The sequence below is a fragment of the Rhinolophus sinicus genome, chromosome 2 (assembly GCF_057876585.1).
Source record: "Rhinolophus sinicus isolate RSI-liver-muscle chromosome 2, RSI-T2T, whole genome shotgun sequence".
Lineage (NCBI taxonomy): Eukaryota > Metazoa > Chordata > Mammalia > Chiroptera > Rhinolophidae > Rhinolophus > Rhinolophus sinicus.
The window spans coordinates 159,885,896-159,956,794 of record NC_142502.1 but is presented as its reverse complement, the minus strand read 5'-3'; the positions used below and the strand labels follow the sequence as shown (position 1 = coordinate 159,956,794).

General features: G+C 46.9%; 1 protein-coding gene and 2 long non-coding RNA genes across 8 annotated transcripts; 1 reads left to right on the top strand and 2 right to left on the bottom strand.

The window, feature by feature from the left end:
• Nucleotides 1-30,931: 30,931 nt before the first annotated feature.
• LOC148758940 (uncharacterized) lies at nucleotides 30,932-44,597 on the bottom strand. The gene is made up of 3 exons (XR_016019836.1): nucleotides 44,378-44,597; nucleotides 32,543-32,634; nucleotides 30,932-31,713 (listed from the first exon to the last, which is right to left on the bottom strand). It is a non-coding gene; the product is annotated as an uncharacterized LOC148758940 (long non-coding RNA).
• Nucleotides 44,598-51,295: 6,698 nt separating this feature from the next.
• Nucleotides 51,296-63,720, bottom strand: LOC141571535 (uncharacterized). Of its 3 annotated transcripts, none has more exons than XR_012496330.2 (4): nucleotides 63,206-63,720; nucleotides 59,728-59,772; nucleotides 57,584-58,088; nucleotides 51,296-54,091 (listed from the first exon to the last, which is right to left on the bottom strand). It is a non-coding gene; the product is annotated as an uncharacterized LOC141571535 (long non-coding RNA). The 3 variants fall into 3 exon arrangements; XR_012496331.2 differs by having other exon boundaries at nucleotides 51,296-54,087; XR_012496329.2 differs by lacking the exon at nucleotides 51,296-54,091 and having other exon boundaries at nucleotides 55,474-58,088.
• SIX3 (SIX homeobox 3) lies at nucleotides 57,734-70,483 on the top strand. 4 transcript variants are annotated; one of them, XM_074331938.2, is made up of 4 exons: nucleotides 57,734-57,858; nucleotides 66,433-67,246; nucleotides 69,039-69,198; nucleotides 69,550-70,483. In XM_074331938.2, exons 1-4 carry the CDS (start codon nucleotides 57,768-57,770, stop codon nucleotides 69,637-69,639), a joined length of 1,155 nt encoding a protein of 384 aa, XP_074188039.1. In that variant the 5' UTR covers nucleotides 57,734-57,767; the 3' UTR covers nucleotides 69,640-70,483. The 4 variants fall into 4 exon arrangements, with proteins under 4 accessions (XP_074188039.1, XP_074188041.1, XP_074188040.1 ...); XM_074331939.2 differs by lacking the exon at nucleotides 57,734-57,858 and adding an exon at nucleotides 58,462-58,823; XM_074331940.2 differs by having other exon boundaries at nucleotides 69,039-70,483.
• The last annotated feature ends 416 nt before the right edge of the window (nucleotides 70,484-70,899 follow it).

Below are 70,899 nucleotides of genomic sequence, written 5' to 3'. Positions count from 1 at the left end.
AGGTCCATCACTTGTAACAAATGTACCACTCTGGTGGGGGGTGTTGTTAGTGGGGGAGGGAAACTGTGCACGTGTGGGGACGGGGCATTTGGAAACTCTATTTGCTCCCTGCTCAATTTATTTATTTTTTAATTTTATTGGGGAACATTGAGGAACAGTGTGTTTCTCCAGGGCCCATCAGCTCCAAGTCGTTGTCCTTCAATCTAGTTGTAGAGGGCGCAGCGCAGCTCCAAGTCCAGCCGCTGTTTTCAATCTTCAGTTGCAGGTGGCACAGCCCATCATCCCATGTGGGAACTGAACTGGCAACCTTGTTTTTGGGAGCTCGCACTCTAACCAAATGAGCCATCCAGCCTCCCATCCCTGCTCAGTTTTGCTAAGAACCTAAAACTGCTCTAAAATATAGGTCACTTATTAAAATACAAATGAAACTTTAAAGGTATTTGAGGAAAATACACTTATACCATAAAGTAAGGAATGATTTTTTTAGAAGACACACACACACACACACACACACACACACACACACACACACAGAAATCATAAAGGAAAAGACTGAAAAAAAAAGGTGATATCAAAATGTAAAATTTTGTGGAACAAAAGATACCATAAACTAATAGCAAAGCAGTATATTGGGAGAAGATATTTACATCATATGTCACAATCAAAAGATTACTATTTAGAAAAAAAAGAACTGCAAACAACCAAATAGAAAAATGCATGATTCATGTACAAAGAAACCTGAATAGCCTAAAAACACATTTTAAAAGGTTCAACCTCAGTATAATCAAGGAGTTCTAATTAAAATCACAATGAGAGATCATTTTACACACATAAGATTAGCAGAAAATAAATTTTGATTGTCGAAAAAGATATGAAAAATAGAAACTCTCACACAATGCTGGTGGGAATGCAAATTGGCCTAACCATTTTGAAGATCAGCTTGTCAGGAGAGAACTTGACAGACACAAGACACTGACATTTCTGTTGCTCAGTTTCCCTCTTTTCTCTGCTTTAGGGCTTCTTTTAGCCATCTTTTTCTTGTAGGATTTTGTCAAAAGCCACAAGAAGCAGCTAACAAACCAAGATTCTGAATTTCTTCTGCTGCTACAGCTTCAATAGGCATATGGTCTATGTCCCAAGGAAAAATGGGGGACACTTGCTCTGAAACAAGGGTCCCCAACTTCCCAGCTTCCTCTATCCTACCACCTCTACTCCGCCAATTCCCCGTTTTATAGTCTAATACTTGCAGCACCCTCTTCCTGACGAAAACATAAAGGGAAATAATTTTTGAATAGGACCACAAACACACACACTCTTAAAAAGTATACAAACATTTACTGGATACAAACCAAATTCGTTATAGTGGTTGTCTTTGGGGAGGATGGGACTGGGGAGGAACATAGAACAGTGTATTGTCTGTAAAAGTCATCTCATTATAAAAAGATCAGAGTAGATGTAATACAATATTTGGGGATGAGCTGGGCATTCGTTATATTATCCTCTATGCTTTTATGTGTTTTGTTTTGTTTGTTTTTTAATTTAAGATTTCAAAAGGGGGTGAGGCAGAGTCTATGACCATGGATGAACACTCAGTAAAGTGGTCAGTCCAACACAACAGACAGGGAGGTGGCAGCTAAGAAGTTTCCAAGCTGATGGTCTCTCACAGCCAAGCGAAGGCCATGCTTGAGCTCAGAGCATTTCAGGTGCATGGTCAAGTTCTGTCTCTGTCCTCTGCTCTGCCCATCTAAATCCTGGTCACCTTTCCAGGCTCTGCAGAAGTCTGACTCCTGCAGGAAGCCTTCCCTGACTATTCCAGCTCACACTCATTTCTCCCTCTACTCGACTATCAGAACACCAAAAGCCACTGCTGCCTGCATCTCACCAATTCTTTATTTCAGGAGTTGGAGATAATCCACAGCAGTGAGGTCCAAAGCCCATGAGGGCCGCTACAGAGTTATCCAAAGCCCATGAGGGCCGCGGCATGGTAAATGCATAGTCTTTATTAGCTGGGGAACGCCGAGGAGGGTCCCTGCTTCTGACTGGGCCTGACATTTTATATGCCCCCACCAGTCGCTTCCCAAACCACAAGCCCGTTAATGGAAGACAGCCTCAAATGTCACCTGGCTGACAGTGTGCAGCTGGCAGAAACGGGCCCATTTACCACAATTCAGCGGGTCTCGCTCTCAGCTCGGATGAGCCCCAGTCCCCTCCAAACGCATTTTCCTTTTGTGTGATATATGTAAAACACTCCTAATGTGAGGATCCTCAGAGAGAGCTCACACTGCCCGTCTAAGTGTTTTTTAAAGAATTGAGCTCTTACCTTTTAAAATTACACCAGGGTGGTATTGTTCAAATATGTAAGACTGACTATTCCAGAAAGCAGCAACAACAGGATACAATGCACTAATTTTACCCCACTTTGACTTAGAAAATATAATCGGTACTTACAAAAATTGTAAATACTAAAGAATCAAGGGAATAAGATTATTCTAAAATAGGGCACTAATACATCAAGCAAAATAGCTTTTGCTAGTCTTAACTGAGGGCCATTATCTATCAGAGAAGATATACCTCTGGCCTTGATAATGTAAAGACACACAAATGACTAGAGAGGCTTGCCAATATTTCTGGGAGGGGGAAGAGCAGAAAGAGTCCATAAAGAGATAAAACTTGGAAAAGCTGAGTGATTCAACAGGGTAGATAAACAGCCTCAAGCATGCCTGAGAGGGGACAAACCCTGCCTCGTTCAATTACTGTAATTTCCATGGAGGCTCCATCCCTCTCCTCCATGAGTGGCTGTGACTAATCAGACAATACAGGACTTCCTTATTTACCTATTGGTGGTTGTGTTTAATCATTGCATGTGTCTCCCCAACTAACTGCAGCCCCCTCTGGGTCAAACCGTGCGCTATATTTCTCTCCTATATCAACTCACGTCAACCCACTGCCAACCCACAAGGCCAGCACAGCCTGGCTCACACAGTAGCCTTGAGCCTCGAAGCCTCACCCACTTCCTCCCTCTCTCTATGTCCCCTGCCTGTGGTAAGTGGAAAGGACTATGAAACAGTCTGCCCTGCAGCCCTGGTGGAGAATAGCCGTGCTATCTTCCTCCTTCCAGAGATTAGTAGGAGGCATTCATTTGGGCCATAATTACCAGATGGAAAGGTGAGACGTTCTAAATATATTTCAGCCAGAAAGCGCTATTGAGGTACATCTAAAATTTAGTGTTTAGAACATGGTTCTTTTTACAGAGGTCAAAACTTGAGGAGAGTTGAGGGGCAAGGGTTGGGAGAGGGGTCCCAATCACTTTGCTAGAAGCTGTAGGCTGTTTGGAAATGACCAAGCCATGTATATTACGTCCTCCTTCTCTGGTAGCCTCACTTTTTATGGGTCCTGCATCTTTATAGGCTCCCATGTGGCCACCAAGTCCATTCCCCTGCTTCTGAGTTTCACCACAGCTAAATAATTCTAAGCACATGAGGTGAAAGACCAATTTATACTTGTGCTTTTTATATGTTCTGTGATTCTTAGCGGAGGAGGAAAAATGAGTAGCGGAAGTTTCCGTTTCGTATTACTGTGTGCTGTTATTAGAGCATTCCTCTTATTTTGGTTCTCTGTACCAAATCTAGGTCATTTTTATGGGCACTTGGATATAACGCCAGGGCCTAAATGTTTTCTTTTCAACAATCAGATGTACAACATATTTATTTGTTGGCTCTTGGTTCTAAAAGAAAACCTGGAAATCAAAATTAATGTTTGCTAGATTCGATATCTACAATGTCATACTTTTGTCATTGTTAAATTTACTATTCATAAAAATATCATATTTGAAGATAATTTGTAAGTTAGATTTTGCTCCTTCCCCAAATTCTGGCAATTGATCTTGCCAGAAATCAATTGTCATTTATCATGTAAATGAGTTAGACAAATACTTTTAAAAGCAAAATTTTTTAAGTATAAAAAGCATTTTACGAAAAATGTTTCATGCGGAAAACATGCACACATGTATTTAGTGTGGGTGTGAATGCATTTTAATATGTTAGCTATGATGTTGGGTGGGGTTCTGAATTAAGATTGCCATTGTCCCTGATGGTTTTAGGATGATTAATGATGCCAGCTTGGTCTCTATAAAACATTTCTATCTCAGGTTCCATGAAAGCCTTAAGTTTCCATTTACTGTGTGTGTATGTCCGTGCATGTTAAAAACATATCCATATCATAAAACTTGCCATTTTAACCATTCCATTTACTTTAAAAAGAAATATAATACAGTGTTTATACAGCCCATATCATTCTTTTGAGCATTTGATCATTCCTACTATGGATTGTTCCTTCACTGACTTGTGTGTTTCTAGTCTTTTCTCTAAGATGGGAAGCTTCTCAAGGTAAAGAGTAAGTAGCTTCTTTTCTTTTATGAGTTACAGGGCTAAGAACAGAGCCGAGTATTGAATTGAAACTCAATAAATACTTACCAACTGAGTGAATAAATATGTCAGTAAATGACAGAAATATTTTTTAAAATAATTTTTCACTTTTCAATGACAGTTGACGTACAATATTATACTAGTTTCAGGTGCACAGCACAGTAACCAGACGTCCATATAACCCACAAAGTGATCACGCCAATACATCTAACACATATCCGACCCCACGCATAGCTACCATAATACTATTGACTATATTCCTTAGGCCACACTCCACATCCCCATAACTATTCCACAACCACCAGCTTGTACTTCCCAATCCTTTCCCCTTTTCCACTCATTCCCCCAACCCCCTCCCATCTGGCAACCACCAAAATATCCTCTGTATCTATGCGTGTGTTTCTGTTTTGTTGTTTGTTTATTTTGTTCTTTAGATTCCACATATAAGTGAAATAACATTGCATCTGTCTTTCTCTGTCTAACGCTCTACTCAGCACGATAACCTCCAGGTCCATCCATGCTGTTGTAGATGGCAAGATTTCATTCCTTTTTATAGCTGAGCCATATTCCATTGTATGTATGCATTCATCCATTGATGGACATTCAGGCTGCCTCTGCACTTTAGCCGTTGTAAATAATGCTGCAATGGATGTTTGGATGCACACGAATGACAAAAATGTTAATGAGACAATTGATTCAAAGCTGTGCCCTGCCATACTGATTTTTAATCTATTTTGTATAGGAAAAACCAGTGTACCCAATTCATTACAATGGAGGTGCCCTGGGTGAGCTGGGATAAAGGAACTGACAACCCCTCTGCCTCCAAGTTTGTGGAAGCCTCCCTAACCCACTCCAGACTGAAGATAATCTCTTCCGGGGTTAAAAGGCTCCTGAGAAATACATATGAATCTTTCCAACTAAAGGATGCTTCTGCTTCTCTAACTTCCGTCTGTGTCCCTATAGTAAAGAATTGACCATAGGTCATAAGATACTCCATTTCCCAGGATAAATAATATTTATCCTTTTACCTTTCGCCTTGACACTCATCCTAAAATCATTAGTGGACATTGTGCCTCTCCCAGCTCCTTCCCTGGTTCTTACCACCGATTTATACTCTGAGAGCCATGTAAGTGCACAAAGACGGAAACCAAGCCCATAACTTAAAATGAAGCAGCTTGGGTTCAAATCTTAATTCAGACACTGGACAAGTTACTTAACTCCTCTGACTGTTATCTCCTCCTTTGCAAAATGGAGTTGATAATATATAACTCACAAGATACGGATTAAGTAAGATAATGCACTTGAGAACAGCGCATAGCAGATGCTCAATCATGTTCGTACGTTTTAAAGTAAGTGAGTTATTGCTTCTGGTTCTGGTTCTTCTGCTTTCCTCTGTTCCTTCTGGTTTCCCATGATTTTTAGTGAGCACGCTGTCAGTCAGTGGCCATTTCATTAATTGCTGCGTGTAGTTTGGAAACATTTATTTATATAGCTAATCCTATATTTGTTGCTGCCTTACAAATGGAATCTGAGGTAACATTTAGATTTATGTCATTTTCCAAAGAACTCCTTGTGAGTAGCTGTGATATTGACTTGTCTGACTTGGGAACATGTTGTCCTTGTCTTGTCAATCGCTCTCCACAGAGTCCTCCTTTTCTTCTCTGTGTCAGAAGTGACATCATGTCAGATATGCATGAGTTCCCTGGAGAACAATACGGGACTTCACACAGCTCAGTTTGAGAGAATACACAAGTGTTGTTGTTATAGAGTGATAGTCCCATGACACTTGCAAGTGGGAAGTGAACTGGACACCAGATAAAATGAGGGACGTTTGAGGGGAGAGAAACTTGCTTCCAAAAGGAACAAAACAAAAATGCCTCTAGCCAGGAAGAATTGGACGAGGGACCCTGTGGATGGGATGTACAAGGTTAAGTAACCATCCACCCCTTATATCGATCATCAACTCCTTGGTCACCACTGAAGGAGTTTCCCTTCTTTTTCTTTTTATCTGGGGGTGGGGGGTAATGAGTAGCTTTCCTTGAGATCTCTAGTAGCATTCTAGCAATCACTAATTCTTTCTTCATTCAGGAAACATGCATTGAGTGACTAATGAACGAAGGAGGCCGATTTCGCTTCACCCAACTAGTCAGCCTTGAGAAACTGATCCCTTAAGGATTAGCTAGTAGGGAAACTCTTTGCTTCTACTTTTGGCCTCACTCATTTTCTTCTGCCGATGCTATGGTGAATAATTTAAATCCAAATTCCAAATCAATTCAAGTCAATTCCAAATCTTATGTGAGTATATATAGTTAGGCAGAACCGAATTCAAATCTAGAACCTAAGCCGCAAGAAAATTAAGAAATGTAGTTTTCATCTTTTTAATCTCTCCAAATACAACGAGATTGGAGGGAAGGGTGAATGAGCCAACCCAGAGTATATGGCACATCAATGTCAGCAGATCTCATGGAGAAGATGAACTTTGAAATAGTCCTTGAAGATGTATAGGATTTATTTTAAGAAAGAAACTTTCAGGGAAGAAAATTCCTAGTTGGTGAAGAGAGGAAAAGTGAGCAGGGGATAATAAGACTAGCTTACTGAACTGAACAAGAGTAGGCATATTAGGAAGGCATTAGGTGGGCAGGAGCTTAGATAGCTGTTTAGAGAAGACTGACTTTGATTCTGTAGACGAGGGAGTGGGAGAGACTTTGTAGTTCATTGAGCAAGGAAGGGAGTTTGAAGAAAGTAAGTTAATGCTACAATTCCTATTGTCATAATCAATATTCGATACCTGACGGAAGGTGATCTCCTACCGTTCAACTTTTCTCCAGTTCTTAAAATCTAGCAGTAGGTTATTACTACGATAATCACTGATATTATTTGGTTGGTTTAATGTTTTCAGAATCAGTATGCAAGCCCAGAAACTAGAGAAATGCTTTTAAAAGCTGGAGGGAAATTATTTCTACCCTACAATTCTATACCTAGCCAAACTATGAAGCATAACTTCAGAATGACATTTTCACTCACACAGGAGCTAAGAAAAGTCACCCCCCGCCCTTACCTTACATATCTTTTTTTTACCATGAAGCTTCTGAAGGAATGAACCAAAAAAGAGGAAGATCTTGGATGCCAGAAACAGGAAATCTAATACAAGAGAAAAGCTGAGGGAACCACTGGGATAACAATAAGATCCCAAGACAATAACTGCACAGTAGCCTAGGAAGCACCCAGCCCAGCTTGAACCAAGAGACTAGAGACGATGAGATGGAAGTCTCTAGGGAAAAAATAAAATTGATAAAATTCCTAATATTTTAAACATATGGAGAGAAGATTTACAACATTTAGGGATGAATTAGTGGTAACTATATACCAAACTAAGGGAAAGAGAGAATTATTTACTGAAAATAAGGAAAGTAGAAGTAATAAATATAACCATAGAATACATATAGCTCCACAGTAATTATTTTCCTAATCATAGTCATGTAAACACTAAACATTGACCTATCAAAAAATTATAACTCTGTTGTGAGCATGGGGGCCGAGAACATATTGGTGGGGGGGGGCGAGCAAATGTGAATGGGGCGGAGGGAGAAAAGGTGGAAGAAATCCCAAACCTCATCTTCCTTAGTAGGAAGTTAGCAGACAGTGTCCAAAATTGGAAAATGTGGAAATAATAGCATAAACATGTTATTTAGATAAATGGAACTAAATGATAGAAGAAGCTGCTGAAAGAGTTGCAACTGTGGCCTCTTGAGAATGTGAAAAGGGAGTTGGGAATAAGCCTTATAGAATTATATTTTTTACTTTTCAACTCTGTACCTATATAACTTTGATAAAAATAATGTTTTAGAAGGATTTACAGTAAATGCTAAAGCTTGTTCTCTGATCACAGTTTCCCTGTCACCAAATCCCCTCAAAGCCTCAGACCCTTCTATCTATCAATAGCTACTAGCTACTTGCTGGCTATTTATATCAGAACACAGATTCCCACTAGCAAATGGGTGACTCCGACTTGGTTCCAGTCTATGTTTGCTGCAAAATCAGAAGCTTCAGAAAGGCCTTAAAATATTGTTATTACCAATGGCCTCAATTTGTCGTGTGCAAACAAGGGAGGGCAACAATGGCATGGAAAAAGGCCACCATAGTAGCTAGACTTTTAAAGAGCTGCTTTGGTCCTGGTATGCTCTAGCTAGGGACAAAGCAACTTAAGAACATTGTAAATGTGGGAGGAGCAAAGATATAACACAATCTAAAAATTGGTTTTTGTCCATGGCTTCAAAATGTGTTCTATCCCTTTAGAGCAGGCTGCAAAAATAATGGACAATTGCTCAAGGAAACCAACAAATAGAGCTGCTTCTGGGTGAAAACATCAGAAAAACACAGTAATATTTTCAACTTTTCCCTGGCTGTGTTCTATCTCACCATGCTCCCCTTGGGCTGCCTGGCTTTTGGAAAGAGGGAAAGATAATCATGATTGTTCAGGAGGGAGGGAAAACCATTTGTTCAATATCAGAAATTTAGAAAGTGATTCATTTTCTAAGCTCCCAGTTACTAACGTATTAAGTTCTCTGAAAAACTCTCTTCATCATTTTCTGTGGGTTTTTTTTTCCCCCTCTTCTTTCTAAGCAGCATAAAGCTCCAGTAGTAGGCCAAGACATTTCCTTGTCTGAATTACTGCCACCATGAAATAGATTGAAAAAAATATATCATTTTATATCAACCAGTAGCATCCCAGTCCACAGAGGGGTGTCTCCTAAAGCTATCAAGATAGTATCAGAGTATTAATCATTTCTGGAACAGTAAGAGCCCCAACACCAGCCAGCACCCACAAAGGCCGCAACCCCAGGGCCAGCTGCAGCCGCCCATGACAGATGCCTGCTCGGTATTTAATCTCCGAGCTCTGTGACCAAGAGCACGTGCCAGCCGGCTCCTGCTAGTATTTGGGTAAAGGGCTGCTTCCAGGCACTGTATCTGAGTGGACTGTGACCTCCCAAAGCCAGGGAATCACAAAGCCCTGGTCACTGTTGTTGAGAAGGCCAAGAACTGCAAGAGCGGGACACATGGGATTGCTGCAAACAAACACAGGTACGCGTGTGCACTAGACACAAAGACTCCTAGTTGTGGACACGCACCTAACTAATGCAGGCTGGCCCCACATGACGCTGTATGACATACTGGTTAAGAGCACAGCTTTAGAATGAGACTGGATTCAGTGTTCTGCTGCCAGTTAGTTAACTTTTCTAGGCCTCTGTTTTCTCATCAGTAAAATGGGAATAAAAATAGTCTCTACCTCAGAGGGTTTTATAAAGATTAAATGAAGCCACATGTGAAGAGCTCTAGGCCAGTGCCTTGCATATTTAAAAACAACAAACCACTGGCGTTAGCTATTGTTATCCATAATAAAAATTAAAATTTACAGATTGGTACATTTAGTCAGACCTTGATAAATGTATGTATTAATGGAGACAACCATTGTGAACCAACGAATTCTTCCTTTCTGTAGGAAAGAGTCATCCCAAATCTTCTAGAGGAGGGGCTCCTGGTATGTGTAAGTATCTATTTTCAGATCACTAAGAATCAGACAGAAACGTTGGAGCTATGAAGCACAGAGAGGTTCCATAAGAAATTAAATAGATTAACTCTGAGAAGATAAGGTGTAATTTAATGGAAAAGGAGGCTCTACTTTATAAAAATTCTTTATGCCCAGCTCTAGGAGCATGTCAGGGAATTCAGTGAGAGGGATTGTAGGAACACAGTATATCTGACTGTCTGTGCTCTATCTGAAGGCAACTTTCTCCTGGGAATAATAGCTTGGCAGCAGCAGGCATACTAATGGGTCCCTTAGGTGGCTTTAATAAACCCTTCCTTCGTTGCGAGGTTGGTGCCCTTTCTGGGGGGAGGGGCCTGCCTCTACCCCGCGCCCCAAATGAGAAATGGTACAAATAACTGAGTATCTGATTGGGCTCTTTCCTCTGCCCCGCACTCTCCCTGCCTCACATCAGACCCAGGAAAAATTCTGGGAGGATACCCCCAATTCCTCCAGAGCTCATGCATGGTTCCCTCTTGCCGACCCCCAGCATGGTGGCCAGGGTCCAGGGGTCCGTGGTAAAGGGTGAGAGATTTTCTTTTTGGTGCCAGCCAACAACATGGACTTTCAAAGGTCTCGCAGCCCCTGGGAGAAGGAGGTAGTTATTTTCCAACACTCCATGTTTGTGTACTTCCTGAACAAGTCTTTCCCATCCCGTATAGTCATTGGAGCCCAACACACTGCACTCTATAGGGTGGGTGTTCCTGGCCCCATTTCACATAGGAGGAGATTAGAGTCACGGGATAGAAGGTGATGCAAACTAGTGAAGGTTGTGCCATCTCTTGGTTTTCCCACCTCATGGAACCAAGGTACAAAACTAGCTCCGTTCCCATCAAAGGCATCTTTGGCAAATCTAGGCTGGAATTATAAAAGAAATTCACATATAGTTCTTGCCATCGGTAAGTTTACAACGCACCTGGTAAGACAGAACACACATATACTAAAAGATAACTGACAAATTATTATTCAGAAAACACTATTAGGGCGTCAGACGAACAGCGTGTGTGTGTGTGTGTGTGTGTGTGTGTGTGTGTGTGTGTGTGAGAGAGAGAGAGAGAGAGAGAGAGAGAGAGAGAGAGAGAGAGAGAGAGAGAGAGAGACCAGGGGTACAATGGCAGCAAAGCAGCACCACTGTCTGCCCTCAGCAGCTTCCATTCTACGTTATGCAAAGAGAGCAAGTGCTGAAAGCCTGGTCATGACAGGAGCACAGAGGGGGCTTGCATGGGGGCTAGGAGAGATCGGATTTCAGGAAATAGTGCAGTTTGAACTGGGATTTGAAGAACAGCTGAATGGAGAGAAGCTTCCAGGGGGTTCCAGGCCAGTAGGTGTGGTTCCTTTCAGCAGCCAGTGACAGTAGGTCAGTCTGGGCCTGGAAGCTTCCTGTGAGGAAGAAGTGGATGACGAATGAAGAGATGTAGTCAAGACCAGAAAGTAGAGTCTGTGGGCAGCTGTGATGTTCCACCGTCATCCTGCAGGGAGTGAGGGGGCCTTAACATTTCTGAGTGGGGAGTCCAGGTATCTGATGACAGTCATAGGCAGGAGTTGATGAGAGGAAGAAAAGGACAAGACAGATGGAGGTGAGCTTGCCTTTGTTGATGAAAAGCAGGGCTCTGGGGTCAGATGGACCTGGATGGCCTCTCTGGGTGTGATCCAGGGCGTTTCTTTACCTCTCTGGACCTCAGTCCCAGTACTAAAATATAGACCAAAATGGAAGTCATAGAAATACCTACCTCCTGTTGGGAAATTTACGGGGAATAAAAAGTACTTAGGGCAGTGCCTCGCATATAGGAGCTATTACAACTGCGACAACTACAAGTAGTAGTGATATTGCTCTTTTTATTAACGGAGGGCAAAGGAGAGGGAGGAGTTAATGACATGAAACTCCCGCTATGATCTCTGAACCTGAAAGTAGGAGAGGTGTGGACCAAGATGGATGACAGCCTCAATATGCCCTGTGGGGAGGCGGAGTAGTGTTCGAGGTTCCCTAGCCTGGAGGTTGCTTGGGGGCTGCTGCCTCTGTGGAGGGGAAGCCCCTTCTGTCCTGCTCAAATGCTCCTTTCTTCCCCGCTGTGGCCCACCTGCCTCCAGCTTCTAGAAATCAGACTTTATTCCCAGAAGGAATGAGCACATGGCTTCTTGGGGGTATCGAATGCTACACAGAAAGACTTCACTCTTTCTTCTCCTGTCTCCCTGTACAAGGTTGGGGGCTGCGCAGGGAGGGAGGGGGTCGGTGGAACCTGGAAACTCAGAACCAAGACAACCCCTAGCCCTGTAGCGTGGCACTTAGAGGCAGCTGGAGCACCAGGCGGAGGGCTTTCCCTGTGAGAATCAGTTTCAAATATGAGGTTGATTTTATTTTCCCCCGTTGCAATTAACTGAGAAAAATATTTCAAAGCTGTATAATTAAAGGCCGGCGTTTTATTAGGGTTTAAAATAGTCACTATGAAATTTGCTCCTGCCACTGGTAATTACAACATACATCTTAATATCCCCCTGCTTGCCAGCCCCGAGATAACAGTGCTGCGTGCACTGCATTTGGCTGTGCAGAGAAGGTAAAATCCTTATCTTATCTCCATCTGCACACAACAACCAGCCTCTCTTCCAATTCAACCCTAATCTTCTTAGTAAATAATACTGATATTTTTCACCATAACAAAATGGAGCTGGTGCCAGATTCTCACTGATAACACCTCTCGTTTACACACCATTCTCTGTCAAAATCGGCCTGATTTTTCTTAATCTCTTTAACTTATCAAAAAAATACTTTTTACATTCGGCCATAGTAAGTTCTTTTCTACCAAATAATAATATTATAAATAAATCCCTTTGCCTACAGCTGACTCATTGAAAAGATACTCAGCCTCCTCATTTTCTTCATGAATGGGAAATTGTTCGGCTCTTCAATTTTCCTCCAAGTCTGAGGTCCACACCAAGTGAATTGTTCCCAGGCAGGCCCTGAGCCATCTTTGTATCTCACAGGGGGTCAGCTTAGTCCAGGACGTGCAAGCTTGCTCTTTATTTTCATTGTCCTGGCCGTGGTGGGCTTCCCCCACCCCCACCTCCATCCACCTCCAACTCTGGCTGCCCAGGGAAAATGCAGAAATTTCAAATCCTGGCAAGCAAATCCTTGGCAGGCTCTTCCCCAGCCTGCAGACACCCCCACACTGGGACAGGCCTTTGCTCAGAGCCCCATCTTGGCAGAAACGGGGGCCCAACTGCCTTCTCCTACTGCCTTCCAGTGTGAGTCTCAGAATTGTCACACAACCAGGGGAGGCAAAACTGAGAAGTGTTCATCAGACAGCAGGTATTTATTGAGCACTTAGTGTTTGTCCATTCCAGGCTAAGCCTAGTGTGGATTTCATGATGGGAAAGCCCAGTTTCGGCCTGCCAGGATCACATCATGTATGCAGTAGGCTCTCCAGGCATGAAGAAAACTGCTGGTGTAGAGGATTGGGGTTTAAGAAATTTAAGATGTTAGAGGAAAAATAGGTTTGGGGCGAGGAGGTTGAGAATGAACCCTTGGGAGCCTTTCGAATATTTGTGTAATCACTAAGATAAAGCAGACTGAAGATAGTAACAAAGACAGTATCAATAACATTTTACACAGCTCAAATTAATAAAAACCGGCAGGAGAATCCAATTTCCATGTCCAATTTCCTTGTACACTAGAGACATTTTTTTATTTCCCTCTCCCACAGTGTCTATAATATGCTTGTAAATTTGCTTGCTTTGTTGCCAATAATGCATACCTAACAGGGGCTTTATTTTCTACCTATCCTCCTTCCAAATGTCCAGTGCTTTTCCATTCTATGACTCCCTGGTCATGGGCAGCCGCCCCCAATGTCTGGGGCCTTGACTCCCTGGGGTAGGGGTTCTCTTCCCTCCCCCAAGACCCTGATGAATCCGGGTGCTTGAGACAGCAAAGGCTGGGGGTGTTCTGTGTTTGGGCGTTTTTCACTTCCATGTGGACCCTCAACACCCAGGATTATGGGATATGAATTCTGTCCATGGTACACATCTTGTCAAAGTATGTGGTACCAACTCCTCTGACCCATGTGCCTGCCACCCTCAAGCCAAAGGGGTGTGGTTCTACAGCCCTGTTTGCTCCATTTATCTTCCTTTATCCTTTCCAAGGGGGCGTTGAAAACCTTTCCATTTTTTTCTCATCCATCTGCCCCATATGCCCTTTTTATTTCTGATCTTCAATTGCCTCATCATCTAGGAGAGTATAGTTATTAAGAATCAGAATCAGACAGACCTGGATTTTAGTCTCAGTTTTGCCAGTTGCCTGATGTGTGACTTTGGGCAAGCTGCTTATCCCCTCTGAACCTCAGTTTTCTTATCTGTAAAATGAACATAATAATAAACCTATCTCATAGGACTAATGTAAGGTGTTTATAATCTGATTTAGTAATCTATTTATGTACCTGAGTCATAGTAAAGGCTCAATAAATGATAACTACAGTTAATAATAGTATAAATTGGAACTCGAAGAAGAGAGATATCAGTGAATATCCTTGGTTGGGACTCTACCCAGAGACATAGAACTTCATGAGAGCTGGTCACAGAGGCCAGGCAAGTTATTTAAAGAGAACTCTTGGCATTTTGGTTTAGGGACATCTTCAGGAACCCAGTGTTTGCTGGACCGACTGACCTCTTGAGAATAGCATGAAGCACACGATTCAATAAACAATTTTGTCTCCTGATTAATAATAATTAAGACAAAAAATGTGCAAAATATTTTTTAAGAGATCTTCTTGATCATGCCAAGAGGTCAATTTAGTCCAAATTTTGTCTAAAGAGCTCTCCAAGATCTTGGGGCTGCTGTTTACATGGGCTTAGCAAGCCATTTTTATGCAAAAATAACTAAATGGAGAGGGATCTTGGCGCCAGACCTGCACCCTTCTCCATCTTTGAGAGATGCTCGTCCATCATGGCAGCCACCCTGTGGATTCCTCTCCAGCAGCTCCTGTGAGATTCCCTCCTCCTTCTGGTTACACCCACGCGGTGTAAGCAGATGACAATCCAATGTGGCAGTCACTCAGTAGCAGTTGTGTTTGGGTGTGTGCTAAGTGCTTACTGTGCACCAGGTGCTATGTTGGGCTCTACATTTGATCTGCCACCTCATTTAATCTTCTAACAAGCCCATTAGGCAGGTACCCTCTCTAACCCCTACCATCACCAAGCTTGTCCCCTTCCCCTTGACTCAGCTCTCCACTGGCCTTCTGGAGATTTTTCTCCATTCTTAAAGACATTGCCATGTCCCACAGACTGAAGCAAAGAGTTCTAGATCTCCAACCTCCATGGCCTCTCCCTCCCTGACCTCTCGTCATTGCAACATTGTTATTTCATTGGAAGGTGTGTTATCCTTTTTCCCAGCAAGTTTCTCAGCCCCAGTAGGGCATAGATCACATCACAGAATCATAAAACTCTCTAGGGCTAGAAGTCACGTGACACATCATTTCATCCAACTCCTCATTTTATTGATAAGGAAACAAGTCTGTCCAGGTGGAGTTTGTTTTCTGTTATATTCCCCATGACTTCCTGCATCGGGTGAGCATATAGAAAATGCCCAGTAAATACCAAGGCCATCTTTTTGCATCCAGCATGGCTCCAGCATTTACTTCGAAATCTGCGGGACAGCCTTTGTCTAGCACTCGTGTTAATTAGCTGTGTTCACAATGTACACAACATACAGGTTTCCCATTTTCACAAAATCTAAATGCCACCTTCCTGAACCAGATAAACTAAAATAAATTATTCATTCTAAAGAGCAGAGCTCCTTTAAATAGCTAGTATCTTTATGATAATATTGGAGTATAACACTGAATTTAAACTGAACTTTTCAGCCACATGTCAAATTGCAGGAAAATAGGCTCCCTTTTACTGTACTTGCCTTACAAACCAAATGGATCTCCAGAGGCGCCGATAGTCTAATAGACTTGCCCCTGCATCTGAACCTCACTTGGTGAGTCATGATCAGACCCAGGCTGGCTGGATGAATGGGCACACAGATGTGGGTATTCAGATCCAACAGCTCTGGGGAGCTGGGTTTCCAGGTAAAAAGGTGGGAGGTGGAAGGCAGCTGGGTCAGCAGGGTGCCCCATTCAGTCTGGGTGCAGTCCTGCAACACAGCTGCTGGCTTTCTCTGGCAGGTAGCAGCAGTTGATGTTCAGGCCAGAAATGCTGCCCACTGACTTCCTGTCTTGCCATTGGTTGTCCTCGTCTCTCCTCCTGAGATGTCCCCTTCCCTCCATTTCTTCTCTCTCTCTCTCTCTCTCTCTCTCTCTCTCTCTCTCTCTCCCCCCCCCCCCATCCCATCTCCCTCTCTGTATGACTATGTATGCGAGAGGGGAAATAGCCATGTAACTATCAAAAATAGATTTTCTGTTATTTGGGACGTTCTTTAATATTTGTATGAGAAAGGCCGTGGCCTCTTTAAGAAGTCAGGAGGTAGACACTGGATGTTCTTGCAAGCAAGGACAGAGCAATTCTGAGAAAACTGATTAGAAGTAAACTGCTGACACGGAGACATTAAGTGCCTCTGTGAATTCCCTGCCCCTCTCCGTTATCCACCCTGGAAGAAATCCTATTCTATTGGGCCCAAGTTACCATAAATAGACCCCACTGTTGGCTGCTGGAGCCGTGGGTATAAGCACGAGGCCTGAGGGCTAAATCTGTCTCCAGAGGCCTCCCTATCCTTGCCAGGGACTGCAAAAGACCCGGCATCCTGTAGGATCTGAACCAAAGAAGCTCTTATGTGAAATTGCCTCTTCCAAGCAGCCTTCATGGCTCAGCCCCACTTGCCATCTGCTCACCTCCTCCCTCTGAACCTTTCAACTCCTCAAATTTAGTCCGTACTTGAGTGTTCTGCACTCACTCCCACGTTGTTCCATGATTATACCCTGCTGGTTCATGGACTTATATTTTATTTACTCAACTAGATCGCAGGCTTAATCATAATAATAGTGGACATTTAGTAAGTGACTCTTATGGGCCAGACACTGTGCTCAGCATATATAATCTCATTTAATCCTCAAGTGGCCATAAAAGTATTATTATGTTCCCTTTTCACAGATGAGGAAACTGAGGCTCAGAGAAGGGAAATACTGTCTGAGCACAGCGCTACACTTTTATCCGCCTGCAGGATGTGGCCTCTGCAGGAGCCAGGTGCAAGCTCTTCCCTCCCTCCTCCTGCCCCGCCCCCCAGGGCTCCACACATCATGCGTACTTGGCAAATGCCATTAACCATGAGTGCCCTGTCTCTCCCCCATCCAGGAGGCTCAGAGCCCAGGTTCATGAATAGCAAGATGTGTCTTCTCAGGACGTGTTGTGGGACTCAGAGCTCGTGCATCCCTCTCTGCTCCTCATGTATTTGCCCACTGAAAGTGCCAGGGTGGTAAGGGTGACAGGGCTGTGACCCCGGGGCCCAGGCATTCCTGGAAAGCAGTGTCTGCTGACACCGAAGAAGTACTTTCCAGATTGTGAGGCTGAAAAGTGGCTATTGTTAATGTTTCCAGTGGGGCAGCTGAGGCAGCCCCCTGTCTGGGAATGATGGTTAGGGTGCTGGGGTCACTCTCAAAGTCAAGGGCAAAACCTCCTGAGCAACGGCTTTCCCTGCCAAATATGGACCCGCCCTCGGGTCCTTTCCCTGCATGTGGCAGCCTTAATTGGGCCCTGGTTTATTATTGTAATGAGGAGCCCTTTTCTAATGTGTTTTTCCTAGCCCTCATGTGGCTGAACTGTTATTTTTCTCACTTGATTTTTTTTTTTGCCTATGAAATGTTTTGGATAAATATGCAGCTGAAATGGCTTGTTACTGACTGTGTACATTTTTCGTTGAATGAAAAATAAAGAAATACAGCATTTCCCATATAAAATATTCTGTTAATGTTATATAATTTGGCTGCGGAGTATCATTTTGCTTTTATGAAAGGGTTTGGAACCCTCAGGAATAGCAGATGGCTAACACACAGTAATTATCGGTTACTAAATATCACTTATATCATACTGATCTATTCATACACGTATAACCGCATTAAATGTGTATGTATTTTTAAAAGACAATCTGTAAGGTGAGTGCTTGACTTACAATGTGAGTACGTAAGTAAGATGGAGGAAACATCTCAGATGTCAGCGATTCTGGGGGCCCTGTTTGGGCTGCAGCAGCCCCGCTTCCCAACACACATTGCCCTCTGCTCCGGGTTTTCACCAGGAGCTGGGCTCTGCTGACAAACAGCTGGTCAGGGTGGGAATGCGAGGAGGGATGTCGTGTGGAGGTCAGCACTTGAGCAGATGTTTTGAATTCTCTGCTCAGAAGCTGGTGTTTAGGACTAGCCATGACTGCCATTTTCAGTATAATTTCTATTTGGCTGTGAGTCAGTGAGGACCCAGAGACCCCAGGACAGAACCTGAGTTGGTCCAACAATGAAGCAGGGTATGAATCACACATGATTTCTCTGCGTGAGGCAAGGTCCACAGGTGATGTTCATTGCCCAAACAACTCCCCTTGAAGCTCACAGACCTTCCAGTTCCCCTGCCCTTCCTGGTCACTCTTCTCAGAAAATGAGGACCCAGTCCAGGTAGCTCAAGTAACTACCATGTTGGGAAAGCCAAATTGCTGTATACAAGAAGTGCCTAATCAATGGTGGCTGGTTCACTGGCACAGAGAAAGTGGTTCAAAGCTACATCACAGTGATTTTAGGTTGCTTGCTGGCTTCAGATTAGCAAAACCTTGGGGGGCAAGGAAGTTTCAACTCTGAGACCAATTCTGCTCAATCTGGAGGGGCTTCTTGGAGAACCTTGTTGAGGACTCTGAGAAAAGGGGTGCTGTAATCAGTCAGTGATATCTACCATGAACATGGCATGAGGGAAAGGCAACATTGTATTGCATATTTTATAATCCAGTTTGCTATGGATGGAAAGTGTATGTCTCCCCAAAATTCATGTGTTGAAACCTACTCCCCAATGTATTTGGAAGAGGGGTCTTTGGGAGGTCATGAGGTCATGAGGGTGGTGTCCTCATGGATGGGATTAGTGTTCTTATAAAAGAGCTCCCAGAGAGCTCCCTGGCCCCTTCCACCATGTGAGGACACAGGGAGAAAATAACCTTCTGTGAATCAAGAAGTGGAACCTTACCAGACACGCAATCTTCTGGCACCTTGATCTTGGACTTCCCAGCCTCCAAAACTGTGAGACATAAATTTCTGTTGTTTATAAGTCACTCAGTCTAAGGTATTTCATTATGGCAGCCCAATCACAGCTCTACTTATCCTTATATCTCACCTCATTGTCACCTCCTCAAGAAAGCCCGCCCTGACTTAGCAACATAGCATAGCACTTGACAGTACAGGCTCTGGTCTGGGGCCCACCATCAGGGTTCAAATTCTGATCCTGCTACTTACTACCCTGTTTCCCCGAAAATAAGACCTGGCCGGACCATCAGCTCTAATATGTCTTATTTTATTATCATATAAGACTGGGTCTTATATAATATAAGACCCAGTCTTCCATTAATTTTTGCTCCAAAAGACGTGTTAGAGCTGATGGTCCAGCTGGGTCTTATTTTCGGGGAAACAGGGTAGCTTTGTGACTTTGAGCAAATCAGTTAACTTCTTTATGATACAGTTGCCTCATCTGTAAAATGGGACTAATAATAATATCCACTTAAGAGGATTATTGTGAATATTAAATAAGTTGAGACGCTGAGATCACCTACCACAGTGACAGACGGTTAAGTCCTGCTTAAGATTCTGCTAGCTATTATTATTTCCAGGCTAGCTGAGGTGCCACTGTACTTAATTGTCCCAATCCAGTTGTATTTTACATTCGCAGTGTGGGTATTCAGGTAATGTCTGCTTCTCCTCACCACTGCATGCGCACTACACGTGAATGGGTGGCCTGGACTGGTTGGTTTAAGCTGTGTGGGAGAAAACTGATGGCTCTGGAGGCACCCAAGCTCTCCTCCAGATGACTTTCTATTCCAACTTATGGTTGTGCCAACATTGCCGCAAGTGAGAAAGAGAGATGGTTGGGGAGACAAAAGGAGGAGCCGTTTGGAAAGATGAGAGGAAACACCAGGACAGAGAGGAGGGAAGGGGGGAACATACAGGGAGAAAATTAAATAAGCAAGTAAGGAGAGGAGAGAAAAGGGGATGGAAGGAAAGTTATCAACTGCTGAAGGCAGGAGAACATGTTAAGGACCAGGGTATCAGTCCACGGAACAAGGCACCCAGAAGCATCAGGCTGTCTGAGCATCCCCTTGGCCTTGGGACAGGTTCTCTGTGGGGGAACATGCTGGGAGGCTAAGAGCAAGGTTTTGGGAATTGGACTGCCTGAGTGGGAATCCTAACCCCCCACATACTGCCCGAGCAGCTGTGGGCAAGCTTTGGTTCCACACCTGTAAAACTGTGATAGAAAGCCCCTGTTTCCCAACATCATTGTATTACTGAGATAACTCACGGAAAACTTTTTAAGTTGTTGGCACACAGTAAGCTCTCCATGAATAATAACAATTGTAATTATTATTATAAGAACAATTGTAATTGTTATTAGAGAATTCCAGGAAGGCTCCGGGTCTCTAATCCGTCCTCCCTACTCTGTGGTTCTGTTACTTGCTGGACGCTCAAGAGGACTAAGGTTGCAGCACCCGAGGCTAAGTGACTTAAACACCCTTTTACTGAGGACTCCTCTGTTTCAAGCTCTGTGGTAGGTCCTGGGGATACAGAAAAGACCCCAGAGGCCATGTTGGGCCCTTAATAGGTGCTAAAGCCCATTCTTTGTGAAACCTCCCTGGTGACTTGGGGCCTTCTTACTTCCACAGCAAGTCTCTGTCTTCCAAGTGGGAGATGAGGGTCAGAGGTGATCGTCAGAGGCTGTGAACTGAGTCAGGCAGAGGGAAGACAAGGAGAGGGTGGAATGGGCTCACAATGAGAAGGACCAGATTCCAGCTTCAGGTCATCTGCATTACTGCTGTAGGACCTTGAGAAAATCTATTAACCTCTCTGAGCCCATTTTGCACTTTTAAAAAAAAATTTTTATTGGGGAACAGTGTGTTTCTCCAGGGCCCATCAGCTCCAAGTTGTTGTCCTTTAAACCAGTTGTGGAAGGCATAGCTCACTGGCCCATGTGGGAATCGAACCAGCAACCCTGTTATTCAGGGCTCACGCTCCAACCAACTAAGCCATCTGGCCGCCCCACTTTTTGCACTTTTTTAAGTGGGGGAAATAACACCTGCTGTAACCTATTTTGTAGGATCACAAGAAAACTTTTGAAAATAGTAGGATCCATTCAAATGCCCAAGGTTTTTGTTTCTTTATATTTTTACTTTTTCAGCTTTACTGCGGTATAATTGACAAATTGGTAAGATATTTAAAGCGTACAGTGGGGTGATTTGATGTATGTATGTGCTATGAAAGGATTCTCCCCATTGAGTTTATTAACACATCCATCACCTCACATATTTACCTTTCTCTGTGTGTGTGAGAACATTTAAGTTCTACTCTCTTAGCAAATTCCAATTATACAGTACAGTGTTATCAACTATAGTCATGAGGCCTTTATTATTGTGATAATTGTTTGTGCTCAAAAAGATGGTAAAATTTTAAGCCAGGCTAGAAAATACTTCTGGAAGGCGAGAGAGAGAGAGAGAGAGAGAGAGAGAGAGAGAGAGAGAGAGAGCACTGATTAATATTAGAAAGACAATGAAAAGGGGGTTTGGACCAGTGGAGGGTATAAACTCTTGGGGGATACGTGCTTGGGGCAAAGGTGTGGCCGGATGGCCTATAAATGGTGGGACTGGAATGAACCCTTGCCCCGCTCTGAACTTCCTCCTTTAGGAACTGGACAGGAAGACAAGATCCTGAAATACCATAAGAATCGTGTTTCTCATTCCTCTCCAGTCCAAACAAGGAAGCCGGGAAATCTTGCAAGGGCACGTTTTAGTTCAAAGGCCTGAAGTCCAAAGAGCAGAATAAGTTCAGCTAGAGTCAAGAACCAAGGCCTGGAATGTTCACATCATCTACCCTAAGCCTCCAGCACCTTAGCTTCTGGGAAGGCTTTGATTGTGTCTCACCTAGTGAGTCTGAACCACTGATATATTGGTTGACCCAGGGATCGATCAAATCAGAAAGCAGTGGTCAGCTGGCAAACGACTTGTTTTGATGTCAAGTCATAAATAGTTGAAAAAAAGTCATTCATTTGTTTGTTCATTCAACAACGATCTATTAATGAATGTTACATACTATAGAATTCTGGAGGCTAATGACTACATGGAAATTAGTACCAATACCGGGCTTCTCCCTGAGTCTATGCTTACTTGGCTACAGTGAAATCTTCTTTGAAATGTGAAACCACAAATTTAGAGGGACTGTTTGGCTACTTGAAATGTATTCCGCTTCCAAATCACTTTTCAGAAAGGCGCTATTTATAATTCAGCACCACAAAAGGTTCCCGCATGTACATGTACCCTTCCAGCTAATACTCCCCCCCCACCACCAAAAGGTAACCTCTGCCACCAAAGATTCATTTTGCCTGTTCTTGACCTTCGTAGAAATGGAATCATATGTAGCGTATGTACTCTTGTGTATCTGACTTCTTTCCCTCAACAATATGTGGTTGGGTTTATCAGTAGTTTGTTCTTTTTCGTTGCTATGTAATATTCTTCTGTGTGACTATACCACAACTTACCTTTTCTACTGTTGATAGACGTCTGGGTTGTTTCCAGTTTGGGACTATTATGAATAGATTTGCTATGAGTTTTCTTTTAAATATCTTTTTGATAACGTAAGTACTCATTTCTGTCACTTAACCTTACCATTGAAGTTGAAATGTTTCTTTGTGGCCACTTGACTGACTCAAGCAATGCCTGTATTCCTAATTGGGAGCAAATATCTTTGGATTCCACTAGTTTTGCAATAAGTAGTGGAGTAACCATTCCACTCAAAGACTTTCCATGTTGTCTTCTATTCTATCCTACTTTTCTGAAATCACAACCAACTTTTCGTTGAGGCAGTTTGTCCCCAAACATTCACGAAAAGTGTGCACTGCCTCATACAATCATATGCGGAGTCCGAGTTTGTGTACTACATTAGCCTCAGAGCAATTTAAATATCAGGGTAAATGTCATTTTTTTACATCGAGATTCACCTGGACTGGCAAAACTAACTTTAAAATGTGACCCCAAATTCTCAGCAGATAAACAGGTCAAATCTGAGCAAACCCTTACTAAGTTGCTGCAGGTAGAGAGCCAGGGAGCAAAGGTCAACACTATGGAGACTTTCAACCCCCCTGAAGCCAAGCTCTCATTTCCACTAGCAATTCTGTCCTTATATTTTTTTTTCCAAATCATTATTAGTAGTTGAGCTCATTGTGGCTTCTACCCTAAACAGTTTCCCAAGGGCACAGGGCTGATGGACTGCTTAGTGCACCCGTGTTATCTGGTCTGTGGTACCTAGCACAAGCTGGTGTGAAAAATGTTTCATTATGAATTATGGACATGGCCTGCTCTTCTCTTCTAGAGATAGGAGTGAATTTGGAACACGGTTTGAGACACAATAGCAGTAGTGGAAGCACTTACTGAGCACTAGTCACTGGGCTCAGAGCCTCACATTGCTTATCTCCATTCTGTTAGTCCCGTTTTACAAATGTGGAAACTAAAGCTCAGAAAGGCTCAGTAACTTGCCCAGGATTAAACTGTTGGTCATTTTCAATGCCAGGATTCATAACCGGAGGTGCCTACCTACAGACCCAAGCTCTCTCCTCTGCCTGACGCTGCAACCTTGCATTTATATGTCACTTTTCAATTTACCAGCTGCATCCTCGTACAGTTATGTCAGTTAGTTTTCATTTTAAGCAGCACTGGGTACTGCCATTTCCTCTCACCATTGCCATATAGCTAGTAAGTAGCAGAGCCAAGATTTAAAGCCAGCTTGCCTGACACCAAGTTCAGCTCTCTGTCCACTATACCACAGCCGCCGTCCAATGGAAGCCTTCTCCCACAGCCCCCAGAAGAAGTCTTGTTTCAACACCCTGCATTTGATGGCAATTCACGTTACCTAGAAAGTGAGGAGAGAAATTGCTTCCTTTCAATGGATACTGCTTTTAAGAAACTCTGGGCTCTTAGCTGTGTTAAGGGTTGGTTGGTGCTTGTCCCCACTTAGGCCAAGGAGTATGAAGTAGTCGTATAACTACAAGGACCAGGCCTGGGAGTAAGTGAGGTGATCAACAGAATAGATTTCCCTTCCTCAAGAGACGTGCAAAACGGATAAGAAAAAAGCCCAGGACACGTGTACTGTTACCCACCTCCTACCCCAATCAAAACTTGTTCTTCTGGCTCACTGTTCTGTTCTCATCCTTTGAAAGGTATCATGTGTTGTTCGTGGAAAGGTGCATGCTCTTTGAAAAGTACAATGTTCCGTGTAAATGCAGGGCAGTGTTGTTGTTATTGTTATCATGGTTATTTCTGCAGGGGAAGAAGGGGCGGGGCCAGGGGCACTGAGGTTCCTCCCCAGCCCCATCCCTCCTGCTGCGTCTGCTAACTGAGCCGCAGGATGCCTCTGCTAGGTGTCGATAGAAGAGTCAGACCAAAAGTATTGTCTGAGGGCATCACGAATAACGCAGGCAGAATGATTCAAAATGAAATCAATGGTCCTAAAAATAGCAGAGACATTCCCAGAATAACGTCTTAATGGGAAAAAGGGGTTTGAATCATGATGTGTTGTATTGTAAAAAGTCAAGTGTTTTTTAAATGTCTATATAGAAAGATGAGAGATCAGTTTATAAAAGGGAAACAAAAGGCCTGGTGACATTCAGGCTGAGAGGTCCCTGAATGCCAGCCTCTGGCAGGGCCCACTGAGAGAGGACTCGCCTAGCTCCAACTTCTTCCTAGTACCTTGGAGGAAAGAGCTATTGATGAGAAAGGTGCTAATTCTGCTTTCTTCTGCTAATAAAAACCACCCAGGAAATAAGAAGCATGCAGCCATGTGCAGGTTCATGTGCACACATATGTGCACACACGTGTGTACACATATACCTGCTCTAGTTTGGGTTGTTGTTCCTTGTGTTGTAGTACATTGTGCTGTATTGAATTGTGTAGGTTTGATTGGATTTGATTGAATTGTGCTGAATTCATGATTGTCCTCAGTGTAGGTGGACTGCAGGTAGATGTTCCCAATTTCATCCAGAGGGGAGGAGTGAGTCTTCAGATAAGGACCCTGAAATTCAAAGATGGTGATAGCTTACAAGGACTCTTCAGAACTCTCTCTGGCCTCGCTCTCTTGGATAATGACTCGGGACCGCAAAGAAAATACTGATGGTGGTACCCAAGAAGAGTGCTCTGGTGAGGCTCTTAGATTTTTTCGTGTGCCCTGCCCCACCATCACCACCGCCATGGTGAATTTTGGTCCATTGCAGGATCTGAGTTCAGGTTTATTAAGAAAGGGACACTTTTTATGACTGAGTGTGACTATAAAAGTTTTTTTTTTCCAACTCTTACTCCTGAAGATAATATTCTTGTTGCCTCGTTTGATAAAATAATTAACCTTAAGTGGCATTTAGTAACATAATGACCAAACATGGTTGGACTTTTTTGTTGGGAAGATGCAGGGTATAGGGCTGCCCATGTGGAAAGGTGTTTTAAGGTGCAACATGGAAAACCTCCGTCAATTAGTAAGGTTTTGGTTTCAAGTAACAGAAGATCTAATAGTAGTTTAGTGATAAGAATGTTTATTTAAAAGAAATCCAGAAGTTGACGGTTCAAGGGTTGGTGTAGCAATTAAGTGCTATCATCAGGGGACTGGGCTCTTTGCATTCCTTATTCCACTGCCTTGAGCTTCTTGGCTTTTGTCCTCAAGCATATTGCCTCATGGTTACAAGATGGCTGCCACTACTCCTTAACATAAGAACATGCAAGGAAAGGGGGGAGAGAGCAAAAGGCTTTTCTCCTTGTGCTGTTCTTTTATCATGGAGGAAAAAGTTTTCCAGAAACCCCAGCAGATTTCATACCATATCTCACAGAGAGACAGAAGAGGATAAAGGGTCTTGGGCTCTGGGATCACACACAGGCTCTTCCACTTACTACCGGTGTGAACCTGGGTAAGATCTGTGTGTCTAAGTCTCAACACCCATAAAATCATCATAATACCACCTGTCTCATAAGGTTATTATGAGGATTGAATGAGTCATGTATGCAAAGGTTTTAGAACAGTGCCTAATATAGAGTAAGTATTCAGTACCTGTTAGCTATTACTTTTAGTCACCTCACATCATCCTCATCTCATTTCCTTGGCCAGATCTGGGTCATATACACATGAGTGTCTCTCAACTCAGAGGCAATGAAGTTAAGAGTCATCAGCAAGGATTTGAGTTTGTAAAAGTCTTTGATTAACAACCAAATATCACAGGCAAAGAATGCCTTAAGTGTTCTTTGACTTGTAATACCTTAGTCCGGGAGTTTGCTGCTAAATAATGTCCCTAGGTAGCAGCTCACTGGGAACGAGGCTGGAGGGAAAGAGATGAGAGAGAGGCCTCTGGGAGGTGCAGGGATCTGAGGACAGGTGAGCTTAGAGCCCCATGCTCCAACTGGGCCAACTTTACAGTTTTGTCCAGAGTGAAGGAAGCATTCATGGGACATACTGGGACTATCCTTGGCAGTTACAGGACAGGACAGTTCTAACCTTGACATTGCTCCAGAAGAGCACCAAAAGCCAGGGGGGGCCAAAGACAGGATTCCTTGGATCCTCATTGGCATAAATCTTATTGTGCCGACCAACTTGAGTTCCTTAAAAGCAAAGAACACTGATTTCTCATTCTTCGGCCAACTCACAGCACCTTAAATAGTACGAGGCACAAACATCATAGGGCTTCAATACTGACCTGTTACTAATGTCCTTATTCTTCTAAGCAACAGCTGATCCCTGGATTTCTAAGAGGGGCTCCTGGTACATTAGAAGCAGCCAGGCAATGATATCTACCAGGTTGATGCCCATCTTGATCCCTTGGGAGTCAAGGGGGGGAGATATGGTTAAGAAACACCACCATGACAGATACTTTTCCAGGTATCCACTGACCGTATCTGTTCATTCTTCACAATAATCCTACGAGCTAGGTGTCATGATCTCCATTTGTAGATAAGAAAACTGAAGATCAGGAAACGAGTTATTTGACCAGGGTTTCAGAGCTGCTAAGCGGCATAGCTAAGGTTTAACTTCGTCCACCTTGCTCCAAACACAGACCTTCTCTATGCTGTTTCCTGGGTGAAGAGGGAAGAAATCTCAAGTTGGATGTTGGGGTGCTGCACACACATAGAAACCTGTTTTCCTGTGTTCTGATTTCACGTGTGTTTCAGCCTGGCAGGTGATGGCTACGAGACGTGCTATCTAGGAACCCCGTGAGCTCAACTTTTGACTCTGCTTCCCAAAAGCCACCTCACCCATAGCTGTCGGATGGGCATTCCTGCCCCCGAAGCCCATGCACATGTCTCCAGTTGTTCATACCTTAGGATCAATGTGTGGTTAGTTTGTAGCTTGGGTCCCAGGTCTGCAAGGTGAAAGTCATTTTCCCGGAATGTGGACATTGGGTTGTATTCCCAGCCCCATTCCACCCCTCCCCAGTGGTTAGCACACAAATCGATCGGGTGAAATGGACTCCATCCACAGCACAAGGAATTCAGAGAACAGCAGGCTTAGACCAGGTCCCAGTGACTGGTTTGAAGGTGATTCAGTCAGAGAGAAACTCAAGACCTTTGAGTGGTTATTTTGGGAAGCTACCCTCCCTTTTCCCTGGAGTGAATGCAGAGTATACTGCCCTCATTGCTTCTGCAGCCTTCTTATGGTCATGAGGGAAGCCAGCCTATGAACCATGCCAACATACAGAGAAGGATAAAGCCAAGAGAAACGCAGAGAAATAGGGTCAATGCACTAATCAAACTGCCTCTAAAGCCCATCCTCTCTGGGCTTTATATGAAGCAATAAATCCAAGTCACTTTTAAAGTTAGTTTGATTGGCTTGGTTTTTCCACTTGCAACCCACAGCATTCTAGCTAATATATCCCTGCTATTTCATGCACTTACCTCTGGGTTTTACCGCAGGATGAGTCACTTCTGGTTGCCAATACCAGTGGGAGAAACATAGTTATCATATGGAAAAATAAGGACAAAGGACGAGCCCTAGTTGAAGGATTCCCTCTCTTTGTCACTATGAACTGGAAAGAATGCAGTGTGGGTGAAAGGAATTGGAGTGGAGCCTGTCACCTGGAACAGTCCAAAAGGCCACCATGTAGGGGACTGAGGCAAGTCGTCTGCAAAGAGGTGCTAATCTTTGGGACTAGAATGAAGTTTTCCTAAGACACTAGGATGAATGTGAAAAAGACAGCTAGGTTGGCTGTTTCAATGCCTTACACTTTCTTTGTTTGTTTCCCTTTTGTCCTCTTTTCCAATGTACTGAAGTCTTCAGCGTGCTCCTTCCTGTCTCTGCCTTGCTAACAGGTAGAGCGTGAAGCTCTATGGTGAATGGCACTCAGCGTCCATTCCCGTTTCTTCCTTCACAAACTGGGGAGGCTGGGAAACCAAAAACTATAGATTTCTTTGCAGTTGGAGTTCTGGGTGTCAAGTCCATTCTGCCAATTATATGTGCTCCCATGAGGTTAGGAAGGTGAAGTGGGGGAGGGGGCGTCTTCCTTCCTCTGGCTGTTGCTCCCGGCGAGCACAGGCATAGCACTATTAGGCTTTTCTGCAGCAGATTCCAGCTTGTGGAGCTGAGAGGCAGATGTGTCAGAGGGTGCTCCCCGATTCCCGGCTCACTCCTCGATGATGAGTTGTTGGGCTGCTTCCAGTACTGACCACCCGATGCTCTACCTTCCTGATGGTGGCAGAAGCCGCCGCTCCCTGGACGGTCAGTTCTGTTGTGGTGTTCTGGAAGTCATTCCTGGAGCCAGGCTGGAACTGGCTCTCGCAGCCCTTCTCATGGGTTTATAAGCACCCTCTGTTAAATACCTTCCTGCTTAAAGTCTACTAAGCGGCCTCTGCCTCCTGCAACTCAACTCTGTCTGATAGAAGAGACAAAGGAGAATGTATTGTCCCCCCTGAGGACAGAGCATAGAAGGGCAGAAGCATTCCTTGGGGCCTACATGGAATTTAGTGGGATGGAATTCATGTTATGAGGTCAGTTGGCATATTCTCCTTCCTGGTCTAAATTGTGGAAGGTCTGGACTTTGTTCACTAAGTGAAACGACATTCTCTTATATGGTATTATGTCATGTACTTGACAGTTTGTGTGGCACTTCCTGCGTGGGCTCAGTCACCACATCCTATAAGCTACAGGAGTGGCACGAATAAGGAGTAACCCTGTTATTATAATCCCCATTTTCCCAATTGCAACACTAATGTTCAGAGACTATGATCCAAGGGACCCTGACAACTACCTCACCAGGGTTCCAAAATGTCAGATCTTTCAGTGCTTGCAATTCTGCCATTAGAGGCTCATACTTCTCGGATGAAGCACTGATCCCTGCAGTTCTTCTTTTAAAATCAAAGTTTGTCCAGGGTCAAGGCCATACGCTGAGTCATTAACAGGCCATGATAAATGAGTTTAGGCTCTTGTTCCTGATAGAATGGTGCGGTGTCACAGAGGTACTTGCTGACTGCAGGGCAGTGGGAAGTGGGAGATGAGTTAGGAAAGGCATTTGCCGGGGGAAGAACCAACCGGTGCCAATTTTATATTTCTTGGGCATCGTAACTTTTCTAATGGTCAAGCCTGCTGTCACTCATCTTCCCTCTTCAGGATGGGAGAAGGTCACGGATCTGCTGTAGGCACAGCCATTGCAGCTGGAGGGGTGAGGGATGGATTTGAGAGTGTGAAACTTGGCACAAGCGCCAGCCTGCTTCCTTCGCCAGGAAGCTTGGCAGGATCAGTCCCCTAGAAAACCCTGTGTGGTCCAGGTCCTGCCAGGGACCCTGGTGCTGGAGTGGCAAAATTACCCAACTAGTAAAGAGGTGAAAGCTAGGAAGGATTTATTTTGTCAGCAGTTTACTGGATGATTGCCCCATGCTCAGACACAGATATCAGTAGGGTCAGCCTTGCCCATCTCCAGCAGGCCTCACCCTTCCTGCGTACTGCAAGGGGGTAGGTTGCTATTGGCACCACTGTCCTGCCCCCTACCAGTGTGGCTGACAAAGAGAACTTGCAGGAGAGACAGGCCAGAGCCAACTAGGAGACACGAACCCAGGAAGGTGGCGTTGCAGAACACATCACCAGGTTGAAGCGAGCTGAAGCTTCATTTCCCATCCTTTATGAATGTTTTGCAAAGGGTGCACCAGACTCATGGGTGGCTCACAAAAGAATTTGATAGGAAGATATGACACCTCATCTTATGTTCCTTCACTACATTTCTGGAGTTGACGGAGTGTCGGGAAGTGAGGCTGATAAAGTCCGCTGTCCCCTCCAAGCAGACTAATCAGACGTGAAGTCTTGGCAAAAGATAACCACATTATAGGAGAGCCAAAATGACATCGCATCAATTCCATTTCAGATCCTGTCCGCAGCGCTGCCTGTCACTGCTCCAGGTGGCTGGCATCCTCCACACGTAAGAGGGATTTTCAGACCAGGACATTTGTCCCCCTTTGACCCCGTAGCTGTCACTCTACGGTATGCTGGGAACACATTTGTCACTATGTGTAAAGCCACACATGTTAAGGGGCAGCCACTCTAGAGGTGAAGCCAGCTTTGTCCTGCCCTCATCCCCTGCCCTAGCATTTGTAAGATGTTGCCCTTGGCATTCCAGACAGAGGCCAGCGGGTGTGCTTTCCTGAACCCATCCCCAGAGAATCGGACCGGGCTTTCCATCGGAAGAGTTATTCACAGCAATAATGAATTCCAAATAATTTATTCACTTCAGGAGTAAGTGGTTGGCAAACAATCTTTACCACTGGTTTGCGGGGATAATTGATTTCATGTAGCTTAAAAAGGGGGGAAAGAAACAAATCAGCGGGTTGGGAGGCAATAGTGAACGCCGTATCAGTTTAATTATAGCTCCATCTTTAGCTGACATGGTTTCTTTCCTCTTGGAATTAAAATATCCAAGCAACTTGAAATATAACCACGATGAATTTTTTTCTGGTTTGCTCCCTACCTTGCATCCTGGCTCAGGGCACTGTTACAAGCACACTTCGCGCTTTTTTCAATAGATAGTTAACGCAACATGCAAGAGTCGCCTGTGTGACACAGATAACTCGAGGGAACAGCACAAAGTAAATGAGATGCATTAGTGTCTGGATAGGAACTGAAGATAGAAGTTCTTAGAACTTCTTGTTTAATTTCTAGAAATGGATTTCCCTCCTGTGCTTAAGATTTAAAAATAGTAATCATATTCTGAAGAGGAACTATTCCCACTCTAGGTACTATCAATATGTAAAAGAAAATCATTAACTAGCTGTACCTCTCAGCAGCACCTATTATATGTCAACAAGCTAACTGAGGTGATAAAACAAACTGTTGGTAGAAATTTAATTAATAGCCATTGAGATTTGGGCAAGGACTGGGGATTCTAGATGCATTACTCTGGCACCAGAGGCTGCAGGAAGCAACCATCCGCCCGGAACGAACATTTTTAATAGGTGTTTTCCTTTCCTCTAAAAAATCAGAGCACCAAAGGCTAATCGCAAACTTCAGATTTGGTTCCTTAGGGATGGCAAGGCTGAGGTGGCGTGGAGGCCTGAAAAAAAAAAGGAAGAAAGAAATTGTCTATTTCCAACCATGTGTTTGATCAACTTCAGGGTGGAGCCTGTGAGGTCATTTTGTAAGTGATTTCTCAACATTTAATTATGTCAGACTCCTGGCCAATGGACACTTTTCAAGCTGGCATGGTTTGTCATTATAATATGATATAAAACAAGGTCCCGCCCTCTGTGAATCTAGCTAAGCTGGTTTCCTTTCTCCAGACACCCCATCTGTGCCAGTCCAGCTTCCCCCAGCTCAGCCCCACCTCAAAGAACCCCTTCTCCTTCTCTGCAGTCACTTCAGGATCCTGTTCTGCCCGTACCCACCACCTTCATTCACCCTCAGTATGAGCCCAAGCACAGTGCCTGGCAAATAAAAGGTGTCCGATAAAAGGTTCGGTGTATGATGGATGCCAGTATGACTCAGCTGTCACCTGGGAGCCACCTTGCTCCAAGGTCTAAGGAGAAAGGGCATCAAACCACACCAACTCCACCAAGTTCCGCGCCCTCTCACGCAATGTGTGTAGATTCTTGGGGGTACTGGATCTTCTCAAGGCCACTTCAGCCTCTGGGACTTTCTAGCATCTGATATTATTTCAACCCTAAAGTGAAACTTGGCCACCTTTTCAGTTTTCCAAAGAAAAAAATTATTCATATTAAACATTTTTGACTTACATGAATCTTTCCATTGGAAGGATCACAGGCACCAGCCCTCTTCCAACTTCCCCTTTTTCTCCCTTTGAGGCTTCCTCCCCGCTCTCCTGAATGCCATGCCAGGAGGCTCTAAATCCCCCTGCTTCCATTGTACAAAAGAAGTGAGCCAACCTGGGTCGGGGCAGGAGGTAGTAGGGTGATCAGCCTTCTGGTTTGGCTGGAATTGAGGGGTTTCCTGGGGAGCAGGACTTTCAGCGTCAAACCTGGGAAAGCAAATTGGATAGTTGGTCACCTTGGAATACGTGACTGTCTCAGCACAGAGAGTACAAGCTACGGCAGAAACGATACTTTCTCCTCTTTGATATAAGTAGCGTCCTCCTCCTTTGCTCACGGGGAAGAGCCCCTTATAGATCATTGCTCTCAACCTTAGCTGCCCCTTAGAATCACCTGCAGAGGTTGAAAATATCTCAGTGTCCAGGCCACATCTTAGAACAATTGAATCAGGACCTAGGCAGCGATGCTTTTTAAAGTCTCCAGATCTTCTTAGCTAAGGCTGAGAACCAGAGCACAGGAGAGGGACTTCCAGGAGCTCTGAAGACTGGGCTCCCCTCAGGCTTCTGTGTCTATTCCGTAGCCTGAACTATCTTAAAAGACTCAAAAGGAGTCTGTGTTTTGGTAAAATGCATGATGTCCAAATGTGTTGTGTTTCTCTCTGAATCGACTGCCTGCATTTTATCCAGCCTCATGAAAACGGCTAACCTGGTTTCATTACTCCGTTTCTCCCTTCCTAAAGAAAATCTTGGGCTTGCAACTTTCAGGGCAGGGGGCAACAACTGACTGACATCTAGGCAATCGACATGCAAATGACATGAAACCCAATGTCTGGCCACTAGGGACCTTTTGTAAAGGGAGGTGATAGCTGCACTACCTGGTGACTTTGACAATCCCAGGTAACTCTCTGGCCTGGTTACCCAGCTGCACACCACGCCTGAATAATGTCATTAGTGCCTTCCTGCACAGAACTCCTGAGTTCTGGGTCTGCAAGTTTTCGGTAGCCAATTCCACTTAGATCCCTAGATTCAAGTTCCCTGACTCAGAATTTTTGAGCAGAGAAGTGTCTACTTTTGTGTCTGCCTCTGAAAATTTGGTTACTGCTTCTGCTACTGCTGTGGATATAGGTACCAAGAGAAGTTTCCCAACAAGTCAGGTGAGTCTGGGTAGAGACTACAAGTCTCTCAAACTCTCTGTGCCTCAGTTTCCTCATCTGATACGTTAGGATGCTAGTAATGACCGTGCCCACCTGGAAGCAGGGGATGGGGAGATGGATTGCGAGGGGGATAAAGTTGTGTATTTCACATATTAATTCCACTACATTTATTACACCCTTCATCTATAGATAAACATGAGTAAGAAGTGGTCCCTGCCTTCAGGGGGCTTAGAATCTAGTAGATATCTAATAAGAGCTATCAAAGGGCTCTTTACAGTGGAGTGTACCATATACAGTTAGGAAATAGTGTTGTCATTGAAAGGAAGCCTTAGGAAGCTGATGGTGTTATGTGGAAAACAGTCCAATGGAATTGAATCCAACTGAGTGGGATAGAGTGGCTTACCCTTACCTGTCTTGGTAACATCATTTAAAACAGGAAATATTTAATATTCACTAAACAGTCCCTTGCTGGTGTGGTTGAATAACATCTATCTAACACTTCATAACTCCTCACTGTGGCCTCCAATTGAAGGGGTCAATAACAGTGACTGACACCACTGCGTCCATTTCACAGATGGGCAGTCTGAGACCAGGAGTAAAGAAGCGTTGGTAGCCCATGAAGAGGGCTCCAGAGGAAAGTTCTAACTTTCCAGGCCAGCATCCCTGTGTTGCACAAGAGAATTTCCTCTTCCTCAGCCTCCTCCTTCAGTCCTGAGAGACCACAGGCCCATTGCACTATTCATTTGCTATTTATTTGCATTTGCTCTTTTCCCATCCTTCATTATTCTGCCTCTTCTTGACATTCAATCAACTTTTTGATATTGAGGTCTCAGCTCAGCGGTCACCTGCTCAGAGAGCTCTTTCCAGGTTCAACTAGCCCCCCTGGTTCCTTTCTATCAAATCATTCTTCTATATTGTCTATAGTACATACTGCTGTCTGAACTTGTTCAATTATTTGTGTATTGTCGCTTAGTAAAATGGAACCTCCATGAGAATAGGACTGTTTTGTTCACTGCTGTATCCGTTATGCTTAGAACAGTGACTGGTACATAGTCGGTGCTCAATAAACATGTGGGGAATTCATAATATGTTTGTATTTTCTCTGAGATAGTAATAGGAAGGCTAGCACGAAGAGAATGGAGATGCGTGTCCCAGCTCTTACAGCGAGGCTGCTTAGCTGCCATCTCTGTGCCTTGGCCTTCTTGCCCGTAAAATCGGACAGCTGCACACACTGGAGGATCGGAGGGTAGAGGTGCTGTGGGCCAAATGAGAAAATGGTGGAGAAAGTGCTTCGACCAGTGACAATGCGAGTTAAGTGAGGGGATGTTATTATCTTCCACCATCTGCTTTACTTTAATCTTTTTTTCCTCGGTAAGCAGACCTATTGATTGTAGCTTGCTGGAGGAAGCTCTCACTGTCTAATTACTGCCCCAGCTCAACCTGTCACTGTGTCCTCTGCAGTCAGCACGTCCTGACACTGACCCCTGGTACCACAGCCCTTTGCAGATCAGCCGGTTCTGGCACTCTGCATCCAGCACAGAGGAGGCAGGTCTCCTTGCTCTCCTCTCCTGGGAGGCAGCCCAGCTGGAGAGAGGAAAGGACACAGGTGCTGCAGCAAAGATGGCAGGAATGTGACTCTTGCCTGGAGCCAGGGGCCTGCAGCCAGACAGGAACGTGTCCCACCATTATACACAGTTTTGAGCATTCCCAGATGCTGGCTTCCAAGAGAATGTTCCCTGCAAAAATGTTTCTGGCCTGGGATATTATTAGTCATGATGGTGGTGGTACGGGGAGGGGTGGTATGAGAATAAATCATTTCTAATGCTGGACAATAATAATCCCTTTCCCTTACAGTGCAGAAAGTTTCGAAATGGTCAAGGTAATTTCATATGCATTACCTCGCTGGAGCCTCACAATGCTATTATCATTAGCATCCTTTTTTATAAGGATGGGATGTGTGGTCCTTAGCACTGAGGGGTGTGCCTTCCCAAGTTCAAACAGCCAAGTAGTGGGGAGGGGAACTAGAACCCAGGTTTTCCAATTCTCAGTTGAGATTGGTAGCCTAGCTCCTCACAGGGCTGCCCTTGGATGCAGACAAGTAGCTTAAGATAAAAACAGTCCTTGAGAAAAGTTCCAGAAAGTATCAGGACTTTAAAAGTGCTCTTAAAGAAACAATTTTTTTTCAGCCAGCAAAGGAAATGGAGATGTACTAGAAAAGACATGTCAGTTTTATGTCAGTCATGAAGAAAGAAAAAGGATATATAAGCAAACCGCTTTTTAAAAAAAAATTCTTAAATAAACCACAATTTTGTCTTGGGTTTAACCCCTCAGGAAATAATTGACTCAGGTAATCCCCATGCTAGAAAATTGTCATATAGAAGATGCTTGGCATTTGTTGAATAACTAGATGAATGTTGACCTGGATTATAAATAGCCTATGCTAGCTTTCTTTACTCTTCTTAATGAAAAAAAAAATCATTCTTATCTAATATTGGTCTATTGCTTTACTTTTTAGTTTAAAAGATCTTTCTTGTACAGCATCTCAATTGATCATTTAATAGCCTTAGGAAAGAGATGATTTTATAGATGAGAAGACTGAGTTTTAGAGAGACCAATTGTTTTTCTCAGATCAGAAAATGTCTATTTTTTACAATTCAGTGGACTCAACATGCTGATCAACCTTCCCAATGAAAACAACTATAGATTCTGGGTAAAATAAAAAGAACACTTTAAATATGCTAATGAGCTGGAAAAAAAACGCAGGAATATTCAGTCCAAAAACCTGATGAAAGTGACAATTTAGAGAAATAAATGTAGCACTAACATTGGCCTTGACCTTGAGGTCATTTGCCAAATCATGTAAACTTTGGTTTGTTTCATAGCTTCACAGGGCAAGGGAGAGAGGAGAAAAAGTCTAGCGCTTACCTAAGGAGGGGACTACAGTAGAGATCACCTATGCATAAAACTGAGAGCCCAAATTGCTGCAAGCTCAGTATAAAGATAAATGAGAAATAACCTAGACTCTATTCCCACCACAGGAAGTACAAAGAAAATCACATGTATCCAACTTTGACCCTAAATAGAGGAGAATTATTTTGACAATTTGTAACCATAAGCCAGCTCTTCCATGGGTTTGCATGTCAAATTTATACTCCCTGAGTGATCTAAAAAGTTCCAAGTTAAAAATTTGAGGAAGTGAATCTCAATTAATAGTGTCCCCGGAACCTAGGGAATAAGATGCTACCTCTCTAAAGGAACTTTAATCCAAATCTGAAAGAATTACCATAAATAAAATTTCAAAGATATAAACTCACAGTCAAAAATCACAAAGTATTTGGAAATAACCTAAGTGTCCATCAGTGAATGACTGGATAAAGAAAATGTGATATATGTGTGTGTGTGTGATATATATATATATATATATATATATATATATATATATATTCACATATATATATTCATATATATATACACATATATATATTCAGCTACAAAAAAAGGAAGAAATCCTACCATTTGTGAAAACATGGATGGACCTTGTGGACATTATGATAAGTGAAATAAGTTAGACAGAGAAAGGCAAATACCAAATGATCTCACTTATATGTGGAATCTTAAATAAATAAATGAGAACTCATAGATACAGCGAACAGATTGGTAGTTGCCAGAGGTGGAATATGGGGGTAGGGAACTAGGTGAAGGCAATCAAAAGGTACAAACTTCCAGTTATAAGCACAGCATGGTGATTATAGTAAACAAATTGTATTGTATAATTGCAAGTTGCTAAGAGAGTGGGTTGTAAAAGTTCTCATCACAAGCAAACAAAAATTGTAACTACGGGTGGTGATGGATGTTAACTAGACTTATTGTGGTGATCATTTCACAATATATACATATATTAAATCATTATGTTGAACACCTGAAAGTAATATAATGTTATATGTCAGTTATGTCTCCATTTTTTTAGTTCAAATTTTTAAAAATATCACAAAGCATTGAAGGAAGCAAAGTACCATGAGCAAGAGCCAGCAAACAGTGAAGTTGAATCCAGAAAGACAACATATTGAATTGCCCAAGCAGATTAGATGTATGTAAAACATGTTCACTCAACTGTACATGTCTCTTAACATTTCTTTGATATTATTGTTCTCTTTGTCTTTCTGAGTTGCATTCTGGATAATTTTTTTTCGGATCTATATTCTAGTTCATTCTCTTTTAAGTATGTCTAATCTTCCATTGAAGCCATCTATTGAGTTTTTAATTTCAACAATTACAGAGGAGAGGGAGAATAGGGCAGAGGCAATATTTAAAAAGATAAGAATTTTCCACAGAGTCTGAGCCCAAAAAATACCAAGAAGGATAAATAAAAGATAAAATTGTGTGGTATAGTAGGCTCAATACCTAGTATGACTTATAGAGATGTTTGAGTCCCTGACTTTTGTTCTAGTTCCATATCACAGGTTTAAGACCAAGATGCGTGTGATTAATAAGGATTGTGTTCACGCACAAGCATACTATATTATACTGTACTGAACTTTGTGGTCATACTGTATATTGTATAACACCAAGTTTGTCCAGGAGCTTGAGCTTGGAAGAGGAAGATATTTTTCAGAAAGTCTGATGTGCCCCTCATTCAGTTGGAAATTGCCATCTACAACAATATATTTCTTTGTGAAAATGGGGTTCAGAAGTTTATATCTCTGTCTCTCTCTGCTGTGTATTCTCCCTGTGCTGACTTCCATTTGTATTTTTCAGACAAGCAAACCTCATCTGAATTATCCAGGTCCATGTCTGATTTTTCTGTCAGTAAGAACCTACTACTGATATTTATCAATATAGTCCAATACAATGGCCACGCACATGCCCATACACATAACACTGCAATTGCAGAACACAAAAGACAAAGAGAAAATTTTAGAAGCATTCAGAGAGGAAAAACATTGTTTTCAAAGGAATGATCATTGGAGTAGCAACTGGCTTCTCAATAGCAACGATGGAAGCCAGAAGACATTGTAAAACAGTAACTTCCTTGCGTTGAAAGAAAGTACTTAGCAACCTAAAAGTCAGTCTATACTTAGAAAAAAAATGCATTTCAAAGTATTTTCAGACAAAATGATTTTTCTACCAACAGACCCTTAGGAAGACCTTTAGGAAGGAAAATTAGAAAATACTGAAAGAGTAAATACTATATTTCAAAAATGATGGAAAGCAGCTCTTAGAAGGACATGTTTAACCTTAAGTGATATCAGAGTTGAGGAAATAAAGGCTAAGTACTAAGGAGCTAAACATCTGACTTAAGAAGGTAAATAAAACCAGGGATCCAAGCTCAGCTTGATTCCATGACACAATTAGAGACAAATATGTCAAAGACCAAATTGCTTCTCAGAGTATTTACAGAAGCACAAAGTATTGATGACATTATTGAAGCCACACAGGCATCGATGACACTGTATTTTCGTGTTCTCTGAGATTTTGGTTCTGGGAATTGGGCTAGCAAGGATGACTATAAGGGGCGCCTGGAGTTGGAGAACAGGGTCAGAACCAACCCGCCGTGCCTTTTTCCTCAGTATAAGGAGCTCAGATTCTCCCTGTGTCCGGCCTTTGGGGGCCCTGGGGTCCCACTCTGCTGGAGCAGGCAGCGCCCATTAGAACAGAGGCGGAAGGATTCAGAAGAGCACCCATTAAATCCAGGAAGCCAAAATAAATGAGGTGCAGAGTCCCTGAAGGGTTAAATTATCTTTCTGAGTTAAGGGTCGCACAGTAATTCTCTCCACTCACTCAGGAAAACTGATTTCTCTTGTCCTCTGTAAATAAGTGTGTAATTTGCTGGTGGATGGGAACCACCTCTGACATGATTCACAAAGTCTGGTGGCCAGAGTTGACTGGGACTCTCTATTTGTCTGACACCCATCCCCTGGGTATCTCAGTCTAGTGTGTCACACTGATTGGCTATGTGATCTTGAAACAAATGGTAGCACTTTTCTGGGACTCCCAGTCTCAATCTGGCTGATGTGGTGACTATAACTGAACTGAAAATGTGCTTTGGCATGAAGGTGTTACAAAATACAAGATGTTGATTGTCACCAAAGTCCAGCCTCCTTGAGGAGCCTGGTAGAAAGCCCTGATTCTCTACGGGCATCCTGAAAATGTTCCTTCTTCTCAGAGCCACTGGTCTGACCCAACAATTTGGGTAAGGAGTGAAACTAGGAAAATTTAATTCTGTGTGACCTTAGTTAATTTACATCTCTCTGAGTGTCTGAGTTGTCATTGTTTTGCTTATTTGTTTGTTTCTTAAATTTTTGTTGCACTGTCTGCTTGGTTTTTGTTTTCTCCATAAAAATAAAGGGTTTGGGTTAGAGGAATGATTCTTAACCTTGGCTTCATTTAGAATCACCTGGGGAGTCATTAAAACACACTGATGCCTGGGTCCCTCCCAGTCTGTTTGAATCAGAATCTCTGGGGGTGGTGTCCAGCATTTTTTATAAGTTCCCCCAGAAAATTGTGATGTACACTGAGGGCTTGAACTCTTAGACTGGATGGGATCTGAGGTCTTTTCCAGTTCTCTGATTCTGTGACCCATGCATCTATAAGGCTACAGCCTGTTGCCCCTTGGGATGTAGCACAGATGAGTTGCCTGGGTCACATCACAATACCCTGAACTCAATCTTTGACCTTGGTCAATGCCCTGAGGGTCGTTAGCTCAGATTCATCCAATCGCTACAAAACTGCCCTTGGGTACCCCAAATCTGAATCAGAATCCTGGCCTATAGGGCCATGCTGATTCCGGTATGGCCCTATGTTCAAGCACAGGAAACCCAGACCTAAACTAATTACAGAGTGACTACTACTTACCAAGCACGTAGGTATATGATTGCTAATCCTCACAACTTTTCAACACAGGGTACATTATTTCCTTTTTTAAAAAGGAAATTAGAGGCTCCAGGAAATTAAGTGACTTGATTAAAGTGATAGCTGGTGAGTTGGTGGGGCTGAGATTCAAGCTCAAATTCATCTGGATTCAAACTCCACATTCTTCCATTGCACCTACTTTGCTAAAGATGAGACCATGTCCAGGGCCAGCAGAGGATGCAGTTACCTAAGGCAAAATCACTAGGGTTCAGCTGGGCCATTGGCTATCAGAAGTTGCAAGAGAAGACCTTCATTCAGCTGGGAACAATCAGCTGAGTCCCATGGTCCCTTAGCTCCAGACTTCTCAGTGAGGGGAGACAGTGCTCTTGACTAACACACATCAAGCTGCCAGCCTCAGTTTGTATTTTTACAGTCCACTAATTAGGCCATTTTAACTAATTTGTTTGCATTTTGTATGAGCAAGTTGGGCTTTTGGATTGACTAATGTAATTGCAGCTGGTTTCTGCCAAATACAAATTATTCAGTCTAGTGTGGGTTAGAGAGAAAAGCAAATATTTAATAGACATCAATACCCTTGCAGCTTTTTAGTGGAGAATTTTTTTTCCCTTATGGAAAGTTGAAATAATTTCTCCAGCATCTGATTGAACTTCCATGTTAAGAAATGACTTTTTAATCATTATTTTAAAAAAATAATGAGGCAAATGCTTTAGTGGCTCTGTTGAGGTTTATCTCTGATCCATTTACCCCTAAGCAGGGCAGGGGTAAATGGAAACTTATGGCATTTTTCTGGGTCCAGGCTCTTTCCACAATCCCTTTCTGCTTTGGCCACTCCAGTGACCACCAACCATCTACATCATGACTGTGACAGCTAGAAGGGGCCTAAGAGATCACCTAGGCCAGTGATTCTCACAGTATGTCCCCAGCCTTGCAGCATTACCATTTCCTAGACACTTATTAGAAAGACAAATTCTCAGGCCTACTGGTGCATCAGGAATTCTGGGGGTAAAGCCAACCAAACTCTTTTAACAATCTCTCCAGGTAATTAGAATGCATGCTAAATTTTGAGAACCATTGATCTAGTCCAACCATTTCATTTTACAGACGAGGAAACTGAGGCTGGGAAGAGCCTGTGCTTTAGGTCATGGCAGGGACTGTGCTGCTTCACTCAATGTGTATCCCCTGAGTTTAGCCCCTGAATAAGCACCCAGTGACTATTTGCTGAATGAATGAGTGATGCAATGAATGAGCTAGAACTAGAAACAAAGTCTCTTAATTCTGTTTTACTCTGCCAGTGCTTTCTCTTGTTCTGAGAAGGATGGAGAAGTAGGGAAAGACTACTTCTTGGTTCTTGTTTTGGGAGAGGACCAACAATTGGGCCTTGAAACATTTTATGGCTTGGCCCTCAGGAGCATGACAGCACTACTCCCACAGCCTTGCTCCCAAGCCATGAGCCAACCTGGCTTGTTTGTCCCTAGCCCAGTGGACTGACTAGGCCCAAACCCCACGAGGAAATCTTCCCATTGCTTTCATAAACCCTAGCATTGTCTGAGGCAGAACCAAGCCCCTGTCTGGGTGTTTGATTCCCTGACCAATAACCCTAACTCAGCTAGTGAATTGGAAAACTGAAGCTGAAATCTGATTCACTGGAAAGGGGGGTTCTAAGGAGAGGATGCTGGAAGGTGGGTCCTTCAGGTTAAATGACTGGGTCCTGTGAAGCTCCCCCGCCAAAAAAGTCCTGGTCCTCAAAGCTTCTGATTGCAGACCTATGGATCCCTGTCGCCTAGATCTGAATTATGTACCCTCCATTCCCTTGATCCACCAGGCCTGGCCAGTTGATCTTCTAGGAATGAGAAGAGGAAGAAAACAGTGTCCATGAGCTTTCAACCAGATGGACAAGGGAATCTCCCAGGGCCATGAGGAAAAGGCTTCCAGAGAGGGTTCCTGGGTCCTCAATTCTGTTAAATTCATCTGTGAACTTACTAAGCAGCTAAAAGTACCAGGCCATGTGGATTCAGTCGCCCAAGGACCTTCTGTTCTCACCTCAAGTTCAAATGGCTCTCACGACGTACAGCTGCCCAAATCTCTTGCCTGTCTTGTCTACATGCCTTGTGAACCCCACAGAAGGGTAGTGCAATCTTTTCAACCCTCGTGGCATCCTTCCTACCCTCCCTTAGACATTCAATGCCTTCATAGTTATTTCCACTTCCCTGAGACCCATCCCCAGGAAAGAAATCTGAAAAATTCATTCACTTACAGGTGGTAGCAACTAATAAGAGCTGGCATCTCCATTCCATGGAAGATATAAGTGAAAGACTCCACACCCCAGTGCTAGCTATTCATTCCTAATTTATCATACACTATCTAATCCACAACTTTCTCTTCTGAGAATAGGTCCCCACCCACATAAGGGATCAGTCCTCTGGGTCAACTTCTGACCCAATAGGCCAAAGAGACTCTCCGCCAGGGAGTTTGGAGTTGGGTGATAGAGAAGTAGGGGCCTGCTAATCATCCCAAGTGAGGAAGTTTAAGTCCTAGGACTGAGGGCACCTTGGTCCACCATGCGCACAAAGAAGCAGAGAACCCCACTCAGCAGAGAAGCATGAACTAAGCAGAGGCAAGAGTGAATGAGGGTGAACGTGAGGGAGAGAATGGCCACCTCTCTTATGGTGCCTCTTCCACAGCTGACCCCAGACTTTTCCGAGGCAACTACTCCTTCTGCTGCTTGCCTTCCTGAGATAATCTTGTGTCCTTAACCGAAAGTCCCCATCATTTTAATGATGCTGTTTAACTGAGTTTCTCTTACTTGTCACCAGGATATTCTTTGAGTCCTGCACTGAGCTGTGTACCACAGATGTGTCCAGTGATTCTTTGTGGAACAAATGATTGATGCTTAGTTCAGTGGCTCGCAGCTGCCACGGATCACCCATACCTGCCAGCTGCGTATGAATTGCCTGGGATGCTTGTTCAGCATGCAAAGTCCAGACTCATCCCTGAACATTCTGATTTAGTCTACCGTTGAGCCCTGTGTATTTTTATGGTGTCCCTAGGGCTTCCTGGTGGAGGGCTAAAGAAGTTCCTAGTTATCCCTGTAGACAGATTCTTACCTCGTGTGTTCTTGAGTTGACAAGTTCTTCTGTAAAGGCTAATTTTATTAACAAATAATTATTGGGCACCCACTAACAGAGCAAAGCTCTGTTCTAGATGCTAAGGATGTAGCAGTAAAGAAGACAGGTGAGGTCCTTGCTTCCCTTGCATTCTAGATCAAGGACGTGGGAAATAAACAAGTTAACAAATAAAAGAAGATGATCATTTCCAAAGAGGCAACGTGCCGTGAAGACAATAAAAGGCTGATGTGATGGAGTGACTTCAGGAGCCAAGTTAGATGGGTTCCTCCGAAAAAGCCTCTCTAAGAAGGTGCCATTTGAACAATTCAACAGGAAGGAGCCAACTCTGGAAATGTAAGGAAAGAGCAGTCCAGGCAGAGAGAGGAGCCTATGCAAAGGCATTAAGGTGGAAGGATGGGGGGGTTGTCATGTTCCCAAATAGAAGGCCTGTGTGACTGGCACGTCCTGGAGAATAGCACTCATTGAAGGGGTGGGAACAGGAGACAGACTGGACATCTTTAGCTCTTTGGGATTGTTTTATGTCAGAGAAGCAGGTCAAGGGGACGGTTTCTGGAAGGAGTCATCAGATTCAAGGGAGGAATCTGTGATGGTGGTGATTTGGTTGATTTGATTGTGTTGAAGCAGGTGGCTATTGATGGGAACGATCGGCACAGGCTCCTGTGTGAGTGCCCCCAACCCCCATCAGACCCCGCCACCCTCTGTGGAAGGGTCAGACCCTTCCGGCAAAGACCCTCATGGTATTTGCTGCTCCTGTGGATATAGCCCCTCCCATGTCCCTCACTGCAGACAGGGGCTGTAAAATACCTTCTTTGGATATCTGCACACCTCCTGGCCTTTGCTGGTGCTGTTCTGTGCAGTAGAAGGTGGATAGAGAGGTCCTGGGTTCAGAGTGCTGACGTCAGCCTTAGCCCAGGATGTACCACTGGAGGGTGACAAGAGGCAGCAAGCCTTGCTCTAGTTGTAGTTGATGATTTCACCATACAGAGAACGCACCTAACCAAAGGACTTCAGTGGAACTCCTCCTAACCTGTGTTCTGAAATAGTTAAATAAAAGGAAGAATATCTAGAATTTATGATAATGTCTACAAAGCAATTTTGTATTAATTATATGCAGACTATAATTATAGATTAAAATGAAGGCTGTTTTATTTGTTGGGTGAGAGAACTGGATGCCAGGCATCCTTATAGTTTCCTGGGTTCTGAAAGGTGCCCCCTCTCATCTCTATTCCTCATCCTTCCTGAATCCACTTCCCACATGTACGTATACACACACACACACACACACACACACACACACACACCTCATTCCAGGATACTCAGGTGTCATCTGAAGTCCAACACCCAACCCAGATATTGTTTCCATCATCAGATGAGACACAATGGAATCTCCACTGATTTTGGAAAGAACTTCTCAAGCGTTTTTTAAAATTAATGAAACATTAATTTTCATTATTGAATAGCTAATAATGAAAACAGGATGTAGCTATCTCTTATATTTTGCCCTCTATATCCAAAACAGCTTACAGGAATGCACAAAACATCCATGCAAATAAATACATAACCATTGCCTTCAAAAATCACTTCCAATCCTGTACTTGGCTTTTTAGTGGGTTCCAAAGGTAGAATACATTTTCCCCCTCGCCTATCTGGTTTGATGGTCTACCCTGCTCAAATTACATGAACAACTGACACATTTCTTCTGTCACAAGCCTTTGCCTGCTAAAATTGATCAGTCTGGCCATACCAGGGCCTGAGTCAGTCCGATATGCATGCCATCTCCAGGTAGTTTAGTTACCTAGGTCCTCTGCCCTTCACCCTCACTGGGCCCATATTTCGCAGGTGCCTACACTCTTTCTGCCCTACCATGCCTGGCCGCTGGAGGCACAACTGATTGCCCTTCCTTAGCCCAACTAAGGTGTGAGAAAAGGCAAAGTTGTTAGCCCAGATCTAGCATAAGAGGAAGATTTCAAAAAGAACTAAAAACTGAGACACAATAAATACAAAAAAGTACAAGTAGAGATATTTAGAAATTGTATAATTTTAGGCTATTAAATTTTTGAGTCTCTATGTGGCCAAAACCTGTACTTGGGGGTTGTCCCAAGGGCTAAGAGCCAGAGGGGACAGTTACTCAACACAAGAGACAGGAAGCCAAACCCAAGGGAGAAGAAAAGCTAAGGACGAAGTTTGGGGAAAAACAGGAGAACCTGTTGGTACTCAGACAAAGGGGTCTAGAAGCAGATGTCAAGATTAGAGTATGGGTAGGGCTTTTTTCAACCAGGAGTAAAACAATGACATCTCAATCTTTAGCATCTGGCCAAAGATGAACGTGGCTGGCACAGTTTGGTGTAATACCAGTTGTTTTTGTTGGCATCAGGTTACCCCCTTTCCCAGCCGCTTTGACCTTCAAACATTGATTGTAAAAATCAGTGTAAATTGATGATGATGCTCTTTGGGAACACATTTCAGACACACGCAAATCAGCAGATTCTCCCCCGAGGATGGGCGAGAGCTGATTCCCCCTTGAGCACACACCAGCGAATAGAAACCACTTGGAAAAAGAGAACTGAGTGAGCAAGCCATGTTCAGGGGTGAGTGAGTGATTGTAGGCACCTCCCCTGAGAGCTTCATGATCGTGGCGGACAAGCACGCAGGCAGGGGAGGAAAACAGCAGGACGCTTAGGTGGTGATGTGAAACTCTCAGCCCTCTGGAAGGAGGGCCATGCACTCTGAAAAGGGATGGCTAGAGAGACAGGAGAAAGGACTCTTCTAGCCAGACATCTCAAATGCCTCTGAGCTACCCCGTTATGGCCAACATTAGGGACCAGGATTTATGGCTCAGAATCAGGGTTTTTTGTTTTTTTCGGGGAGCAGGGGTGGGGGGCGATGAAGTCCTAGTGATTTTGAGACTTGGAGAAGAGTAAAGCTATTATGGAGAAAGTTGAGGGTACAAGTGGATTACAAACCTGCATGGGGGCTGGTGGGGGCTGTCACCCACTTACGGAGAGTAACAGATTGCTCAGACCTGGCATAGTCTCTGAGTAGAAAAGGAAGTAGCAAAAATGGAATGAGAATAATAATAATAAAAAAGCATTAGCTGATATCAGATGTTTTCTCCTTGGTTTTTGCTTGCCAGGTCTGACTGGTGTAGCTTATAATTAGTCTCTGCTTGCAGATGTGTGGTTCCAAAGACTTGTGGATTAAGGAGAAACTCTAGAATTTCTCAGTACCTGACAAGTTGTAACGTGAAGAGCTACACTTAGTCCATTAAAGATTTCACAGTGACATTTGAGTGCAGCTTGAGAAATATGCCACCTTGCCATTTATCATGTTCCGGGCATGGCTGTTGGAAAGGAGGTTACTATGAAGAACAAAACAAAATGGATTGCATGTGTAGAGGTGAGCTGGTGAATACTGATAAATGTACTTCACTGAATGTCAGCAAATGTCACTTGAGAAGCCATTTGCAGCTACCGTAACAGTGCCCCAAACCCAACAAAGAATAGCAAAAACAGGCAAAATGAATTGGGCGTCTTGCTTCTGCATGAATAAGCAATCAGCCCTCTCTGAAGTTACACCAGAAAGTTGTTAAACTTGATAGAAGGAGCTTTTCCACCCATACTGACGCATGCTATAGATTGCTACAGAGAGTTGGAGACTTTCTGAGGACACCAGTGGCGTGGTGCAGGGAAGGGCGTAATAACCCTTCCTGTCCCAGGTGGGTGCCTTCTTTTGTGTGTGTGGAGAGACTTGCTGTCTCTGAGGCATGTTTTCTGGGTTCTTGCTGCCCCCTTTTCCTGCTGCTTTTGCTGATTCTGCAGACCCGTTCCCAGCTCCTACTCTACTGTCCCTTGCAGTATGATCCAGGAGTAGCTGAAGATGTGACCTGCGTATCAAGATTCCAGGATATAGCCCTCATATGTCCTGTCAAGAGAAGACCCAACATATCACCTTTGAACCCGGTTTTCATTCTCTCACTCAAGAAATGGCTTTTCAATGTGTCCTCTGGTTAATTTGAAAATTTGAGTAATGGATTCAGCTTCTGTTTTATTCTTGGAGACTGGGCCAAAACGTTGCCTACAGTTAGGATTTCTGGAAGCTAGGGCCAGGTTTTCTTCAGAATTCAGCTTGGGTCAAGATCGTCCTCTCTTCCTCCTCAGTGTGCTAATTCTCCAAGCTTTGCTGCAGAGATGTAAATGGGATAGATCCTATTATCAGAAAAGTTCTCCCGGGAAATGTGAGACCAATTAAAATAAAATTCCAGCCCCTCTTCATTTTCTAATCTCTCGGGGCTCTTCCTCCTCAACACATACACACAAGGTCATCCAATACTTCTTTCCTCCTTTACACCAAGAGACTGTCAGAGTAGCTGGAATTTGTCTGGCCTTGCACACATGCACGAGCCCACACAAACTGAGGTTAGTTCAGCTTTCGCTGGAGATGCTGTGGTAGCAGACTCCCACACAAGAAGCCCTTTACTGAACACATATCCCAGACTCTGCCCTTGAATGTGCTAGTGGACAGGCTTCCCTCTTCACACTGTTCCACCGTATGTTTAGCCGGCATATGGTAGAACTGAAAACATTGTACAACCAGGAAAAGATGGGCTCTTGGGAAAGCCAGCTTCCCTCACATGAACTCGGAAGGACAATACAGGGAGGAGGGGGGTGGGGTGGAAGTTTGGCTCCTCTGCAGCCACTCATTGCAGAATCTTTCATAATCCTTGGTGTTTCCTCCTTTTGAATTAGGTGCTTCCCATGGAAAGGCCTTTATTTGGGTCTCAGGAACTCAAAAGACATCTGTTTATTATTGAAATTGAATTGCCCTCAACTTGCTGACTTTCACGCTTAGTTTAGGAAGAAACAGTGGCTTGTTTAGAAAAAAAGAAAAAAAAGAAGCATAAGAAAGCCAGATTTCTGGAGCAGAGGTGGAGGTGAGGGCAAAATAGAGGGGAGTCTGGAGGGAGGATGGAGATGTGAGATGTCCCGTTTGGGGCAGGATCCATAATACAATCTGGGACTGCTTTCCTCAGCTAAGGCCCTTTCTAAGAGCAAATCTCTGCTGAGTCCTAATGTGGATTGCATGTCCCAGATCCAAAGACCTAAGAAAGCATAAAAATGCATCTGAAGAAAAAGCAATATGGGTGTAGATTTCCCATTTTGCCACTATTATATATTTTTCTGGCAGTTGTAATTTTAAAATGTGCATCTTAAAGCTCAAACTAATAATCATCTGTTTCCAAGAGAAAAAAACACGGTTCATAATTGGTTAATATCACCAGAATCCTGCACTAGCTGGTGACCATAGCTATGTAAAAACCTAGCTTTCTACTGTTTTGTCTTTAATGAACATAAACAAAAGTCTCTTCATATAGACAGGGTAGCCAATATTGTCCCTGCCTCTCAGATGAGAGAGAGTAAAGCTGGGTTGGGTGAGCCACTTTATCCACCCACTAATTAGTGACACTACCAAGTTTCCTTGTTTCTAAGGCAGAGGGCATTTTCAGTGGACTCTGCTCTATGTATAAAAACCTAACAAGCCGCCTTTCACTGTTTTGTATTTCAGCATGTTTCAAACAAACTGTTAAATTGGTACTATAACAAGATGATTTGTTAAAAATACAAAACTCCTTAGAATTGCAGTAATCCCTCATTCTTGCAAGAATGAAAACAGGATATCAATACAGGGAACATTTGCCCAGGGAGAAGTCTCTGAGTAAGAACGTTCACTCACTTTCTGGTGTAGTAGGAATCATTTTGTCAGACCTAGACATGTCAGTAACCTCAACCCAAGCTCCCTCTCCTGAATGAGGGACAGATATAACATCAAAGGGGGAGAAAAATAAGAGAGCTTCAGGTTAACATAGCAGGCAGGCCATCCTAAGGAGAACTGTTTAGAGGAGTTTATTATCAGGCTTCTATAAGTTCATTTATATAAGCACTTTTAAATGCCTCCCTTATGGCAGACCTGTCACTATATCTTAACTAGGTACCAATTTTGCTTGTATGTTCTTCTCTTCACCATCTCAAATCATACTCAACTTTCAAGGCTCAGCTCAAACCCTACTTCTTCCAGGAAGCCTTCTGAGATTTCTCCCATGCTTCCCTCTTGTATGCTTCACTCCAGGATGCCCATAGAATAGCGTTGTCCTGTGCTGTCTTAACCTGTGTAAGTTCTTCGCCCTCAACAAGTATCAGCTCCCTGAGGAAAGGGTCTCCATATCACTTATCTCTGCATCTGCATCACATCGATGGTCTCCCCAATCCATTCTTTGAAATGGTATTTAAGGCAACTGAAACAGGGTGTTCTTCCACTCACGTTGAGACTTAAGCCACTTTGGTTTAAATATATGGAGAACAGACTTCTCCTCCTAGGCTATTTGTAGTATTCAGCATTCAATGAAGGAGAAAGATGCAGATGAGGGAGAGGCAAGTGGGTGGCCTATCTAGATAATTTGGGCACTCTCATAGTGGAGGGAAAATCACACTGGTTAATTTGGGGTGAGAAAGAGGAGCCAAATTACCCAAATAATTGTGTAGATCTGGCCTTTACTGGTGGTCACCCTTTTTGATACAGTTAAGTTTTAAAAGCAATTTTCCCCACCTGTGTATCAAATATGCTTTAGAAACTTGGGAGTTGACACCTCGTCCAGATAGAATGGAATAAAAATGGAGAAAGTTCACTTTTTTTTTTCCCCCCTAGAACTGCCAGTATTGAGGCACCTGAGCTTTTTCATAATACACTGACTTTCCTTATTTCCTGTAGGAAAAGTTGGCAGTGTAGGAATCATTACACTTTCCCTCCTTTAGCTCTGCCCAAGTAATCACAGGGGAGAGAATACCGACCCCCACCAACACTACCACCACCATGACACAATGACTTGTACTATTGAAAACTAAGATTTTGCATGCGGTCTGCAAATCTTAATTATTTTTGATGGAGAGATTTTCTTTATTAAATCACGAATTCCCTTCTTTCCTTCTAATACCTCTTGTTTTCGTGTAGGCCTTTCAAAGAAGAACCTTTCTTATAAATTTTCATCTTTTTAATGTAAAAAGTCCCCCAAAGCAGGCAGCATTCTGCTTTTTGCATTTAAAAGATTTAAGATACATTCATGTCTGAATGAAATGTCAGGCCAGAAGAAGCTGTGCTTTATTTTCTTTTTCTTTTTTCTCCCTGTTGGGCACTTAAAAAAATTCTCACCTACCGTAATTCAAAATAACCCTTCTTTATCATTCCATTCCAAATGTTTCATTTCAGTTTCTGTAATATTTACTTGTTCTCCTACCCAATTGGGGGATGAAGGGAGTCTGCTTTGATTTTAATAAGAAAAAAGATCTTTAAAGTTTCTAAATGTAAAAATGGTTGAAAAGTTTTTTCCCTCTCAAATCGGCATTCAGAAAAATATATTTATATATTCATTTACTTCTGGTGTGAAAGCAGAATTGCCGCTTTTGCTCTAATGAAAGGGTTTTGAAATGACGCAAATCTATATGTGTTTCTAGAATCAGTACGCTTGTATTTAAAATCGTGGTAGGGTTTCCTACTAGGGGAATCCGCATTGGGAGAAGTACCCCAGTCCAGGGAGCATTTAAGGACATTTTAATATCCAAACAAAAGCAGTATTACCGTTGCTATCCACTCCCTCCCCCAGAGGAAAAACAATTGATAATTTGCATATGCACATGACACAAATTAAAGACAAAGGGCCCCTCATAGACTGTGGTTACTACGCAGCCCTCAGGACGCTGTGTATCCCAGCCTAGCACTGTTCTTGCTTCCAAATAAATAGCATTAAGCTCAATAACTGAAAATAGTGATTCTGGGCCCTCTGGCCCATTCTCACTGTAGAATCTTGTTTCCCCAATGACAAATATCCCCGGGTCTCTCCAGAAGCTTCTAGGCAAAAAGAATGTATAATTCCAAGGGAAAAAATATGTATATACTTTGCCCTTTTATTTTAATGACCAAACATTGTAATGCTAGCTAAATAGAAATTCTTGTCTGTTAATAGGTCCCTTTAGTTTGTAATAAATAAGAATGCTAATGACTAAAATTTGGTATTTGGTATGCATTAGCTTTTGTGAGCTTTTCTTTACAGTCCTCATTGACATGCAATATGGCAAGCTTCCTTTGAAACATATTTATAAAATAACTACAGTATAATTAAACCAACAAAGCCATCTTTTAAGTAAGCTTAATAGCTCAGGTTTTTTTTTCACCTCAGTAAAAATTTATTTTAAAAAGAAAAATAGTTATGCTTCAATCGCACTGTGCATTTTATTCTGTGCATCTAATATTTCCTTTGCATCTACAATCTATGCATATCTAATTCTTTTTGACAACTATGATTATTAATAAAGTGCTCATGAAAGATATGCTTCATAGCTTCTTCAACAAGAATAATGTTTTTTTGTTAATGGAAATTGTAACATATCTTGACAGATACAATGTATAAGATATGCTTTTTTCTTAATTGTTAATATTGCTGTGCGGGATACACAAGGAGCAGATCAACAGATATGGCAGGTAATAATCAGAGTGGATGCTATTTTATACAGTGTAACTAAAAATATTTTAATGATATAAAAGCAATAGATAAATAAAAGCAATTATGTTTAATTTTGCTTTTCTGTGTAAGAACAGTTTTTGGTGGTGGTTGCTGCTGTTGCGGGTGTGTTTAATAGAGAAGGAAGCTCGGAGCGCAGTGATCAGCACACAGACGACTCTGCCTTCTTGCAGCCAAAGGGTCCTGCAAGCCGCCCTTTCTCTGCTCTCTAAGGCTTCAGCGTCCCAGCCGCGCAGGGCCCGGCTGTATGCTAATTTGCAATACACAGTGGCTCAAGTTCACCAAGTTTTCCTCAATTTTGCAAACCGATGCTCTCTCTTCTTGCCTCGTGGTTTAAGACCACGCGATTTTCCCAAAGGGAGAATCCAAAAGACAGCAGGCGCCGGACGGGAGCAACTGGAACAGGTTCTGGCTGAGTCTCCGCCTGCGGGACTCCTGCCCGCTCCGCTCTGCCCCACGCGCCTTGCTCCCTTCTCTGCGAAACTCTGTCCTCTCCTCCCGGGGGTTGCCAGGCCCCCCATCCGCTCCCCGCGCGGAGAACAAACACAGTTGACATCACTGTTACAATCTTTATTTAAAACAGTTTCCAAGGTTACAAATTACCGTGCCTCGTATGCAACAGGTTCCTCCGAAGCGGTATCATTACAGATTAACTGTAATGTGTAGGATTAGAATAAAAACATAAGGGATTAGGTAAAGGGGGGAATGCTCAAGAACTAACACCCGAGTGCATCTCGACTGCGAGTCAGCCGGTGGGAACCCATAGACTCTCGGTGCCTGGGCGCCGCTCTCACCGAGCTGGACCCCGCTCCTCCGCTGCCGGCCCCCGAGCGGTCAGGGGCAGCGGCGCCCGCAGGGCTAGCGCGGCCGGAGGCTGTGGGGAGAGGATTCCTGGGCGCCAGGGACTAGGGACAGGATCCCCCGGCGCGGGAAGGTGAAGGGCTAGGAGGCCGCAGAGGTGGAGGGCGCGGGCAGGCCTACGGCCCGGCTGCGGGACACGTTCCCACCGCCATGCGAAGAGCCTGGGATGCGGCAAAGGGGACAGCCCGTCCGCACGGGGTCACCGGGTTTATCGGAGTTGCTGACACCGCTGGATGGTGTCACCCCCTCACGGCGACCTCATCTAGTTCCACACCGCCGCCACTCTCCTGCTGGGCTGGGGCTGGGGCCCCGGGCCCGGGGCCCCGCGGCCCGCGAGCAGTGGGGCGGGCGGTGGCGCAGGCCGCCCGAGCCCTTCGGTGCCCAGGACTTGGGCCTTCGCCGGCCGCCACGGCCGTACGCCCCATTAGGCCACCACCCGGGCCGGCCGACCCCTGCCCCGGAACCCCAGAAAGGCTCCAGAGCTCCGTCTCCCCTCACTTCACTTCCGGCCGGGCCAGCGCTTCTGGGCCAGTCTTGGGCCACAGCCTCGTGCCGCGGACACCGCCCCGAGGGCTGCTTGCGTGTCCCGGTGGAGCGCGCGAGGCTGAGAAAACAAACAGGCTGGCGCGGAGGCTTGGATCGGGGGCTGGCTGGGGGCTGGAAGGAAGTGCGCAGTGTGGCCAGAGCGGCGAACAAAGCCCTCTCGGGAGCCCCGTCACCGCGCGGTGACCCCGGGCCCGCCCCACTGAGCCGCGGAGCCCCGGGGCCTGGCCTCGGAGCAGGCCACGCCGCAACGGGGGCGCATATCAGGGCCTCCGCTGCCGCCCGAGCCTGGGCTCTCCTTGGGCCTCGCAGGCCGAGCCCGCGGCCCGCCCCGAAGGCGCGAAGGACAGCTCGGCCGGCAGTTAAGCCTCGCGCTGCCACCAAAACCACAAGAGCGAGATTGAGAAGGCGACTCCCTGCTGATGTCCGTCAGCAAACTGGGTGACTCCGGGACGCGCTGGAGCCACAACTCTGCCAGCAGCCCTGGAGGGGCGGCGCGGGCTCCCAAGTGGACGAAAGTGGGCGACCAACTTCGCTGCGACTCCTGCCTGGAAGAGAAGGGCCGGGCTGAGGAGGCGGCGGGAGGGGACTGTTGCAAACAGCTGTTCCTCATACATATTTCATTACACAATCAGATAATGCGTCCCACCACCTTCTCAATTATTCACAGATAAACATTTTCAAGACGTTTTGACATCTGTCTTAGTGCCTGCTATTAATTTAGTAATCACTGTAGTTAAAAAATGTATGGGATTTTTGCCGTCGGAGCACCTCCTCTCGGGCGCGCGCGGGCCCACTGTTGGGCTGTGGCTGGAAGCCTGAGCCCTCCAGGGGTGAAGACACCTTTGGAGGTGACACGGCCTCTCCAGCGCATTGACACTGTTAATGGAAGGGATTAAAGGGGTATAAGAGGTATCTGGTTATTTTATTTTATTTTATTGTTAGTGATGGTTTTCTCCTCCCCTACCCGCATACTCCCCCTTTCCCGCCCCAGACCTGGACCGGACAACAACATTGTTCAGCCCTTTGCTGGGTGCAGCGGAAATGGTTAGCTTCTATCTAGACCGCGGGTTTCTGCTCAGGAAGACTCTAGTTGGCTCATTTTGGGCTGGAGAAGGGAAGGGGGGGGGGAGAGAGAGAGAGAGACAGAAGAAAACTCACGTAATCACTAACAATTCCTCACCACACACACACACACACACACACACACACACACACACACACACAAAACCCTAACAAATACAATGCGACTCACTCAAGAAGTCACAAACCTCCAAGGTTTTGCCCTGAGCCATGTGGCTCTGACAGAGGTGACAAGGGCATTTAGGAAACACAGAGAAAAAAATCACTCCATTATTGGGGTGATGACTTCATAAGTTACATAAATGTCTAATCACTATGTTGTACACCTGAAACTAATATAATATTGTATGTCAATTAATTGAAAAATTAAAAAAATTAAAATTCGCTCCAGTGACTGTACCCCGGGCTTTTGGGACTATGAGAAAACGAAATGCTTTTCTGCTTGAGTGATAAATGTTGCAAGAAGCTTAGCTGTGTACATGCAGTTTTATAAATCAGACGAGCCGTTTGAAGAATTTTGTAGAATTGATAAGTAGAGTAAAAGCAAACGTCTCCAACTCTGAAATGCTGATTGTTATTTATTATTGAAAAGGCTCCAAATAAACTACCCAAAGAGGGGAGAAATGTCCCCGAGGTAAAGGAGATTTTATGTCCTGAATCTCAGCTCCAGGGAATGGAAGTTATACTTCCGGTTTGGGAGTGATGGTCTCCTTAGTCACTTTTCCCTTTCTTTTGCAGTCTCTTTGTGAGGTGTGTCAGCAGGTGGACTCTTATTAGGGAATAAGGAAAAACAAACCTGAGGAAAGAGAGACGTCTTGGAAGAAAATGCCCTTTCAAGGAAGATTAATTGATTCTAAAGTGATTTTCACTCTTTATTGTTCAAAACAGCTACAACAAACTTATCTAAAATTTCCAGGAATTAAGTATATCTTGGGGAGAAAAAAAGGACACAGTGTTTGCCCCCAAAAGGAAAGAAATTCTTCCCTACTCATATCCTACACCCCCTCCGTTTCTAGGGCAACTACTATGCTTAAACATATCCCTCCTGCCGTGATTTCCAGATGGTTTGTCTCTTCTTCACAAGACAGACCTTGGAGGGTGGTCATCCGACTTGCCGGCCCAGAAAGTCCTCTTTTCCTTCCTTCCTTCCTTCCTTCCTTCCTTCCTTCCTTCCTTCCTTCCTTCCTTCCTTTTTTTTTTTCCCTAAAAGACTCTCCCCAAACTTATCCTCTATTTTCAGAAAGAGAGAGTTAGGAAGGAAGGGAGGTGAAGTGGAAGGGAGGACACCATTGCGTCCAGTGTGCCTGCCTCTTCTGCAGGAAAACCATGGCGGCTAGTATATGGAATGTTCACTGGACTGGAGAGGCAAACAGAGCTAAAACCACAAGCAAGCCTGAACACTTCTTCCGGCATTTGGGGGAGAGCCACTCCGGGACTCCTTCGCAGCTCCCTAGCTTGGAGGGGAGTCAGTGAGGTCTGCCTGGGACCTGAGAATAGGGGCTGTGAGAACGTCTCAATATTTCACAGACACACACACAAATAAGTTTAATAAACCAAATAATTCAGTTTGCTTTAGAGTGTTCTTTTGCAGACTATTTGCTATAAAGGGGACTGGAATGGAATTGAGGGCAGGAGGGTGTGGAGCTGAGCTAAGATTCTTTTTGACGACTAAATTTAGGATAAGAGGAGTGAAAGGGACAAAATAAGGGCCCTCCCTCTCCTGGTTAGAGCTGAACGTTTCCATTAGGATTTAGGAATCTCACAGTATTGCGTGGGTGCATCTATGCTCTCCACCCCATGCTGCTTCAGAACGCTATCTCCTAATAATAACAAATAACCCCCGTCAAAATGAATTTTTTCCTGGATTGCCCTCTTCTGGGCGTCTCCAGCCCAAATGAGAGGAAGTTGAAAGGGTCTGCTTTGGGGTGGATGAGGTGCTCTATCTAACCTCCAGGACTTGACCTGAAGTCTCTCACCCAGTCGGCTCAACAAAGTTGCCCTCTCAGGAACCAAGTCCTTCTAGCAGGAAGCCCAGGCCCTGGAGGCCTGCATCGTCGCTCGGCCCACTCGCCCTGTGTGTGGCTTCCTGTACATCTGCCGCTCTGTCTGGGGTCACTCCCGCGCGTCATGCGGCTTTTGTTTGCATCTGGACCACTGGCTATGCACCCGTGCATTCGAATAATTCTGTCTGTGGACACTTCCTTTTTCCTCAAATTCTTCTGTTAATATTCTTCTAATTCTCGCATGTGTATTCGCGTACAATTGCATGTACGCTTCGTGTATAGTTAGGTGATGGCTTAAGCCTGAGCTCGGTCGTGTGCTACATAGGTACCTCCTGAGTCTGCATTCCGGGGAGATGTGCAAGTGCAGACTCGGAGTTTTAGGTGGGGTGCAAGGTTAACAAGACTTCCCTACCCCAAGGCCCTCTAGACCTCCCTTACACTTTCATCTGCCCAGCTTCTTAACCTTCCAGGAGAAGGGAGACCCTGCTACCATCCTGCACCTTGCTCCCTTCCAGAAGAGTGCAAACAGCCTCTGGGACCTCTCAGGGTGGATCTTAGCCCAGCCAGATCAGGCCAAATGGGGGAAGAGGGCGTCTCGAGGTCGCCTGGAGGTTCGCGACCGCACTACTCCCTCCCAGGCAACCAAACGGCAGCGTGCGCTCCCGGGAGCCTGGAGAAGGTGTAGGACGGTACTGAGGAAGTCGCGGGCCCTCCAGGCCAGTGACGTGCGTGTTTGCGGGCGAAACTCTGCTCAGATTCCGGTGAGCAGCGGTATTTGTAACTGGGAACTGGCCTGGGCCCGCCCCCGGCCCCTCCTCCCGCCCCCGCCTCAGCGAGCGGAGATCGGCGGGCTGCGGGAGTGCGCGTCCAGGTCACCCCCAAGCACCGTGGGGCCACACCATCCCTTAGAGCCTTTGGAGTGGACTAGGGACCTGGAGCGAGAAGGAAGAGTACCAAGAATGGTGGCCACGGTCGTCCTAGGTTTTACGCAGTATCCCTCCACAAGAAGCCGCCTTGCCGCCTTCTAGTCTCCCCAGCCGGTCCCAGGGAAGGCCTCCGGTGCTGGGGCCTCCGGCGTGCGGGGTTGGGGGTGGGGTGTGCACGTGCTCGCTTGCGGCTGGAAACGGTTCTCAGAGGGATGGTGCCGAGACTTGTGAGCTCCTGGAATCCTGTAGGAGTGTTTTCTCGAAGCGTGAGAGAGAAAGAGGCGGACTTGCGGCTAACTTCAGGTCAGTTTGTTCGTAAAAGGCCATTGTCAGTACGTGGGTGGGTCAGTCTGTCTCTCTTGCGCATTCGCACAAAGTGAGGCCACTTCTTGCCCACCTTCCTTGCGGCCTCCCAGGCTAAGCCAAAGAGCCAAGGCCCAGGGGCCCTGAGGCGTGGCGGGTGATGCCCTTGATGTGCGCTCCGGTGTTCTGATCCTCCGCCCAAGCTGCCCAGGTGCCCACTCAGGGTCAAGCTAGAAAACATACGCGGGAAAGGGGCACTCCAATGGCTACCCCACACTCCATGCAGGGTGAAGCCCCAACCTCAGCGCGTTGTACCCACACACCTGGCATCTCAGTGTCGCTCTGGCCGGGTATCCGGATTGGCTGCGGCGGGGGGAGGGCGTGGAGAGGGATGGTGAAGTTGGGTTGGTGCAGGGTGGAGGTGAAGATGGAAAGAGGGTCGGGGAGAAATAAGACTTGGTGGGGATGTGGGGTGGGGATGAAGTTGGGGCAGCCTCCAACCTGCTTTGGGCCCGCTTTGCGGAGGTGTGTCGGGCTGCGCGGTTACCACCAGCACCACCACCTCCTCCCCCACCCCACCCCACCCCGCACAGGAAAATAAAGCTAATGATGTAGTAATTTAGGAGGGCGTGAGGGCTGGGGAACCGGAGGGAAAGCGGATGGGGAACGCGCGCCCCAAGAGCGAGGGCAAACAGCTGTAGAGGCGCTGCCCCAGGTTCAGGCTTCCGAACAAGTTAGCTAGGCTGGGATCCACCAGGTATTTCGCAGGAAAGGGGGTGGGGTGGGGGTGGGGGGGAGACTAAGCGAGAGGGGGAAAGAGTCTCACTAGAGGACAGCTAGAGGGAGGGAAAGAGAGAGAGGAGCGAGAGCGCGCGCCGCGCGGTTTAAAAGGAGACACTTACACTTCCTAATGAATATTTATCCGCTGCTGCTTCCTGCTCCTGGCTTCCCTTACCTTTCTGCAGGTAAGATCCTCCCCGCGCCCCAGCCCTGGGGGCCCTCCCAGCTCCCCCAGTCATTCTCGGGGCACCGGTGGCCTGGAGGAAGCGCTCTTAGAGCCGGGGAGGGAGAAGAAGGAGGGTGGCTCCACTCTGGCTTTGCTTGGGCGCGGGGGCTTGCGACCCACGCTGCCAAGAGCCGCGTGCATGGGCTACTTGTGTTGGGGTGGGTATGAGTGCGTGCCTGTATGTGAGAGAGAGAGAGAGAGAGAGAGAGAGAGAGAGAGAGAGAGAGAGAGAGAGAGAGAGAGAGAGAGAGCCCGCGAGCGAGCGCGCCTATTTCCTGCGCGCTCTGAGGACATTTTCCGACTTTTCACTCGGACGCCCAGGATTTCTTGCCTTAGCCTTTCTCTGTTTACCCCTCCTCCCACTTCTCGCCCCCTCCGTCTCCACCACCCTATCCCCACCCCCGGCGGCTACAACGCGCTTCTGCGGGCTGTTGTACAGCTAGTGCGGGCTCCCCCGGCGGGATCCCGGTCTCTCATAAAAGAGCGTGTGATACTGGGCTTCTGCGATAACCCCCATACAAAAGCCGACCGGCCAAAAAGTTCCCCGCCCCTTTTCCTGCAACCGACGCTCCCCCTCCCCCCCACACACACCCTAGAGTACCAGGGCCCACCACGGAGTTAAGGGTGATCGCGACCCGGGGGTACTGGGTAGAGCTTCGCAGGGGCCGCCGGCCGCCGGTCCTGAGCAGCGACCAGGAGCCCGAGGACATCCTGGGAGAGGGCGCCGCTCACCCCGACCCCACCCCCCGCACTTCCTCCCCCCGCCTTTGCAGGCGCGAGGAGCACAGGGAAAGCAAGGCAGCCAGGGAGAAAACTGGGAGGGGAGGGGCTGACGATATAACCCGAATTTTTAAATGACTTACCCGGCCACCTGTTGAGACTCCCTTTGGGGTCGGCCGGCTCCGGAGCTGTGCGAGGTGGACATACAAAACCAAAAGCCGAAGTTGGAAACAGAAAATTCTTTCTCTGGCCATGCGGGGTGTGGCGGGTCAGGCTCGCAGCTCTGCGCCAGGGTCAGGCGTGTAGAGCCAAAAGCAACTTTGCCAGGTCTCCCGTCACCCCAGTGCGCCCTTTACCCCACACCTCCTGGGCTCGGAGGCCGGAGGCTGGGAACCCGCGGACTCGGCGATCAGGGCCCAGCACTGGCAGTTCGGCTTAAGCCGGGGCAGGCTTTCTAAGACGTGCTCAGAAGTCAAGAGCAGCAGCGCTGCCGCCTCCGTGCGGCCTTTCAAGACGCGGTCGCTCCTTATTCTTGTGCCTCGGCCTCTCTGGTCGCCCCCGACAAAGCCCCCAGAGCCTGCCTGCTCCCTTCTCTCTAAATCCCCTTCGGGTCATTGCTCTACCAGCACCGGGCCGCGCGCTTCTCCTGCCAACCGTGTGGCTCTTAAAGAGCCGCACCCCCCCCCCCCGCGCCCTGCGCGCTCCCCCGACCCCCGCCTCCCGCCCTTCTCCTGTGGATCTAGCCCCCCACGCCGATGCCCCGACCGTTGCCCGCGGACTCCTAGCCCCCTCCCCTCCCCTCCTCCCCTGAGCAGTTGGTAGGCCTGGCTCTGGGGCCACGGAGCTGAGTTTTTACCTTCCGCCTCAGGTCCCCTTTCTCTCCAACAGCATCCACCCCTTGCTTCCCCGCTCCTACCTTTGCCCCTTAGATTGGTCAAGGCTGGGGCACCACCTTGCTCAGCACAGAGATGAGCTCTAAAGATCATCAGTTTGGGCTTAAATATAGGGAGGGGGGTGGGATGGTAAATGGGGTGGGGCATGCCAGTTGAACTGGGGGAGAGAAAGAGAAGAAGACCAGATGGATTTAAAAGGCTCTGCGAACCCAGGGGCCTACCAGGCCTTTTGGCAGAGGGTGAGGGCTGGTTGGGTGCCACTCATTTTTAAAGGTGGCTGCCCTGGAATGGTGTCCCAAGGTTACCAACCTGGACAGCCTGCTGTGTGTCTGAGGGGTTGTGGGCATATGGGGGTGCACCCATCTCCAGGAGGCCCAGAGCATGGCTCTGAGAGCAGCATGCTTCCTAAACCCTGTGCACTAATCCCCCCAGAAGTAACCCTTAAAAGCCCGACTTGGGTGAACAAGGAGGGACCTTGAGAGACAACTGTCCTGGGAAAAGGGCATCAGAAGAGAGAGGCAGCAGAGGCAAGAAAGTCTACTTTTTCAGAGGACTGAAGCACAATTTCTAATAGACTTCCTTAATCCCATTGATTAAAGGGGAAGTAGTGATGGCTTTGCCGCCCACCCTTCTTCCCAGAGTGACTGATGTTTCTCTTCCTCTCCCTCAGGCCTGTTTTAGTCCTGGTCTCATCCTAGCATCCAGTTAGTCCTGTACAGGGTGGCCCTGCCTAGAAGTTTTCTTCAGGCCTCCTGAAGACAGGAAGCGTGATTAAAGAGAGACCAGAGAGGTCATGGCTCTCTTAGGGGGTGGGCAGGGTAGCTGTGGTACCTTGCCTGCCCTGATGCCAACTGTCATAACATTTGACTGTGTTTGGGTCTGTGGATGGTGGGGACAATGACGCTTGAGGAGTTGAACGTGCCTACCCCTCCTCAAATCCAAGCCCTAGCACGTCAGTTCTGGCTGTCAGAAGGGGATCCCTGCAAAGAAGTAGGTAGCCCCGTGCGCAGTGGAGACCAAAGGAACTTGGGGAGGAAGATGGAAAGCTGACCCTCCCTTGGGCGTCTGCCCTCTGCCACCCTAATATTAGGTCAGATGTGTCTTTAAGGAACTGGAGTGACTAACTGATTTGAAATTGGCCTTCTTGGGATAGGTTTGGCCGTGCTCTTCTTGGGCTACAACCTGAGGCCACAACCCAGTCCCCAATCCGTATGGCTCCCATCCTCCATGTCTCCCACCTCTCTCGGCTGGGCGGGGTTTGTGCCCACAGCCCTGGACCTGGCGGTTAGAAGTGCGGTGGCCCAAGACAGAGCCAAACTCCTCTTGTTTGAGGATGTGGGGGGCGGAGGGGCCTTCAGGAGGCGGTGGGACTCATTAGGCAGAGCCGGGTGCCGGGAGGTGCGCGCCGCCAGCCCCGGAGGCCGCCTTTGAGCCGTTGGGGCGGCTTCATTAAGCGGCGCTAACAAGGCATACAAATGCCGGGCCCAGCAGCTTTCTTGCAGTGGCGATGCCTTAGCAGGGCGCCAGGCTAATGAGGGTCACTCAAAGGGGCTGATCAAATATTCAAATTTCCCCGCACGCCGGGAACTTTTATGTGCGGAGAAAGTTGAGGCAACTGAGCTGTGTTTACTGTCCCAGGCGACAATTGCTTGGAGCGCGGGTCCCCCGAGGCTAAGGCAGGAGGCGGGGGGCGCGTAGGAGGGGGAGCAGTTGTTGTTGTTGTTGTTGTTTTTCATTCAAAGGAAAGTAATCGGGGTCCTTGAAGAGATTCGCGGCCTCCCCGCCTGCGTGCTGCGCTCCCCTGCGCCCTCCTCGGCTGCCCGCTCCAAGCGCCTCAGTTTGTAGCTTGCGGGGAAGCCCAGACCTCTGGTCACTGGGCCGGCCCCCGGCTTGCGCCGTCCTGGGGGCCGGAAGGGGCGTTGCCCTTCGGGACAAACTAGCCTCACCGAACTGAGCAAGGCCGAGCCGGTGCAGCTGCCCCAGCCCTCGGGTCCTCCCCTCTGGGAGGTTTGCAGATTTCTTGGCTTTCCTGGTAACACCAAACAAGGAGAGAGTGGGAGTCTCTCAGGCGCCTCTCCTGATGGAGTCGTGAATGCCGGAGTTGATGCTGACATTTGTAAATAAATGGCCAGTAGGTCCTAGTAGAGAAAGACTCTCCAGCCCAAACGCCCTTCCTCCTCTCACCACCTGTACGCTGTCCTTCAGGTCATCTGGGCCAGGATATAGCAGGGATGATGGTGACAATTTTGTGACCTCGGCCTATACTTGCGCCAAGTCCCAGATCTCGGAGTGTGAGCAGTGAGAGGGTATGGGACAGCTAAGGCCCGCGGGCTGACGTACCCATTCGATGTCCCGGCTTTGAGAGACCCAGGGTGCAGGCGCCCCCTACGCCACCCCCTTCAGCGGTTCCCCAGGTTCTTCACCCCGCAGTCACACTGCCCAACGCCGCGGGGGCCCAAAGCAAAGGGAAGGCGGCCTAGGGCCCGGACCCCGAGAACCTTATGCTTCTAACCCCCCCCCCCCAGCGCCTGTGAATTTGGGAGGGGAAGCTCTGGTGCTTCACAGCGCTCCTCCCCACCCCAGCCCCCCGCTCTGACAGGGATCTGCTCACCTAGACCAAGACCCTGGCGAGCCTGCGGTCCCAGCTCCGCTAGGAGCCGGACCAACTATCCCCGCCGAGGACCCGCCGCCCCGCCTCCCTCCTTAGCTCTCGGGACTCTGAACTTACGGGCTTCGGGTGGCGGGTGTGGTACGTCCGACCGGAGCAGAGAGGCGTTGGTGGCAACTGGACAGCGAGGTGGGCTGGGTGGGCGGCGCGGAGCTGGGCTTTACGGGGAGGCTCCGACAGCCTGGGCTGCCCTCCCGCCCGGCTACGCCCGGCGCTGTCCCAGCGCACAAAGCTGCGTGCTCTGCCGCCGCCCTCCGCCCTGCTTTGCTCTCCTTAAGCCGCTGCCGCCACCGGAGCAGGCTTGGTGCGGCGGGTCGGCAGGAATCCCAGCCGAGGCTGGGGAAAGGGTGTTGCCGAGCTGAGTTTCAGCCCCACTTGCCTCAATTCTCCCTGAGTGACGATGGTTTTCGATTTCAGCGCTTTCGAAGAGCCCGCGGCACCTGCCCAGGCTCCCTCCGGGGCCAGCAGCTCAGCGGCGGGGAGAGACCGTGTCTCCCCCACTCGGAGGCGGGTGTTGCGGGGACGGGGAGGGGATTGGGTGGGCACACCCGCCCGCCCGGCGCCTGGGTCCTCGGCTCCAGGGGATGCAGTTTCGGGGTCACGAGCTGCTTTCAAAAAGTTGAACACAATATTCGGAAACCCACCCGTAGGAATTCTCCCCCCACACGCGGCACAATACCCACTCCCCTCCCCTTTTTCATTCCTTCCTCCCCCGCTTCCTCCTCCTGCCCCTTCCTCCTCCCACCCCTCAGCCTATAATCCTTCCCCTACGAGAGAAAGGGATCTGGAAGAAAAGATGAAGTGTCTGTTTTTGTGTCCCAACCTCAAGGCTCTTTCTGGGCGCAGTGAACGACCGCCAGAGCTTGGAAGCTGAGCGGGAAAGGACTCATTGGCCGGGAGGAAGATATATGGAGGGGAGAAGTCATCCCAAGTAGGGCTTGGCCGGTCTTCCTTTTGAGCGAGTATTTTCCGGCCTCCATCAGCGGGTTTAGGACCAGTGATCCTCGGCTGCCTAGCGCTGAGTGGGCCGGTATCTGCCCCCTCGCCCAGCCCAGAGCCTCCAGCCCCCTGCGGAACCTCCAACACAGCTTTCGCTTTCCCAGCCTGGAGGCCTGGCGCTGCGGGGGTCAAGGCCTAAGGAGCGCCGAGCTCGGGGGTTAGTGTCTAAGCCACTCGCAGCCCCGGTCACGTTAGGTTTCACATTTAAAATTCTTTCTCCATCTCTCTTTCTCTCCTGCCTCACTGAGATCTCCAAAGCGGTGTGGACTCGGAGCCTCGCCCCCAGATCTGCATCGGAATGTAGAAAAGATCTTTAAAAAAAAAAAAGTTTTGAATTCCTCAATGATTTTTCTTCTGGAAAGGCAGCTTAGGATAATTATTTCAGCTTTATTGAGGGCAGATTAGTTGAAGTCTGGACGCTGCGTTTCAATACACGTTGTACACGGGCCGACAATGTAGGCATTGTTGGCTACTGTGTGTGAACTCATTCAAAATATATACTTTCTAACACCACACCGAGTCCTGTCTAAATATACACTGCTCAGGAGAAAGACGTCTCTGACCTCGACAAATCTGCGTAAATCACACTCCCATAGTTACAGAAGCCTCACAAAGGGAGGCCCCGCTCAAGATGCTGATTACATCTTCTTAAAAGCGACATACCTTAGAATAAATACTCATTCACGGTCTGCGGCCTGCAGTGGCTAGAGAGAGGGACAGCTATCTCCATTCTGTGGGCCTCTTGGGGTCTGTTTTGGACTTTCCTTAGAGAAATTAGACTTTTATTATTTTTTCTTTACAATGTGAACAAGCAAGCAATTTGCAGGCCTATATGCTTCTTTGGGGCAGCCTCCAAAGTTTGAGTGCCCTTCTGGGGCTGGTAGGCAGGCCCAGTGCCCAGTGCTCCTGGGGCAGGGTGTAGTGGGCTTGGCGTGGGGGCAGAGGGTTCCCAGGCTTCTCAGTTCCTAGGAGAAGCAGCTGAAGACTGGGGGGGAAACAAAGAGGCAGGTTGCTTTTTAAGATGGAAAGAAGTGTCCTGTTATTTCTACTGCTGTTTTGAAACGCAGGGCAATATGGCAAATCAAGTTTCCTTGACTGGGGGCAGAGTAAAGAGAAGCTGGATCCAGTGCAGAGAAAGTTGGGGTAAATGTGGCGGATGATCGGGGAAGGGGGAGGCCAGAGCGGCTTCCTATCCCCTGGGTCCTGGGCTCCGGCTCCCAGCACCCGATGCCCCCCGAAATCGGAGATCCCCGGGCACAGCAACCTGCCAGATCGGGTTCGGCTGGCGGTGGGCCCCATGATCTCATCTCTTCTTTCTTCCTCGCCACTATTAGTGCTCACATAGGCAGAAAGAGGCTGCCCGACGTGCACACCATGTGCAAACCGTGCCCTTTTGGCTGGCCCTCGGCCTGTCTTTGCGGGCTGGGCCTTGGCCTTCATGCAGCATGTGTAGTCTCCCACCTCCCAACAAAATCACCTCCCAACAAAATCCCCCTTTTAATTGCTCATCCCATTCAACAACTCTATGCCCATAGCTCTTTGAATTCTGGATCAACTTCTTTGAGGAAGAGGAAAGAAGGGAACTCAGAGACAGCGAAAAAAGCAGAGAGAGAGAGAGAGAGAGAGAGAGAGAGAGAGAGAGAGAGAGAGAGAGAGAGAGAGACAAGATTAAGAGTTGCAAAGATTTTTTAAAATTCTCTTTCTCCTTCTCCCTCTTTCCCTCCTCTCTTCTCCCCCCTTCCTCCCCCCCCCCCCTGGCTAAGTGGTAAAACCGTCCTTACGTTCTCGGTATTGATTGGCAGGGCTGACAGTGATTGGCAGCGGTTGCCGTGGCAACGCCACAACGACATGCCGCAGACCAATAGAAAAGCGAAACAAAATGTTTCAATGCTGCACTCACTGTGGATTTAGGGGAGATATTATGAGGCTGTTGTCATTAGGGCGATTGCTGTGGAATCGCTGAATCTTGACTCGGCGGTGGTTGGCTCTCGCTCTCCTCTCTCTCCCTCTCCCTCTCTCTGTCTCGGGTTCGCTCTCTGCGCGCGCGCACCGGGCCGCTCTCCTTCCTCCCTCTCTATGTGGCTGCGCGGGTGTGTGTGTGTGTGGATGTGTGTAGGGTGTGGGTGTCCCTTACGCCCTTCCTCCTACCCCTCCTCCTCCTCCTCCTGCTCCCCCCTCCTTTCCTTCTCCTCCTCCCCCCTCTCCTCTCCCTCCTCCTGGTCCTCATCGCCCCTCTCCTCCTCTTCCTCCCCTCTCTCTTCCTCTCCCTGAATTTTCTCTCCTCTCAGGTCAGTCCATGGTATTCCGCTCCCCCCTAGACCTCTATTCCTCCCACTTCTTGTTGCCAAACTTCGCCGATTCTCACCACCGCTCCCTACTTCTGGCAAGTAGCAGCGGCGGGACCGGTGCGGGAGGCGGCGGCGGCGCGGGCGGCAGCGGCGGCAGCAACTGTGCGGGAGGCGGCGGTGCTGGCGGAGCAGGCGGCGGCGGCAGCGGCGGCGGCTCCAGGGCCCCCCCGGAAGAGTTGTCCATGTTCCAGCTGCCCACCCTCAACTTCTCGCCGGAGCAGGTGGCCAGCGTCTGTGAGACGCTGGAGGAGACGGGCGACATCGAGCGGCTGGGCCGCTTCCTCTGGTCGCTGCCCGTGGCCCCCGGGGCGTGCGAGGCCATCAACAAGCACGAGTCGATCCTGCGCGCGCGCGCTGTGGTCGCCTTCCACACGGGCAACTTCCGTGACCTCTACCACATCCTGGAGAACCACAAGTTCACCAAGGAGTCTCACGGCAAGCTGCAGGCCATGTGGCTCGAGGCGCACTACCAGGAGGCCGAGAAGCTGCGCGGCCGCCCACTTGGCCCGGTGGACAAGTACCGCGTGCGCAAGAAGTTCCCGCTGCCGCGCACCATATGGGACGGCGAGCAGAAGACGCATTGCTTCAAGGAGCGGACTCGGAGTCTGCTGCGGGAGTGGTACCTGCAGGACCCCTACCCCAATCCCAGTAAGAAACGCGAACTGGCGCAGGCCACCGGCCTCACTCCCACACAAGTAGGCAACTGGTTTAAGAACCGGAGGCAGCGCGACCGTGCGGCGGCAGCCAAGAACAGGTCAGTGATAGGGCCCGCGGCCTGGCTACCGTCTGCGGAACCCGGGAGGGGGAGAGGGGTTGAAATCGGGGCGGGTGGGGCAGGGTGCCAACGGCTGCTGAGCGAGCGAGAAGCCGCGACCCCCTGGCCAGTTGGACAAAGTTTCCTCTTGCCCAGACGTGCGGAAGAGGGGCGCGTGCTGTGGTTTTACTGATTGCTTTGCTGGAGAGGGGCTTTTGTCAGGGTGGAGAGTGTGTATGTGCGGTCCTGAGTGCCCACGGTCCTTGGTTCCGGCCCCCGGGAGCCTTAGCCCTGCACTGCAGCTGCACCCGAGCACGCCTGCTCTGCCTGGCGGTCCTCAGGAGCCTACTGACAGGGAAGGAAGGAAAGAACGCTCCTTGCCATCTGGTTCTTATTTCCATGCATTGCACAAACCCGAGGAGGAATCTACAAATGTCAGGGAGAGGAAACCGAACCTGGGCCCCTGCCACAAAGGGAAAAGGCGGATGGCCTCATGCAGCCAGCCTCCTTCCCATAGCTGGCAAGTTGTCTGACCTGGAGCAGGAGAGCCGGGCTGGGAGTGCAGAGGTCGTGCGCGCGCTAGCCCTCCTGCCCCAGCCAAGAAACATCCCCTTGACCCACTAAATTATGAAGTGAGCAGGAGCAGTCTTTATAGCTCACAAATTGGCCACAGAATCACAGAGTTGTACCGGGGTTGACCCGTCAGCTGAGCTGGGCCTGGGGCAAGTAGGGAGAAAAATAACTGGAGGGAAAGATGGGGTAAGGGGAAAGGAGCAGGGATGGAAGAGGAAAGTGAAGAAGTTGGGTGAAAGCCTTGATAAGGAGCCTGTGTCCCTACGCAGCCTGGTTAGGTGCTAGGCCTGGTGTAAGTACACTGGGAGCAGGGCCCCTGCTGCTGACAGCTTCGGGGACTGGGGGCTGGGTGTGAGTTGCTGGAGTGAGTGAGTGTGTTTGGGTTTAGGTGGCCCACGCCTGAGCCTTCAGCCCTCTCACCCGCTTATGGAGCCAACTTTTCGCCTGACAGGGGGAGAGCCCAGGGCCAGGGGAAGGCCTCCTCATGGGGAGGAGTCAGGGACACATTCAGGCAGCTGCTGCTTGACCCCGGAAAGGGAGAGCCGGAGACTGCTCTGCGCTCCCCTCCTGCCTTCTCCTTTCCCTCTTTCTCTCTCCCTCGTCTTTCCCCACTTTTCTACTCCCAGCTTCTGCATTTTCTCTTACCCCGGTCCTGCGCTCTGCGCAGGGATCCTGAGAGCAAAGCCAGCCGGCCCTACCCCGGAGAGGCGGCGGGTGAGCAGCCCGCAGCTCCGGGAGTGTGTTTGGGGGATCTGGGGGAGGAGGCACTGAGGCGACGGAGCCGCTCCTAGGGGCAGCTGGCTCAGTCTGAAGAGTCCCAGGGACCGGGGAGGAAGAAACACCCTGTTTCCCCCTCCCCGACTTCTGCTCTTTCGGGGCTCTGCATCTTTCCCTGCGTGTGCCCAGGGGCCGGCCCCGACCTGGGAAGCCTTTGGAAGCTCGAGGGAGCCCTGGGGAGGGGACACGAGAGCCAAGTTCCGTGCTGGGGAGGCTCTGAGGCGCTGAAGGAGCAGCCGGGTTCTTTTTAAGGGGAATGAACGCAGAGTGCGGAGTCGGGGGCGGTGGCAAAGGGCGCGCGGAGTGGGGGAAGCTGGGAAGCATCGAAGGCGGCAGGCCCCGCGCTCCTGGCCCTGGCGGCGCGGGCTCCGGTAGGCGGCTTGGCAGAGCCTGGTGGCGCAGCCGCTGTGTCAGGGCAGGCGCCGCTCTCTGTCTCCCGCAGGCTCCAGCACCAGGCCATCGGACCGAGCGGCATGCGCTCGCTGGCCGAGCCCGGCTGCCCCACGCACGGCTCGGCAGAGTCGCCGTCCACGGCGGCCAGCCCTACCACCAGTGTGTCCAGCCTGACGGAGCGCGCGGACACCGGCACCTCCATCCTCTCGGTAACCTCCAGCGACTCGGAATGTGATGTATGATGCCCAAGGCCGCCCTCCTCCCCCTCCTCATTCGCGTCCTCCCCCTTGCCCGCTCTTCCTCCTCTTCCTCCTCCATCCCCAAAACAAACCGAAATTAGGATGCACAATCACACACACACACACAAGTACACACACACTCCCACCCCAGCCAAAAATATATAAAATCCAAGAAAAATAAATTGAACGCAAACCATCAATAACCCCCAACTACCATCTACCACCACCACCACCCCAAAGGACCGCGACGCCAACAGACAGTCACAAATGCTGATGTTTCGGGCAGAAACACAAAAGAGGTGACAGTTGTATACTTTCTAGGACAAGCACGGCTTCTCCTTTCGGTTCCCACGGACCCGGCACCCCACCTGCATGACGATTTATTTGTATCTGGGAAAATATTCTCTCTAGTTTAAAACGATTTAAAAAAGAGTCGACTACACAAAACCCAAGCACCACTCCGATGACAAGACAACAAAAGTAAAACAGACAAAAAGAAAAAAAATAAAACCGCCATCTCTGTTCGGAATTTGTTTAAAAAAGAAAAAGAAAAAGAAAAGAACTCCTGGAGAGGGAAATAGCAAATGTTTCTCGCCTTTTGTTGCTCTCTCTCTTTCTTCCTCTCTTTCTCTCTCTCTCTTTCTTTCTCTGTTTTTAAGTCCAAGTATTGGTCAAACAAGATGCAATCTTCTGTTTTTTGTTCAGCAGACAATCATTTTCTTCGTAAGCACCTTTTTCTCTCCACTCTGTCACTGCCTGTGTGGGTACTGGTTATAAATGTGGAAAAAGAATAGTTATGACTGTAACAGATTTTTATTTTTATTTCAAAATTTTATATGAATTATGTATATCTTAATGATCGGTCATTTTCCCAGTTTGTAATATATGTGTAGAAATTGCCTGTATATGATATTGCTTTTTCTCCTCCCCCTTTCTTTCTTTCTCTCTCCTTCCTTCTTCCTCCTTCCCGCTCACCTGTCTCTTTCCTTTTTGGGGTTCTCCTCCCACTCGGTGTTCCTGGCGCTGACTTGTCAGTCAAGGTGTGCTTGGAGGGCAGGGTTAGGAAGAGGGACCCCGTCGATAGCGAAAGCGGAGGGTGAGACCGTAGTATTCTTATGCAAAAGCTATTTCAAGTATTTCTTAGCTGCTTTGGAGATATCTCTCACTCCCCGTAGGGCGCTTTTACTGTTATCTTAACTGCGTGTTTATCTATATGTAAAAACTTTCTAAAGCAAATACAGTATTCTCCATTTTCTTATCTCTCCCCGAGACTGGTGTTTTTGTCCGCCCCTGAGCCGAAGCCCTGGGGTGCAGTGATCCGGCCTTCCTTCCACTCCAGCTCCGCAGCCAGAGCTGGGGCGGAATTTTAAGGCTGGGTCTGAGCTTTTTTCCTGGAGGAGGGTGGGGGGAAATGGGAACAGGCCCTTCAGAAAAGAACCAAAGCCAAAACCTGACAGAAAAGGCAAAGAGAGCGCAGAAGGAGGGGGCCAGTTTCTTCAGCGGGAGCTGCCAGGCCACCATCCCCAGGAACTGTAGCCTGCCGCGGCCCTTGTGGGTCACTGGGGGAGTGTTTGGCGTCTTTCGTTGTTGTCGCCATTTTTTTTTAAGGGGAACCATACAAAGTCGCCAAATCCAAACATCCAACGAGAGCGGAGCTGACAGGTTTTGTCT

Coding starts and splice junctions, on each gene's coding strand:
- SIX3 (XM_074331938.2), top strand. CDS start 57,768: ATGGTGCCGAGACTTGTGAGCTCCTGGAATCCTGTAGGAGTGTTTTCT. Junction 57,859..66,432: donor GGACTTGCGGCTAACTTCAG/GTCAGTTTGTTC, acceptor CTCTCCTCTCAG/GTCAGTCCATGGTATTCCGC. Junction 67,247..69,038: donor GCGGCGGCAGCCAAGAACAG/GTCAGTGATAGG, acceptor TGTCTCCCGCAG/GCTCCAGCACCAGGCCATCG.